Below are 71,394 nucleotides of genomic sequence, written 5' to 3'. Positions count from 1 at the left end.
CCTCCTAAGATTCAAAGTTAAATGACAAGATTAAAGAATCTTAAAACACTATTATTCCATAAAAAGAAACTGAGCTTTCAAACTAGCAACATGGTAGTTTAAGAATCCAATTATATTAGAAATGGAGGTGACACTACTCATAGCACCCAAACCAAAACCCTATCAACACGAAATACAAAACAAGCACTGCATTTGCATCATCCCCACTTAACAATAAAACGATTGACGGTCAATGAATCGAATCCCTTCTGGCCAAACCAAATAAATCAATAAATAAAGGCAAAAGCGTAAGAGAGATCCACCCATACAGACCTCCTTTATTTTTATTTTCCTTATTATTTTATTTTATTTTCCTGTGATTCTATGAACAAAGCAAAGTGGGTTGTGGAAGGAGTGGTTGTTTTGGGTTTCATGGATAAGGGGAATCTAAACTAGAGTGAGAGTTAGAGTTAAGAGTTAGTGCCTTATTGGACTTTTACACATTTATTGGAAAATAATGCATTTCTTTTGCTTTATTTGTAGTGTAATGGAGTGGAGTTCATATTATTACAAGTTTTTAAATTTTATTGGATTTCATTTTTTAAATTTTAAGAATTTGTTTATACAAATTGTTTAAAATTTTTCCTATGGTCTTTCTCCAACACTTCAATAGAAAGATAAAATACGTTTAAGTGTGCTCAAACTTACGTCTTTCTGCATAGACAATATTGTTGATGCCAACCAAACTATGACTCAATCAACCTAAATTTTAAGAATTATTTAAGTTCATTCAATTAAGTTTGTGCATATGTTTATGTTCTAATTTGATTTGGGTCACAATTGGATATTAAAAAGTTTTCAAGTCTAAACTAAAATTTAGTTTAATTCGATGATATGTTTCATTGATCATGTTGGTAATTAAATATTTACAAATTTTTTATTAATATTCATATTTTTAATGAAATTTAAATTAAAATATATCTTTATTATTTAAATCGAATTTTGATGAAATCAGTTTGAGGTAAAAAGTTCATTACCCAAAGTTGCTAATAAAAATATCTAAGCTTATTCACCTCGTGAAAATTAAGTTTTGAGTCTCGTACCTAATTTCAAACTCAATTACAAAAGTAAGTTTTGAGTCTCCTATCCAATTTCAAACTCAATTACTTATTTACGAACTTGTGTTAAATTAAAAATTATCATACTAGTTAAAGATAAAAATATATATTAAAAATTTTAAATTCGAATAAAAATCAAATAACTTATAAGCACATGTATCTATATAACCTATACTATAAATAGAGTGGCTCGTTGAGTTGGTATCACGAGTTAATATTATTATAAGAGTTTTTTTTCATATTTTTATATAACTTTCGAATAAAACAACTTTAAAACATTATTTAAGAATTGAACACAAGACCAAATTCATATAAAAAAAACTTTTACCACTCCACTAATAATCTTTTTTAATATATTTTTATAAATATATTTTTTTTAATATAAAATGTGATAAAATCTATTATTATTTAAGTATTTCGCTGAGTTGGCATCACCCTTAACCAGATCATTTAACTCAATTATAAAATTACAGAAATATTTTCCAATTAATTATAATTAATATTATTACAATAACACTTTTATCTTTTCATACTTTTATATTATTTTTAAATAAAAAAATTACAAATTCAATAATCAAACACATTTACAATAGTATTGAAATATAAGTTTGTTATACTCCAACTATATTCATTATTGAATAAATTTTATTTTCTTTCACCCATATGGTGGGTGTGACCATTTAAATTTAATAACACAAATATAATAATATCTTATTTTGTAATTTTATCATGAATATTAACGGAATTGAAAAAAATATTATATTATACTTTTTTTTAATAAAAATCTACAAATAATATAACCAAAATACAAATACAATAAAAGAAAATCAAACTAGTATAATAATTTAGACTAAAACCTAATAACCAAACATATATACTACCAGCACATAGTCTCACACATATAATTACTCAAGACCGATAACCTCCGTGGCAAGCCTTTGACCATGTCTTTGCATTTTCTTGTCTATAAGAAGGCCGTATCTCATTCAGAAGTGTGTCAACCTAAGAGCGAGTAAATACCCGAGAAGAGAGAGAGAAGATTATGGGAGGCCAAACGCCATACGCAACTTTGAGGAATATGTTGAACAAAGTGAAACCATACCTGTCAATGGTGTCTCTGCAGTTTGGATATACAGGGATGTTCATAATCTCCATGGTTTCTTTGAAGCATGGCATGAGCAATTTCATCCTTGCTACTTATCGTCATCTTGCTGCCACCATTATCATTGCACCCTTTGCTTTTCTTCTTGAAAGGTTCCCCCTTCTTCTTCCTCTCATTTTCTTAGATCACACATTGTGTTTACAATTTAGTATATATTATCCTCTTTGAGCACTCACCGCTCCCGAAAGGCTTTATTATCAGAAAAACTCCTATATGTAGAGGTCCTGATTGGTTTAAGTGTTGAGGAACAAGTGAGTTTCCTGCCAATATCACTAGATTGTGAGCATGGCGCGATGTGATGTTGTCCAGTAAAATGAGAATACCCTCTCACTCATCTCACACCACATTCAAAATATTAATTTCTTAAACCCCTAAACTTAATTATCACTGCTTTACATACTTCTTTCTGCAGGAAAATAAGGCCAAAGATGACCCTCCCTATCTTCCTCATGATTGTCATTCTTGGTTTCCTCGAGTAATTCTCTAAAACTCTCTTCTTTCTTTGTATCTCCATATATGTAAATACCTGCATACACACATATACACATATATATGGTTTCTGATCATGAAACTTATTGATCTCCGATCCGAAAAGGCTTTACACATTCATGCAAAGATGATGATTTTTCTTCGTTTAGCATATATTTATATACGATACAATGGAAAAGAAAATGGTATATTGTCAACTGCAAACGAAGAATGCAAAGGTGTAATTGATGTTGTTGATTTGATGAAACAGGCCAGTGCTTGACCAGAATTTATACTTTTTGGGAATGAAGTACACATCAGCAACATATGCGTCGGCTTTCCTTAACATAATTCCTGCTGTTACCTTCATAATGGCAATGATTTTTAGGTGAAATATTCAAACCAATATCCTCCACCTTAAATAGTTTTCAAAGATCCATTATCTTTGTTCTTTTTCCATTTAGTTTTTTGTATATCCACACACTTGGTATTGGTACTGTCAATAGGATATTGAAGGCATTTATCGTTTTTTAGGTTAGAGAAAATCAATGTGAAGAAGATACGAAGTATGGCAAAGATTATTGGAACTGCAATCACAGTCATGGGAGCAATGGTGATGACTTTGTACAAAGGTCCCATTATTGACTTTGTCAAGTCCGGAGGAGCTATACACCATGGAACTACCACTGAATCTGCAGATAAACACCGGGTTTCCGGTACAATAATGCTTCTTGGAAGCGTCTTTTGCAGGTCAAGCTTCTTTATTTTGCAAGTGAGTCAAAACATTCTAAAAAACAGAAAGTTGATTAAACTTATTTATGAGCTAATATTGGGTTATGATTTCTGGTTCAGTCCTTCACATTGAAGAAGTATCCTGCGGAACTCTCTCTTAAAGCTTGGATATGTTTCATGGGAATGTTGGAAGGTGCAGGAGTGTCCCTGGTTATGGTCCGTGACCTGAGTGCCTGGAAAATAGGCTGGGACTCAAGGCTTCTTGCTGCAACTTACTCTGTAAGTGTCCCATAAAAAACCAAGCAGACACACGTATACTTGACCATTTTAACATAAATTTGTGATTGATTAGGGAGTAGTGTGCTCTGGAATCACGTTTTACGTGCAAGGAGTCGTGATCCGGAAACGAGGACCGGTATTTGTAACATCTTTTAGTCCTCTATGTATGATCATCACTGCTGCACTAGGGGCCATTATTTTAGCAGAAAAACTCCACCTTGGAAGGTATTGAGTTTTGATCTCAAGAACCATTGGATGACTATTAGAGATACCTAATGCAGATAGTGACAGAATGCATTGTGAAGTAGCTTTTTTTGTGGCTTTAGTAACCATTAAACAAAATAGATGTCTTGCTCATCTAGTGGATTCTGCATTGGTTTTCCTTCTGATTGCTCATTTTTGGTTGATTTCAGCATACTTGGAGCCATTATTATAGTCTTAGGGCTTTACACTGTGGTGTGGGGTAAAAGCAAAGATGGGAAAAACACAGAAACTGATGAGAAAAGCAATGGCCTGCAAGAATTGCCACTTACAAACAATGATAAAGCAATCAGTGTTGATGTGGGCATTCGTGGAGCTGACAAAATAGTTAACATTCCAACTTCAAAGAACCCTTTTTAGCACTCCCAAGGGATAGAAAATACTATGTAAACCATCTCATCTCTCTCCATCTGAGAGACAAGTATTTTTTAGCTTACTTATCATCTTTTTGCTTGTACTCTATGGTCTTCAAGTTTGTGAAGTAAAAACCATGATGAACCGTTGCAGTTTGCCTATATTTTTGTACAAATATTCTCCTTCCCTACTTCTTTTCTTTAGCTTAAATGTTAAATATGTAAAAAAAACCAATCATGAGATGATTGTTATCACATACTCGTTTTAACTTTTTGTTAATATAAGACATTGCCATTTTATTTCAGATTTTTTTCCGTGTGTACTAATAAACTGATTAATAATAAAGTCCTGAGAATAATATGATTATTCTTAAAAGGCCCTCCGTCAAGTATTATGTGGGTTCGGATAATGATAATGCATTGATACTAATGTGTAGTTAATTGATGACAAAGTGTTGTTATTGACATAGGGATGTCAAAATTGATAAAATTGATACACGAGTATGTGTTAGAGAACAACACAATGGACTGACCCGCTATGAGTATGGTTCTTGGATTATTATGTAATAGTGACAATATTACTCATAGTGATAACTATGTATATGATCCTCAGACTTGAGATCATCATTATCTTAACATAGTGAGTTGTATATTTTGACACAGTCAAACGTCTACCATAACAGATTATACTATAAAGACTGATGTTGGGTATGTCGCAATCTATATAGAAGGATATGGTTGGTCAAGATAAGATTTGTCCCCCCTACATAATAGGAGCAATATCTTAGGCCTCTTGATAGAGTGAAACTAGAAATGCATTGTCATGCTAGAATAAGTTGATATGAGATATCATACTTATTTGTTTATAGTATACTCAGAATATCAAGAAATATGATATTGGACTATGCAAATGTGACTATTCCATGACTTGTGTCCAATTTAGATATTAAGGATAAAATGATATAATACATGAAAAGATTATCATAGAAAGGTTATGTCGAATCATAAGTCCTTATAACTTGGGTAGTAATGATGCATTGCTATATGCCACTCATTGCTTGTAGTATTAGAAACGTTCTAGTATTACTACGAACGTTACAAGAACCTACAGGGTCACACCCTATAGTTGAAGCAAAGAGAATCCAAATACATTTGGTATTGTATTTAGTTGTCACATGAATTAAATTAAATTAATTTGATAGTTAAATATTGAACACATTATATGTAGAAACTTGTTGTACATAAATAGAGAATATAAATAAAATTAATATATGAATTTGATTCATACAAAATATTAATTGTATATAGTTTACTGAAATTATTAATATAAATAGTTATAATAATTAATTTCGGTCAAAATATAAAAGACATGGAAATTGATATTCTTTAGGAAAGCATATAATTTCTTTTTCTGACTTTCCATTTGTTTCTCTAAAAATAAGGGAATAATCTCGTTTTACTTCTGATATGTGATATCAAAGAAAATAAAAGGAATATAATCCCTTAGTGTATTAGGTCTTGCAATCATTTTTTTCATGTATCAAAAGGTCTTGCAACCATTTTTTTTCTCTCTGAAAAGTTCAAGAAAATTTTGTTGTTCGTTCTTTGACTGGGTGGATTACATAGAGGTCGAGACGTTATTGTTGCAGCTTGGGATTGACATCGTTCAAAGGAATCATATCAACAACGTTGTTCATCGCTCTTCCAGTTTTGAAAAGGTATTGTTCCGATCATTATTTCAACTCAATTCGTTCCTTGTACATGGATCCATAGTTGATGATTGCCGAAATAATTTTTTCGCTGCACCACGTGTAACAGCCTAATTTTTAGTGGTATCAGAAACAGTGATTTGGGATCACTAAATCCGACAAGTAAGCTTGAAAATTTAATAAATTAATAATTATGGGTCAAGTGTGAATTTAGAATAACTTTTGAATTAGTGAATTCTGTGATTTTGTGAATTTTGTGATTTAAAAAGAATTTAATTGGTAAATTGGGTCTAAAAAGAGGTATCGAGACCTCAAAATCTTAAGTCGAGCCATAAATAGTTTTATAAATATTTATGGAGTGTCATTGAGTTAGTATAAAAGTTTCGTTAGAAAATTTTAACGATTGGATAGTCAATTAATTAAAAAGGACTAAATTGAAAATAGTGAAAATTTTGTTAAATTGTGATTAAATAGTTTAAGTGGCTAATAAAGAGAGATTTAAAAGGCAATTAGGCCTAAAGTATATGGGCTGGACGATTTGGGTAAGAAAATAAGCAAGAAAATAACGAGAAATAAGGGCAAAATTGGAAATTTTACAAATTAAACATATAAAATAAAGACAAAATTGAAATATCTAGAGATATCATCATTTTTCTTCAGCAAAAACGCCATAGGAGAGAGTTTTCAAGTTGGTTTTTCATATTTTTCATCATATCGGGAATCTGAAGATAAATGCGGAAAAGAGAAAGTATCAAAATAGTCTCTAAACTTTTACAAATCCTACAAATTGGCCCAGGTAAGTTCAAACGGCTGAACTTCTATGATTAATTGTTAATGTAGGAATGATATATTATATCAATTCGTATATTGTTGTTGAATTATGATTATGGTAAAAATGAGAAAAAAATGAGATTGTTAGTTCAAATTAAGGGATACGCAGGATTGTATACATACGTTCGGTTATCAGTGATGAATTGACGAATAAGTCCATGGTGACTCTATGGTAAATTGTGAAAAGTAGGTATGGTACTTCGGTGAAGAAAACCATACTGAGTTGCGAAAAGTAGGTATGGTGTTTCAGTGAAGAAAACCATACTGAGTTGTGAAAAGTAGGTATGGTGTTTCAGTGAAGAAAACCATACTGAGTTGTGAAAAGTAGGTATGGTGTTTCGGTGAAGAAAATCATACTGAGTTGTGAAAAGTAGGTATGGTATTTTAGTGAAGGAAACCATACTGAGTTAAAGCATTGTAGAAGATTCAAGCAAATCGTGGCACCGGGCAAACGATGTACTCAAATCCGTAAGAAGATCCTTAATTTGACAAGTATTTATAAGTGCAATTAAAGCTAAATGTTGGAATATAAGTTGATATTTTATATTGAGCTCAATTGAGTAAATTCATTGTTTGAGATTGTGGTTGGCAGGAAATGTTGTATTATACTTTGAAATTTCATGAATGCTATGGTATGTTATTTTATATGAATGTTATTAAACTGAGATAATTGTGAAAATATAAATGTTTGAATAAAAGTTCTAATTTAGTGGAACATTGGATTGAGTACTTTCGTTCAGTGACTCATACGCATTGACGAAAAAGACCATGGTTGGACCATGGTAATATGTGATATGTGATTTCCGTATAAGACCATATTCGGGATATGGCATCGGTGTGATATATGCTTCCATGTAAGACCATGGCTAGGCTATGGCTACGGTGTGTGATATGTGATTATGTGCAATACCATAGTTATACTATGGCATTTTAAAAAACGAAGTACTCAATTCCGTAACCTTTCCTAAATTGATTAAGAAAAGGAAGAATTAGTGAAATTATATATTGTATAATTGTTAAAAGATGTTCGGTAAGAATTATTTTCTATGCCTATGAACTTACGAAGCTTACATAAGCTTACTCTTGTGTGATTAATGTTCTTTGTAGATTGATGTGAAATCGGTGGATCGGATCAACACATCAGGGAAAACTATCCAGATTACTTCGGTAAATTTTATTGTGCATCTTAAGGTTTATATGGAATGTATAGGGTTTAATTGAAAGAAAGTGAAGGTGTTATAAACTTAGTTATCAACATTTTCTACTAAAACAGTTTTTGGACAGAAGCATTGACATGATTTTGAAAAATCACCAAAAATGGTGGAAATTGAATTAAAAGCTGAGTGTGATATGAAATTAAATATGAATTAGTCTATTTTCACATTAAAGAAATAGAGTAAGCAAAAGAGTTGTATATTTTTAGATATTTGAAGTTTAGTGAGACAGGGTCAAAATAGTTTTTGAAATCCCTTATTCTGAATTTAGAAAATCATTAAAAATTGTACAGAAAAAATTAGAAGTTATAATTTATATGTAAAGATTCATTAGTGAGTCTATTTTCAATAGAAACAAACAGGAATGCTATCTGAATTTTGTAAAATGTGATAATTAATTTTTAGTGAACAGGGGTCAGAGCTGTCAAACAATGAAACAGGGGAGAATTTAAAGAATAAACTGTACTAATTGGCTAAAACAAAAATTATGAAAATTTTATGGTAATAAGATATATGAGTCTAGTTTCAGGGAAAATTTATGGATCTAAATTTTGAGTTTTGTAACTTTATTTATAATTAAATTAGTGACTATTGCAAAGGTGGACAGTTTTATTATGAATAGTGAAATGAATTGTTTTGATTTGTTTTAGTATTCGGAAAATTATTAATGTTCTCGGTTTGGACCAGAACCATTTCTATTGCATGATTTAGGGTCTTGAGATTACTTTTTAGGGATATATTGAATGAACGTGAGTGAATTAATTTTAAAAGAAAATTTTTATGCTCTGAACTAGTAAGTTAAGTTAGGTAATACCTCGTGCTCGACTCCGGCAAGGGTCTCGGGTATGGGGTGTTACACCACGGGGCATACCGGCAGTCCAACATTAAATTCATCAGATGCTATAACAAAAAGGATTTATGTGAAAACCAAACTATAGGAATCAAACAACTAAACTTGTTCCAAGCATCTCAAATAATCAAGGGTCGTCATTTATTCAAATGCATTGGAAACACTTAGCAAAAATCAAATTCTGGCACAAAAGCCCAATCTTATGTGTAAGTGCTTTGAAATAGTTGTGGAGCGGAAAAAAAGTACTAACTAAAATATACCTATGCTTGGGCCATCAATTCATTCTTTTTAAGGTTTAGAGAAATGAGTTATAGCTTTTTGTCGAAGGATAAAAATTTTGCGGGTTTCTTTCAATACGAGAGTATTTTTTGAATAATTGCTCGCTTTTGAAAAAAAATGATACCTAATGACTTAGATCTTGGGTTATAGCTTTTGAAGAGTTCGTATGGCTACTCGGACCAACAAATGTCACAAAGTAGTCAAATGATAAGTATCAAAGAAATTGGTGAAGGTTTTCGCGCATCTACACTCCAAACTTTTTAACCATGGTGGCATGGACAACCCACAGAGAACACATGGAAAGTTATATTAGTTGCTCAGATAAATTGTTAGGGTTGATATTTTTTTGGAATCAAGTGCGAGTCATTTTTTTTTGAATGCATAATGTTAAGCTTATGTTTGTTGTTAGATTGGTTGACGTGTAATGTAATGTAAATTTTACTATTCTTAAATAATTTTTTTTTCAATTGAGTGTCTTATATATATGTGATATAAATAATAATTTGTGCCTTATTATTTTTTTCAAGAATATCTACGTAAACCCTAAAATTGAAACCAAATAAATGAAAATGAATTGTATAATTAAATGAAACTAAAACCAAAAAACAAAGATGAAGTTGAATCATACCAATTGGTGCATCTCTATTTAAACAAAAAATGTTTGAGTTTATCTAATTAAGTTGCACAATTTAATATTCATCTTTGAAATGACTAAACCCTAAACCTTAAAGCTAATACTTTTCTTTAGCTTAAATTGTCTTCTCCTTGTACAATTAAATGATACTCTAGTTGTTCCTTTATCAGGTACTTTTCCATTGACCTTAAAGCTAGCGCCTTCTTCTTGAATGTTTTCGTTTTGCTTGCATAGTAGGATACTAGGATTAGGCTTTTATTTAATTTATGCAAATAGTATTGCTATATATATAACATTTGTAGTTTTTGCATTGACGAGGAGTTCAAGTTGATGAAATAATTGTGAATTTGTATATTCAACTTTGGAATTGAGTAATATATTTTTATTATGCTTTTGCTTTGTTTATGTATGTTCCCTAAGGAAAATGGAAGTTAAGTATTGTTTGTTTGGGTTATTGCAGCTTATGCTTCTGTTGAGTGTTTGTTTTGTTGTTCCCTTCTCAAAGTGGCTCATATACATATATATATATAAGGCACGACTCGCTAATATGATGTGCTAGGGGTGACTAGGCGCTATGCGTGGTGACACATTATCCTTCTAGGGGTTACACTTGACCCAGATACTCCCCAGAGGATATGGGCGAGCAGGGTAAGACCATGTGATCTGTTGTAATTCGTTGTAACAGATTAAACTAGCTTTCGTACTTAAGGAGCTTGAATATGAGCAACTCCATTATGTTTTAGTTATTTTTTATATTTTATCTTTAATTCAATAAAAAATGTTAATTGAGTCATTTTATGACCTTAATGGGCCAAATGAGGCCTAAAGGTAGGTTAACATACTTAGTAAGTATGCAAGACACCATTCAAAGGCATAGGCTCGAGGTTGATCGTCATGTTGCAACACGAGAGTCCAATGTTGCAACATAGAGAACAGAGTGCCAATATTCCAAGATTGCCTTTGGTGTCACGACACGCACCTGAAGCTGAACCTGAGGCCAAGCATGTAACAACCCGGTTTTTGACCCTAATCGAAATAGTGGTTTCAGGACCACAAATCCGAATTATAAAAATATTATTAATATTATTTTGTGTGCATTTGATTGTGTGAAATTTTCGTGTTTTAATTTCGTCGTTTAAGTGTCCGATTTAATAAAAGGGCTTAATCGCGTAAAATGAAAATTTAGGGGTTAATTATAAAAGCACCTAATTGTTGTTGTCTTTATAATTTAGAGGTTTTATTATGCAATTAGTCCACTATGTAAGTTAGTGGGTGGCAAAGGACTAATGTAACCTTATTATATATGTTATATATATATGTAAAGGTTAATATAGTAAATTAAAATAAGGCTAATATATGTTTAATATAACAAATTTTAAATGCCATGTTCTTCATCTTGGCCGAATATAGAAAAGAAAAAGAAAAGAAAAGGGAACAACAAGGTTCGGCTATCTCTAGGTCTAATTAAGGTATGTTTTTGCTTCGATTTTTGATGATTTTTACGTTTTTGATATCGTTGCTTTGAATACTACCCGACCCATGCTTGAATTTTTGATTTTGATGAATATTTTGAGTTATTCCATTGATGAATATTTGTGTTTTGTGATGTTTGATGATGAATAATGAAAGATATGTCTTAGATTAACATGTTTTGTCTTGGGATTTTTGATGAATTTGAGTATTTAGGGTTAAATTATGAAAATAAATTTTTGAGGGACTAAAGTGTGAAATAAATGCAATGTGTGGACTTGTATGAGAACCATGAATATTCGGCTCTTGTGTGGTATGGGCAAATTTTGTGTATTTTGTGTTTTGTGCAAAAAGGACTAAATTACAAAAAGTGCAAAATGTTAGGGGCAAAATGGTAATTTTCCCATTTATGTATTTTTGAACTTAATTGAATGTTTTAATGAATAAAAAGGTTAAATTTTATTATGTTTAGATCAAGAAACGAAGAAAACGAATTTGGATCGGGGAAAAACGAAAGTAATCGAATAGTCGATCGTGTCCGCTGATATCCGAGGTAAGTCTATTAGCAATTTGAGGTTATTAAATCAGTATATATGCATGTATATCTATAGTAATTTGGTGAGCTGAAATTGAAAGTATATGGATTGAATTTTGTTTAAGTATGAATGATATAAATATATATATGTATCATGTTCGAAAATATATACGTGTATAAATACTTGTTTTTAATCAAAGGTATTTATATATATAATATATATGTAAACATAAGGTCCGAATATATATATAAGCATATACATGTATAAAGCCTTGGACTTGGTTAAAGGTATGAATGTGTATATATATGTACACGTGAGTTGTAATATATATGTATACTCATGAATAAGTCTTGAATATATTTAAGTATGAAATTATATATGTATATGTTAGATTCGAATATGTATATACGTACATGTATAAGTTATTGTATTGAAATTAGATATAAAGTTATATACATAAATTTGTTAGGTTGAATCATGAAGTTATTGAGCTGGATTTTGGTGTTTGAATTTCATGCACCTATGTAGTTCAAAGATATAGGTTATAAATTTTGAGCTGAATTTTTATGTATGGATTTATATACATATATAGTTCGAATATGAATTACAGCTCTTTGGACTGAAATTATTGTTGTGAATTATGCAAGTATGTGTTAAGTGCATGTTTGTTACGCAGAATTGAATATAATTCAATTTCAACGGAGAAATGACTATCGGATTTATTGCCAGTGAAATTATCCAGACTATACGTCTAGCAGGCTAAGTGCCGGTGAATTGAATCGGACTATACGTCTAGCAGGCTAAATGCCGGTGAATTGAATCGGACTATACGTCTAGCAGGCTAAGTGCCGGTGAACTGAATCAGGCTACAAGCCTAGCAGGCTAAGTGCCGGTGAACTGAATTAAACTATAAGCCTATCAGGTGAAGCGTCAGTGAATCTGTTTAAATTAAGTGATTCTATGTATTGGGTATAAATATATATGCTTTTGTTTATATGAAATGGATAAGTTTATGAACATTGTTTTAAGGTGGTTGATGAGTATATAATCGTTCGAGTCCTTGTGAATAGTGAGTACGTATATATATATCGGTTGTCATGAAATTGTTGGATATATATATGTGTGTGTATATATGTATGCATTCGGCATAGGTGGGTATAGGTATATATGTGCATTCGGCACTTATAGTTGATCAAGTATAAAATTATTATGCTTTTGGTATATGTATTTGAACAATTATATTTAAATGGATCCGATGAAGTGCGAACAATAAGTACTATAGAAATCAGTATATGCAGTTAATGATTATGTTAGTAAATTGATTATATGCATATAATGTATATACATTTGTCCGTTCATGTGTATTAGATAAATACACATCCTTTCAGATTTAAACAAGATGACTTAATATAGCAATGTTCGATTAGTAATTATAATTGATAATTGTGATTTCAATAAATTTATTTTAAGAATTATATGATTCTTTTATATGTATTTTAGATATGCTATAGACTTACTAAGCTATAAAAGCTTACTTTGATTGTTTTTTTCCATTTGTTTTTATAGATTTTGGAGACGCGTTACGAGCTCGGGGATCATCAGCATAGTCTATCACACTTTCGACCCCTTTTGGTATTTTGTTAAATATTTGAACTTGATCATATGGCATGTATAGGTTTGAGTACGATGTTGGTTAGATGTTGATTGTAAATTATAAATAGCTATGCGAAAATGATTTAATTTTCATGTTTGTGATCTGTTGGTTTTAAAAATGGTTGTATTTCTTCAGTAATGCCTCGTAACCCTAATTCGGCGACGGATACGGGTTAGGGGTGTTACAAAGCAAAATGCCATCGATGTTTCAAAACTGGCACTAGATGTCATGACACCATCCCTGGACAAAAAATATTTATGAGCTGAGGGCGTTTTGATCCACAGAATATATTTTTACGTAAAAACACCAGCCGACCTAGGGTTGATGACAATGACAAACACTAACTCTATAAATAGACTTTTTAGACACTTGTTTATGGATAACTGTTATAGTTTAAAATTTTCCTTGTAATTTAGTTTTCAGTTTTCAATTTCTTTAGGCTTTAGGTTTATTTCCATTGGTTTTGTTCGTGTTCAACGAAGAATCTAATTTGTGGATTCAACCAACTCTTTGTGGATTCTGCGCTTTCATCAATCAATATAATCAAGGTTCTCTTAAACCTTATTCTTGATTTGTTCTTTATGTTTATTCTATTTATCAAGTTTATTGTGTTTATGGATGAGGAACTAATCCTCTTAAAGGGATTAGTGAGTGGAAGTGTGATTAACTAATTGCTATGTAGGGTTTTCTTAACAAATCAGCTGTTTAAGAGAGGAAAAACTTAAACCCTAGGCCCGACAACCCTAAGAAGTCATTTAGGTGGGAATTAACCCAAAATTGGTATAACCTATCTTTAAACCCTTTAACCCCAAATCAGTTCGGACTGTGAGGTCGAGAGATAAGTAGTTTTTGCTAACTCATTAGTTTAGTGAAAGATCGAAAGATCCTGCTAGGGTAACGACTAGTTGATTGAATAAAACCTCGAAATAGGAATTAGTTATGACCACCGAAATGAGCTAATCACCCATGCTTAGATTTGATTTAGTTTAAAGATTAGGTTTTCTGTTGTCATTATTTTATGCATGTTATTTCTTTTATTAGATTTATAGATAATTTCTCTATTTTTATGTTCATCATAATATAATTTATTTAAAGTACTAATTAGAACTATTCTTGTAGGGCCCAAATTTTTCCCGGGCCTAATGCTTAACAAACCAAGCCCAAAATTAAACAAACCCAATAAGGCCCAAAACCTTTAACCCAAATCAGGCCCAAAAATCAAACAAATCTGAAAAACCTAGGGTTCCTTAACCTTCTTGGCGCCGCATGCCTCCCCCTCGCATGCCCACCACGCGCGATGCCTCACACGAGCCGCGCCACGTCCCAGCTGGCCCTCGTACGCCCGTACACCTGCACACAACCAGCAACAGCAGAAATACACACGAAGGGAGTGGCCAAAAAATGGACAGAAAAGGGAAGAGAAGGGATTTTTCAGATTTTTTTCGTTGATTTTTCTTTTAGGATTTCTTTTTTCTTTTTTTCTGTAACTCAGTTATATAGGAAGCCAAAAACAATGTAAAGGAGGACTCACGCATATTGTAAAAAAAAACAAGCAGTTAATAAAAAAACAAGCAGAAAAAGCAAAAGGTTGATTACAGTGCATCTATTCCTTTCTTATTTTCTGTTTTACGTTTCTTTTTTATTTTTTATTTTTTTTTTACAAATCGTTCAAAAAAAATAAAAAGGGGAACAAGAAAGGTACCTTTTTGCTTCAACGGCCGGCGTCGGAGCCCATCTTTGCCGTCGTCGGGATCGAATAAAATGGATCTTTTTTAGGTCACATGGTTGAGAAGGCCAAGCCTTCGAGGAAACCGAAAGGAGAGGGCTGAAAAGCCCACTTCACGCACCTCCGGCCACTGGCCACAGAGGCGACGATGGAGGCCAGAGCATGGGGGGACATCGGGTTTTTTGAGAAACAGAGAGAAAAGCAATTTTTTTTATTTCCTGCTGCTAAATGAATTTTTGTTAAAAAAAATAGTTTAAATAAACTTTTTAAAACGACGCCGTTTTGCCCTTAGGGGTCAGGTGCCAAAACGACGCCGTTTTGGCCCTGACCCGCGCGATGACCCGACCCTAGGGGGAGGATCCGCGTGTTTTCTAAAAGGGGGATATTTGCGCGTGCAGTCCCCTATTTTTGCAGCGCATTGCAATTTGGTCCATTACAATGCAGCATTTTGGGGCTTTGGTTTATTTACCCTGTTGGTCCCCCCTCTTTCAGCGCGGGTTACAATTTAGTCCCTCTTGTCTTCTTTATTTCGATTTCGTCCCGTTTTTTTGGCTTTTACTTCGATTTAGTCCCTTCTTTTTAGCATTTTTATTATTTTCTTCACTATTTTAATGTGTTATCATCTTTTATTATTATTGTTATTATTATTATTATTATTATTACTTATATATATACGCATATATATATATTTAAGCTTTAGATTATTTTATTATTCTATTAGTAATATTATTATTATCCTTATTTCATTTATGTTTTCTTTTATTTATTTATTTATTTTATTTTTCTTTCTTTTCTAAAAAGTTTGTTATATATATATATTATATACACGCACATATTTTTGTAACATATATATGTATACCTTTAAAGGTTATTAAATTTATCTTTATATTTTTTTTCTTATATATATATATATACTTATGTTTTTTTATACTATAATTAATTTACATATGCAATTATATATATCTATGTGTATATTTTTAATCTTCATAAGTACGTGTATACATATTTATATGCTTATACGTTTATAATACGTAATTTGTATACATACCCATGTACATACCTTTTAATTTTCATAAATATATACATGCATGCTTATTTACATTGCTTATTATGTCTTATAATATATATATACATACACGTGTACATCCATACATTTCTTGCGTTTTTATAATTTTATTTGCTTGATTCATGTATTCATTTACTCATTTACTTATTTATTTATCCATTATATTCATTTTTACTCAGATTCTTGAAAAGGAAAATTTTAAAAATAAAAATAATACTCGATCTTTGAGAGAATCGAGCCCTAACGTATTGGGTTTCGATTTTTTTCGTTGAACCTAAATAATCGAGATTACTCTTTTTAAAATAATAAAAGGCTCATTATCGAGAATTCAATATGTTGTGTCCTAACGCATTGGATATGACACGTTGCTTTCCCGAAATGAGGATTTTTTTTCTAAAAATTAATAAATGCAGTATTTTGTATTTAGATTTGATAAAGTCGTGCCCTAACTTATTGGGTTTCAATTTTCACAATAAATCTAAACACGTGAATATTTTCAAACTCCAGTTTTAAACGATATCGGGAATTAAAAAAGGACCGTGTCCTAACTTACTGGTCGTGATCCATTTTTTAATCCAAGATAGTTAAATATCTTTTAAATAAGCATTTTTCATTCGCGTATCGGGAATTCGAGACATTGTGTCCTAACTTACTGGATATGATTCTCTTTCTCGAATAACATGAAATATACCCCTTTTCCTGAAAATTTTCAACGTTTTAATACAAGGATCGTATTTTTAAAATTCTTCAAAGTTCTCAATTTTCGACATTAAGACATTAAGTAATCAACTAGGTACCAATTTTGGGCGTATCAAGGGTGCCAATCCTTCCTCATGCGTAACCGACTCCCGAACCCGTTTTTCTGAATTTCGTGGACCAAACTTGTTGTTTTAATAAAATCAAATCGTTTATTAAAAACAACCCCTTTTCGAGGTGATCCAATCACACCTCATAAAAAAGGATTGGTGGCGACTCCCGTTTCATTTTTCAAAACTCAAGTCAACACCGTTTTATCAAAAAAATGGTGTCAACAATTCTCATTTAGTTTAATATTAATTTAGTACTCGCCTCCCTTGGGTACGATTCTCGGAGTACTCACCTACTTCGTTGTAACTATATTACAACCTAACCCGTATACTTGCAAACAGCACCTTCATTCCATACATTTAGTTGCAGTATTCACACTCTAGACGTTAGTACATCCGGAGGCTACCACCATGCAAGTGGCTAAACCACGTAACGGGCAAGCTCTTGAGGAGCTAGCCAAGTTGGTAACGAGCAAGGCCCTGGCTAGTTGGACCGTACTTGGCCAACTAAGATTAGTGGTGAACACATGTTTCGGGTGAGTATGGTTTACATGGCATGCTCTATATTAGTTGTATAACAATTTGTCCCCTATCTTGTCGAGTGAGAGCTATAAAGTGACTCTTCTAAGACACACTTGCATAAATGAGCCTTGTGATTGAAACTTGTTGTATAGTTTTGGTGCAAATCTTGTCACATATGCTTTGTTATACGGTAGTAAAGTAAAGTTGTGTGTAGCTTATTGGTCTTATTTTTGGAAAAATGAACCATTTTTTGAATCTTTCTTCTTTAAATGATACATGCTTAACACTAGTTTCCCACTCGTTGTTTGAAATTTACCTAAAAGTTTGTGGGATATCACCGACGAGAAGAAGAGTCTTCGTTTATAGGTAACAACCTTCATACTCCCAACTATTATTTCCATTTTCATCTATCATAGTTAGATGTAGAAATGGTTTGGGTGGTCAAAGTGGTGTCGTACCCAGAAGTGGATATCACGATTCCTCAAGCAATTTTGAGCCTTGGGGACTTCTTTGAGAGGTAGATATTACAATACCCAAAGAAGATATCGCGATACCACTGAAGGGAGTCTCCAATTTTCAATATTGTTGGAGGTATCACGATTCCAATGGTTGGTTATTGTAATACCCTTTCCTTCAGTGTCGTTCTCGCTCGTTTTCGACCTCTAACAAATCCATACACCACTCAATCACACGTTAGGCCTCCCAATGGCACTATTGGCTAATTTGGGTCACAAAATGGGAAAAAATGAGACATTTTCACTTATTAACTAACGATTCAAAAGTAACAAAAAAGCTACGCTAAAGATGCTATTTTGCTCGAGGAAAAGCTCCTTAAGTATGTGGAAGAGCCTAATTTTCCACATCAATTTTTCGTAGATAAACTCCCCCACACTTAACCCTTTGTTTGTCCTCAGGAAAACACACAAAACATGCAATAGAAAAGACAATCCTTGGACTAAATTAGGCAATTAAGTTACATAGCAGCAAAACATCAAACTCTTACAAGAATTACCTCACATGCAACTTAAGAATGATAGCTAGCTAATTTGTTTATTCCTAATGCAAACATTATTCGTTCAGTAAGTTAAAGTGTCAATAGATGTAGAGGCAATTTAAATGAACATATGTATAAATGTTATCCATCAAAATAAATTATACGGATAGCTCAAAAATATTTAACAAGAATTGATCATGTTCGTTCGAATGAATAATAACTATTTACAAATTAATGCGTTGGTGACTTATTTGGGACCCAAAGGTCTTCTAGGTTTGTAGCGTTCTGAGACTTGGGATGGTTCAAAGTTCAAACAATGGATACTCAAAATGGGTTCAAGCACTAAAATCGATTGAGCACATGACATTATTCCCTACTCGTCCCCAATGTATTTACGAGTTCACCTCCTTATGTATCCTTCTCTCACCTACCTTATTTCTTCAAAATTTTAGAAGGTATTACGTGAAATTAATACGTGCAAAATTTGCAAATCTGAACCAAAAGATTTAATTTTTGAGCCTACTTTGATTTAGCTCTGGTTTTCTTTATTTGCATTCTTTCATTCACCCTATTTTTTAACGTACTAATTCACATAATCCTTTCATTTTCTTTTTGCACATACTAAGCCACCATAATGTCTCTACCTATTCCTCAATATCTATGGTTCAACGTCCATTACATAGTGCATTTAAAGAATAGGACAGAGAAGGCTTGAGTACTAAACTCATTTAGCTCAAGGCTTAAGATTAGGGCTTACAAGAAAAATGGTACTTGAGGCTCAAAGATATAGAAACTAGGGTATATAGCAATAGGTAAGCTTTTAGGCTCTAGGCTATATCAAACAATGCCTAAGGTCTTTCCCGAATAAATCACCTAGAACCAATTCTTTTAAGCACACATCTACTTAAACAAACAATTAGCAATTCAAATTATTTATTTGCAAGGATCTGTATATTTTATTCATTCTACGATACATTTTATACATTTTCATTTTGGTTATTGCCTCTAGTCTGTCATACATATTAACCAATTGAACTCATTAATCTACAATTAAGAGTAAAAAGTTATCTAATATCATTCAAATTTTACAAGTCTGGCAATTCTATATACTCATTTGATATCTAACTACTAACTTATTACCTAATTATAGTCCAAGCACTAAGCAATAACATAAAACAAAAACAAATATATATATTTGGTTATTTTAAGGTGTCTGTTGATGACTTTTCATTGCCAAAAATGTCCCTACACGGGCCTTGGGTGATTAGCAGATGACTAGTCACGTAGTGCACATTAAAACAACTAATTTATGAAACAATTTTTAAAGTCCAGTTTTACTGCAAGCATACAGGTCAGTTGTAACGTTTATAGTGTTACAATGAAACACCAAAGTGTTTCAAGGATCGAACTCAAAGGAGGAGGCGATTGAGAAATAACTAGCATACACAATAGAGGTTAAGTGGCTACTAATAAGATTTTATATTATAGTGTTTCATAAAAGATAAGTTTGTAATAAAATTAAATATTCTAATCTAAGGACTAAATTGCAAGAAATGTAAACTAAATGGATTATCTAGAAATTAACTAATGGGGGTTGGTTAACTTCGGTGTGGTTCACCAAACCTCAGACGAGGGACATAAATTGGGTAAATTACAAAGTGGCTCCATTTTATCTTCCGATCTCAATTTTACCGACTTAGACTGATTAGGTCCGATTTATCCTCCGATCTCGCCAGTTAATCTAGGACTAACGAATGAGTACGGGACAAGATTACCTTCCGGTCTCACTTTTTCTTAATATACCCTTAGGTGCGTCACTACCTAAGTTCTTAGTTCTATTCATATTAGTCCAATTTGTTACGATTTAGTCATTTGTCTAAAGATTTTAGTTTATTCACATATTCATCAACCAACCTCCTTAAGGATTTAGCTACACATGCTCAAAATCAAGAAAATAAACATAACAATAGAAAACAAATAAGTCATAAAAGTAAAACTTAAGAAAACATAAAAGTTAATATTTTTATGCAAGAAAACTTAAATAACATGAAGCCAAAAGCATTTAATAAAGAAATCTAGAGCAATAAATATAAAAGGAATAAGCTTTAATAGATTTGAAGTGAAATAAATTGAAATGCATTAAACTAATGCTTAAAGAGTCTTGAAAACAAATTATAAGGGCTAGAAATGTAAATAAACCTTAGCTATAGCGTTAACTAACTTAACTAACATAATTAACATAAAAAACAAGAAGTAAATGCAAGAAAATAAACTCTAATCTAAGGTGGAAGAAGAGAAAAATAAAAACCCTAGAAAAGTGCAGAGAAAACCTAAAGAAAACTAAACCTAAAACTAAGCTAAATGTGTCTCTTTCCTCCTCAGCAATTTTTGGTTGTTTTGAAGAGTGTTTTGATGACTTTTCGGTGTTAAAATTGCAACTACATAGGCCTTGTGTGATTGGTATGTTGGATAGATACAGCTTGCCATTTTTGTCCAAGTTTGTCCCTTTGACGAAAGTGATATCGCAATAACCAGAAGAGGATATCGCGATATCTCGGGCAGTGTTGAACTTGGGGGTTTTCTTTGAGAGGTGGATGTCACGATACCAAGTAGGACGTCACAATACCACTGAAAGGTATCATTGGTCTTCTATACTGTCTGGGAGGTCACGATTCCAAGGGTTGGATATCGCAATACCCTTGCCCTCGACGTTGTTTTCACTCGTTTTTTACCTCCGACACATCCCTACATCACTAAAACACACATTAGACCTCCCAATGGCACTATCAACCAATATGGGTTAAAAAATCTCCTTAAGTGTGTCGAAAAATTCTGATTTGCCACATCGATTTATGGCAAATCAGTGGACCAGGTGGACAAAAACTAGCCTTTTTGTCCAAGTTTGTCCCCTAAAAAAGGTGATAGCACGATACCCAAAAGTGGATATCGTGATTCCTTGGGCAATTTCGACCATTGGGGTCTTCTTTGAAAGGTGGATATCGCGATACCCAAAGAGCATATCGCGATACCACTAAAGGGAGTTTTCAATTTTCAATACTGTTGGAGGTATCGCGATCCCAAGGGTTGGATATCTTGATACCGTTTCCTTTGATGCTGTTCTCACTCGTTTTCGACCTCCAACAACTCCCTACACCAGTCAATCACACGTTAAGCCTCCCAATAGCACTATTGGTCAATTTGGGTCACAAAATGTGCAAAAATAAGACATTTTCACTTATTAAATAAAGATTCAAAAGTAACAAAAAAATGCGTTAAAGACACTATTTTGCTCGAGGAAAATATCCTTAAGTATGTCAGAATAGCCTAATTTTCCATATCAATTTGTGGCAGATCAATGCTCATTTATTACCCCAAAAATAAAGGCATTTGATATATTCTTCTAGTGACTATTCCTCCCTTTGTTTAACTAACAAAAGGCCCATCGGAGTGCTCATTATCATCCTGTGAGCACGAAACCTTCCCAACATATATCCAAGTTGTGAGAAACTTCATATGAAACCTTACGGTAAAGAAAAATATCAATCATTTGCACTCCCTCTCAAAGCTATGGAAAAGGTTTTACATTTTGCTACTTTCATGGCACCTAAAACATTCATGTAATCAATGTATAGCATCAAATGTGCCTACGGGTCTCTTTTCCCCTCAAAAACTTCCTTTGGGACCCTAAACTTTGGAGGTAAGCCTACAGTCTCAATTTCTTAGGCTAAAGGGTTATTGGAACAAAAAATCCAATCCATATCCTACACGTCTAGATGTAATGCCTGAACAACCCAACATAAAGCGTCCACTTCTTACTGCCAAGGTCTTGCATGCACACCATAACCCTCCTCCTGCAAGGGTACAATATTATTGTGGTGGTCCGACTGTATTTTCCTCAACACTTCTTCATTTTGCCTAAACTGCTCCTAATGAAAGATTTGTTGTCACTCATACCTCATATTTTGTTGTAGCATTTAACTGCTCCTGATGAAAAAGTTGCTTAAACTTTTATCTGGTCCTACAAATTCGTAAGTTATTGAGAGGTCTCTTGATCAGAAGGGTTGGTGGTTTCTTGATCGGAAGGGAAATTTAAGTTGAAAGTTTAGTAGGTATCCTATTGGCTTGAGTTACCTAGATTCTCCGGTTGATTGGAAAATCAACCAGTCAAAAAATCAAACTCTCACGAGAGGTCTTCAGTCTCGTCTCTCACATTATTGTGTGGAGATGGTTGGGCTGAGAATCTCTCTTTCGGGTGAGCTATGTCAACTTTTACTCTCTCTTTTTATGGCCAAAAGTAAGTTCACGCTCACCGCACCAATTGTTGAGTGTTTGTTTTTTGTTCCCTTCTCAGAGTGGCTCATTTACATATATATAAGGCATGGTCCGCTGATGTGACGTGCTAGGGGTGATTAAGAGCCATGCGTGGTGACACGTTATCCCTCCTAGAGGTTGCATGTGTTACAGATACTCCTAGAGGATATGGGCGAGCAGGGTAAGACCATGCAAGTGTTGAGCACACATAACGGGCGAGCTCTTGAGGAGCTAGCCAGATTGGTAACAAGCAAGGCCCTAGCTAGCTAGATCGTACCTCGCCAACTAAGATAAGTGCTAGAATTAAGTGACCCAAATCCTTATTTAAATTAAATACTATGGTAAAATAAAATAAAAGTAAAATCCCTATAGAATTATACTTCTTTGCTTTTATTTTAGAATAAGGTTTTTTAAACCTTATTAAACTCCATCTATTTGATATTATTAGAATAAGGAGTTTCACTCCTATTAGAATAAGGTTTACAAGCCTATAAATAGGCATAGTCTACTCCTCTTGTAATTAATTCGAATTCGACATAGTGAATTTTCTTCTCCTCTGCCTGTGGTTTTTTCCCGAAAGGGTTTCCACGTAAAATATGTGTGTTCTTTATTTTTCTATTTCTTTTTCTTTCGATATATTATCATTACCGACATTATATTTTTCTCAAATTGGTACCAGAGCTTCCGGGTTGTTCATCTCAAATCACGGTAATGACGTCTTTGAAGTACGAAATTCCTCTGTTGGATCGTAACACTAGATTTACGTTGTGGCAGATAAAGATGCAAGCAGTTCTTGCACAGATGGACTTAGAGGAAGCTCTGCTAGGGGTAGATAAGATGCCTTCAACATTGAAGGAGGAAGAGAAAAAACGCAAGGATCGAAAGGCGTTAACACAGTTACATCTGCATTTGTCTAACGAAATTTTACAGGATGTGATGAAGGAGAAGATCGCCGCTAGATTATGGAAGAGGTTGGAACAAATATGTATGTCGAAAATTCTAACTAGCAAGCTGTAAATGAAGCAGCGTCTTTATGCTCATCGTTTGGAGAAATGTGCATCTGTGCACAAACACTTAACAGTGTTTAAAGAAATTCTCTCAAACTTGGAGGCCATGGAGGTTCAGTATGATAAGAAAAATCCAGGGTTGATTCTACTTTGTTTATTGCCCCCGTCTTATTCAACCTTTAGAAATACAATTTTATATAGCCGCGAGTCTCTCACAGTTGATGAGGTTTATGATTCTTTAACCTCGTATGATAAGATGAAGCATCTTGCGTTTAAAATCGAATCTCAGGGAGAGGGTCTTATTGGTCGTAAGAGACAAGATCGGAATGTTAATGATGATCGTGGAAGGACACATGAACAGAATCTTCGCAGTAAATCTAAGGGTAGATCGAAGTCTTTAAACAGAGGTAAAACTTGTAACTTCTGCAAGAAGAAATGGCACATTAAATCTGAGTACTATAAGCTACAGAATAATATCAAAAGGGAGGCTCCGAATCAAAATGAAAAACAACTAGAAAATTATGGTAAAGCTGATGTTGTAGAAGACTACAGCGATGGTGAACTTCTAGTTGCTTCTGTCAATAATTCTAAAGCGAGCAAGGAATGGATACTTGATTCAGGTTGCACCTTCCACATGAGTCCCAATCAAGATTGGTTTACAATTTACGAAACAGTGTTTGAAGGTATTGTTTTGATGGGAAATAATGATTCATCTAGAATTGAAGGTGTTGGAACAATTAGAGTTAAGATGTTTGATAGAGTCGTCAGAACACTTAGTGACGTACGACATGTTCCAGAATTAAAGAGAAATTTAATTTCATTGAATACTCTTGATTCAAAAGGGTATAAATACACAGCTGAAAGTGGGGTTTTGAAGATTTTCAATGGATCCCTCATTGTGATGAAAGGGCAGAGAAAGACTGCCAAGTTATATGTTTTGCAGGGTTCTACTGTTACTGGTGATGCAGCTATCTCATCCTCTTCCTTGTCAGATGATGATATTACTAAACTTTGGCATATGCGCCTAGGGCATATGAGTGAGAATGGTATGGCAGAATTGAGCAAAAGAGGACTTCTTGATAGGCAATGAATTTGCAAAATGAAATTCTGTGAGCACTGCATTTTTGGGAAGCAAAAGAGAGTTCAATTCACCAGAGGAATCCATAACACGAAGGGAACATTGGAGTATATTCATTCTGATCTCTAAGGGCCACCCAGAGTGCCTTCGAGAGGTGGAGCTAATTATATGTTAACTTTTATTGATGATTTTTCCAGAAAAGTGTGGGCATTCTTCCTGAAGCAGAAAAGCGATGTGTTTTCCGCATTTAAGTCTTGAAAAACCATGATTGAAAAATAGACGGGAAAGCAAATAAAATACCTCCACACAGACAATGGCTTAGAGTTCTGTTCTGATGAGTTTAATAAATTGTGCAAGTCAGAAGGGATCATGAGACACTTGACAGTTCGTCATACTCCACAGCAAAACGGTGTTGTAGAACGAATGAACAGAACGATCATGGAGAAGGTTCGATGTATGTTGTCAAATGCCAACTTACCAAAGTTATTTTGGGCCGAAGCAGCCTCTACTGCATGTTTTTTTATCAACCGATCTCCATCTGTTGCTATTGAGAAAAAGACTCCACAATAGGTATGGTCTGGTAATCTTGCTGACTATTCTGATTTAAAGATTTTTGGTTGCTCTGCGTATGCTCATGTTGATAATGGAAAATTGGAACCAAGATCTATTAAGTGTATTTTTCTTGGTTATAAAATTGGTGTAAAAGGGTATAAGTTATGGTGTCCTGAAAATAGAAAAGTTGTGATTAGCAGAGATGTTGTTTTTGATAAAACTGTTATGCTACCTAACTTATCTCTTAAAGACTCTTCCAATAAAGAAAATCAAAAGCAGATGGAGCATCAGATTAATCTAGAATCTACAATAGAGTCGACTACTAAAGCTAGTACAAAAATTCAAAATAGAGTTGCTTCTTCACCACAATACTCTATTGCCAAAAATAGAACTAGAAGAGAAATTAAACCTCCAAAGAATTATGCCGAGGCTGATCTAGTTGCTTATGCTTTAAATGTGGCTGAAGATATAGATGCAAACCAAGAGCCATCTAATTATTCTGAGGCGGTTAGTTGTGAAGACTCAGAAAAATAGATGTTTGCTATGCAAAAGGAGATGGAATCACTACACAAAAATAAAACATGGGATCTTGTGAAACTTCTTGAAGGTAAAAAGGTTGTTCGTTGTAAATGGGTGTTTAAGAAGAAAGAAGGGACTCCAAGGGTTGAAGAACCCAGATATAAAGCAAGGGTTGTTGTAAAGGGTTACAGTCAAATTCCAGGAGTGGACTTCACAGATGTGTTCTCTCCAGTTGTGAAGCATAGTTCAATTCGAGCTTTGCTTGGTATTGTGGCCATGCATGATTTGGAGCTTGAGCAGTTAGATGTAAAAACTGTATTTTTGCATGGAGAACTTGAGGAGGATATTTACATGCAACAACCAGAGGGTTTTACAGTCTCAAATAAAGAGGACTATGTTTGCTTACTGAAAAAATCCATTTACGGTTTAAAACAATCACCAAGACAGTGGTATAAGAGGTTTGATTCCTTTATGACTTCTCATGATTTTAAAAGAAATAGTTTTGACAGCTGTGTTTACTTTAAGAAAAACAGTGATGGTTCTTTTGTGTATCTACTCCTTTATGTTGATGACATGTTGATAGCAGCGAAAGATAAATGAGAGATAAGAAAGGTCAAAACCCAACTAAATGAAGAATTTGAAATGAAAGACTTGGGACCAGTAAAGAAGATACTTGGTATGGAGATTCTTAGAGATAGAAAAGAAAGTAAATTGTACCTAAGTCAGAAGGGGTACATTGAGAAAGTTCTTTGTAGATTCAATATGCAGAATGCTAAGCCTGTTAGTACTCCTTTAGCAGCCCATTTCAGACTGCCATCGGCTTTGTCTCCACAATCAGATGATGAGATTGAGTACATGTCACATGTTCCATACTCTAGTGCAGTAGGATCTCTCATGTATGTCATGGTTTGTTCACGTCTAGATTTATCATATGCAGTTAGCAGATACATGGCGAATCCCGGTAAAGAACATTGGAAAGCAGTTCAGTGGATTTTAAGATACTTACGAGGTACTACCGATGTTTGCTTACAGTTTTGAAGAACTAGAGATGGAGTCATTGGGTATGTTGATGTTGATTTTGCTGGAGACCTCGATAGAAGAAGATCTCTCACAGGTTATGTCTTTACAATCGGATGTTGTGCAATCAGTTGGAAAGCCACTTTGCAAACTACAGTTGCTTTGTCTACCACTGAAGCTGAGTACATAGCGATTACTGAGGCTTGTAAAGAAGCTATTTGGTTGAAGGGACTCTTTAGTGAACTCAATGAAGACCTTCAAATCAATACAGTATTTTGTGACAGTCAGAGTGCCATCTTCCTTACAAAAGATCAAATGTTTCATGAGAGAACAAAACACATTGATGTTCGGTATCATTTTGTTCGTGATATTATTGCTCGTGGTGATATTGTTGTGAGCAAAATTAGTACTCATGAAAATCCTGCAGATATGATGACTAAGTCACTTCCTATAACCAAGTTTGAGCACTGGTTAGACTTGGTTGGTGTTCATTATTGAAAATAAACCCTTAAGGGGTTTTATGGAAGAGGTGGAGAAACTTGTTCGTTGAGAGTTCGCAATGAAGAACTTGTTCATTAAGATTTCATGTCAATGTGGAAATTGTTAGAATTAAGTGACCCAAATCCTTATTTAAATTAAATACTGTGGTAAAATAAAATTAAAGTAAAATCCCTATAGAATTATACTTCTTTTCTTTTATTTTAGAATAAGGTTTTTTAAACCTTATTAAACTCCATCTATTTGATATTATTAGAATAAGGAGTTTCACTCCTATTAGAATAAGGTTTACAAACATATAAATAGGCATAGTCTACTCCTCTGTTAATTAATTCGAATTTGACATAGTGAATTTTCTTCTCCTCTGCCCGTGATTTTTTCCCGAAAGGGTTTCCACGTAAAATCTGTGTGTTCTTTATTTTTCTATTTCTTTTTCTTTGTTATATATTGTCATTACCGACATTATATTTTTCTCAATAAGTGGCGAGCACACGTGTCGGGCGAGCAAGGTTTACGCGGCATGCTTTATATTAGTTGTATAACATCTTCAAATTTTCCTAAATATGCCTCAGATTGTGGATTGATTGTTCGTGATGGGGGCTATGTTATTATTGCTAGCCACTATGTCCAGTGCAGCTATGAATTCGAATGTTGACATTCATGAGGTCGGATAGGTTTGACATAAGATTTTAATACGTACAAGGGAATTTCTTTCCTCTTCTTATTTCCACCATACAGTTGAAGCTGAACTAGCAACAAGGACTCTTTATTATTTACAGAAACGTTTAGGAATGTAATATTTGCAATTTTTGCATTATAGCTTTCATATAGGCCCTTTTCCAATTTTATTTTACAGCAGACCATCTTTTCCCTTCCCATTTTTCTTCCATTCCTTCTCGTTCCACTAATCTTCATAACAAAATAATTATTAAATATTTTTAATAAATTTGCAAAAATAAATTTCATAACGATTAAATTATTTTCAAGTATCATAAAACTCAAAAACATGTGTCTACATGCCTTTGACAAATTACAAAACTCCAAGTCTTAACAAATGTATCTAAACTTATAGTTTTTAGGCTAGGTCTCGAGATCCAATAATGTAAGTCTTAAGACTTTGCAAGTTAGTAGTCAAAGTTCTATTTAGAGAGATTAAATCTTGAGACCTGACAGTCATGTCTCGCAACTTAAGCTTGCAAGTCTCGAGACTAGTAAAGTCAATAGCCAAAGTTCCATTTTAAGGAGCATATTCTTGAGACTTGTTCATCAAGGATCGAGATTTGCACAAAAAATCTTGAGATCGTCTTATGAGTCTCGAGACTTAGTTTTTTCTAACAGTTATTTTTAACTAAATCTCAAGACTTAACCATGTAGAATGCATTTAATGCACAAAATCAATGCTCCCAACGACTAAAAACTTCCTCCAATTAACTCCAAATCTTTCCAAAAGATCGCTCAAATGAATGACAAAAATAAGCTTACAAAGTATATTGTGCAAAAATCCAAATCTTTCATTATTATGTACAGACATTAGTAAGTTTATTTGCTATTCTTTCTTTTTAATATTTAATTGTAGTTGTGAAAGTTAAATATTGTAAATTTACTTTTGAGAGGTCTTTTATTCTCTCTCAATTTGTGAGAAATTACTTAACATTCGAAACAATGTATTGTAAAAGTTATGCCTTCTTCTGGAAAATCCTTAGTGGAAGTGCACAATTGAAGTCGAAACAACCTAAATTCTTGGTATTTTTCTTTTGAGCCTTCATTTTTAAAAATTTTTAAACACTAATTCACCCTTGTTGGGATAATTTGAATAATTATCAACATCAAACATGGGATGGTAAATACAATTTATCCATTAAATGGTACAAATGCAACCGTATCTATTCACAACATTTACATTTCACACCCACGACTTAAATAACCATGCATCACTACAGTTCAGATAGACCAATTTCTTTTTTTTGGTCAATAACTTTCTTTCTCTGCTATAGAACAGTTTAATTCATTCATAGTACCCTCATTACAACTTTGCCAGTTGTGTGAATGCCCATTGCAGCAAGTTTCACTATAGTACGGCTCTTATATAACCTGTCCAAGTCACAGAAAAACTGATTAACAAAAGTTTAATTCATTAGATTAGAAACTAAATACGGACATGGTTAAAGCCTAGCACACCGTGTTTAAATTCTCGACTCTAAATCTAGTGGCACCTAAGAAGATCTGTCGGGTACCAATCTTCCATAACCTAAATATATACAACTTTGCAGTAAAAAGAAAAGATTTCTAAGCTATTGATGGTTTGGTAGTAAAGGCAAACTTAGAGATCCCAGTTCTATGCTGTAGTATAATAGGTGATAATTTTGTTCAAACAGTACTTCAATAAATTGCGTGAATTTAACTCACAAGATAACTAATCAAATGTTTCTGCAAGGAGTTTACATGGTTTATATATAAAAGGCATAGTTGTTTCAACAAATAACAATACTTGCTAAGGTATAAAAAATAGTAAAGATGTGTACGTGTGAGGAGCCATTTATATCTTTCACCTGCTACAAATCAAAGCAGGTGCCATAAATTATCAGAACTGATTTAATCATCCATGCAAAATGTATATTGGACTTTGATCTTCCTAAAAGAGGAGGATCCATAAGCATTGCTACTAGGATCAAGGTTCAACGATGTACACAAAGTTTACACAAGCCTATCCTCTCAAAAAAATAAGGACAAGCATGCCATTCTTTTTTACATTGAGGGCATGGAATGCGATTTACAAGTACACAAAACAAAGAAGGAACAGCAGAACATACCCAGCCAATGTAAGTCCCCAAGTTGACAACACATAGAACATCTTTCCAGCATGCCAAATGCTCAAAACCTTCTCCAATTTGCTAACACCTTCTAATGCTTTCAGCATAGCTGCTTATAAATTTCATCATAGTAAGTAAATGCTACATGATACTCACAATTGGTTAGAAGAATAGGGCAAGAGGCATGCTAATTAGTTACAAACTCAATGGAAATCAATGCTATCTACTGAAATTCATCAGCGAGTTTCAAAATGTCAGGCAACATACTCGTAAAACAAAAAACAACTTTTCAAGTGTCTAAACACTAAGGTTACCAAACATGTAAAGTGGAAGACACATCTGGAAATTGAAAACATAATTACAATATGAAGCAAACTTACTTTTCTGCAGTTCTTCTGGGGTCAAAGTCTGCAATATCAGGATCACAAAACAAACATAAGAACACGGTAAATATAGTAAATTATGAATGGAGAAAAGCCAAACAAGTAGCTAAAAACCTGAGCTTTAGGGTTCGACAAAAGGCATTTTGCCATAAAGTTAGCAACACCATCCACAACATGCTCTTCGCTAACAACAATGTAATTCTCATCGTCAATTCCACTCCACTCTTCAACATTGCTTGGAACCATTTCATCAGTTACCCATACCCACCAACTTGGTTCTTTTTGGTCAACGTTAATCAGAACTTCAGCTGAATGTATATCATCTCCTAATTAAGAAAAAAACAGATTACCTGATCAATCAAAGCATACATTCCTAATATAAAAGGAGAAATTTACCCCACCAGATGAGGTCATAATTTATAAGCCCAATTATGAATTCCTAAACATTGACAGGTGCAAATAGTTTATATAAAAATGATGAGAAAAGTAGCATTACTCTGCCATAATTTATTCTATTAAACAATTACAATTAAATGAAGAGATTTAGTATATAAGAACCTGCAGCTTCCTTGAATGGAAACTCAACTTTAATATCGGATTCATTAAGAGATTTGAGTCGGGTCAAAAAGTCTCTAGAATCTACGGTAGATACCAACCGAGCATAAAGCTGCAATTAATTTCAGAAATTAGAACGAAAAAAGAATTAACGCACACACAGAAAAAAAAACCCTAAAAGATTGAAATTTACATACGTTAGGAGGACAATCGTTTAACAGAACAGGAGATTCAGATAAATTATTGAGAAGTTTGAGGTTCTGTTCCAGTTGATTCCTTAAACGCCGATTTTCGGATTTTAGGGTTTCCAATTCTTTTTGAAGCTCGGAATTGTGAAGATTGTGGGGAGCATCATGGTGATGGTGGAGGTGGTGGCTACATTCCAAGGCGGTCCATGCGACGTCGGCGACTTCGAGGACGGTCTTGGCAACTTCCACAGCTTCATGGCCGCCCATTGATGAAGGTAAAAAATGGAACTTTTCTTCGGGGACTTGAGATATGGGGGAAGAGAGGGGTTGGATGTTGTCGTTTTCACGTTTACGTGTCCCAAATTGCCGTTTCTGCTAAGACCGTCAACCGGTTTCGTTTAAAGCGTTGTTACTTGCTTTGACTCTCTCAGACACAACACCCAATACATTTCACTTTTGCTTCTCATCTTCTATAATTGAATTTGTTTCGTTTTTTTACTTGAAAATAGTAAAATTTTTATTATTTATTAGTTAAAAAGTCTTCTCTCCTACTCTTTGAAATTTAATAAATTATTTTTTTTCTGAAAGTAAGTAATTAAGGATAATTAATCACTAAAATTAATATATTTTATTAATTATAAATAATTTTAATTGATATGATAATAAATTTAATCCTCGATATTTATATATTTTGTTACTTTATTCTAAAAAAAATCAATAAATTTAGCCCTAACATTTAATATCGTAAGCTAAATTTTTTAAATCGTGACTAAATTGATAGAATGCATAAATTGTGAGATCTAAATTTATTATTATACTAGTCAAATTTATGTAAAATTGACGAAAAAACATTAATATTGTGATTAATATTGTGAGGTCTTTTTACTTATTTATTATTGTGTGTTTTTAAAAGTTTTTTATTATTATTTAAAACTTTCTACATCATATGCCATCTTATATACCCAAGTGTTTCTTAAATCAGTTTTTCGATTTTTCTCTATAAAGGTTATCCTCTTATTGAGATGGGAAAAAAGACATGTAGGTCATGATATGTAGCAACAATAGAGTATTCTCTTAAAACTGCGTTTGTTGTAATATGGAAATTAATTTACATAACAATAGAAGCATTCCTTATTTAAAAGATGTTGATTTAATCACGATAGTCAAATTGAGAATTTTACTTTCATTTCATACTTCATCTTCGCTCCTGTTGGAGATCCAAGACTTATATGTTTCCTCTCTCATGGGATAAAGTGACAATAATACTAAAAGAGGTAGCATTACTGACAAATTTTCTAATAGACAGCTGTCCAATAACGAGAAATTTTGAGTTTAATTAATGCAGGTCCTTGTTGCAACGTTTGGAATAGGTAATATGCTTTTGATTACAAAGGGTTTTGAGTTAAGTTAGACAAATTGAAAAGGTGATTCGGGCATCTCCCACAGCGTGTCACACCATAAGTTTCAACATAATGCTAGAGCTTGTGTGAAAGTTTGGCTACTTAGTACATACAATGTTACTCCAGCCTTAATAGAAGTACTCCCCATAGCATTAACATTCATCAGATCAGTGATGGTACAGGAATAACTGACTGCAATTCCAGCTAAAGTATCCAAAGCCTTCACCACATAGGATAGATAAATGGCGGGCAGTCCATTATCAGTCCCATTAAAACAAGTACAGGACAAAGGAACGACAAGGTTCTTCCCCACAGCAAGAACAGAAGGATCGGAAATGGAGTTAGCCTCCCTAATCTCATCAGCTGACTCCAAACCAGCATAAATCGAGTCAGCAATGGATGAAAGCGTGTCCTGTGGGCGATAAACTTTTCTTGTAGAGTTTCGGATAAGCTTTGTTTGTGAGCCACAGAAAAAAAAAATCAAGCTGAAAGCCGTAACATATAAAAACCAACATGAAATATACTAAGTAAATAAAAATAAAATAAAATCCTGGAAAAGCAGAAAAAAGAGAATGGCCTCCTCAGTCTGGTGCCTCTACATTTCACCATGTTTGAAAAAGAAAGGTGTACCAGACGAGCACTGCTATTGCTACATACACTCTTTTGTGTATACTTTTTTTATTTTTGGTTACCCCATTGATTTCATGATAATATGTTGACCAGGAGGAGGAGGATTACTACATTTTCCCCTAAATAGTAACACCAAGAGAGTGCAGCGCCTGCAAATGCAACTGCAAAATCAAGAATTAATGAAGGAAGACGATGGCCATGCAACTTCAACAAGAAGAAGACAATTTATACTTCAGGCGCCTCTTATTGCTTTGTCTTTTCCCCAATTAATTATGTCTACTGCTATTGCAGTCGCAGAGATTGGTAACTCTGTTCATTATATTACTTGTTTCTTTTTTCAATTTTAATTTGTTCTTAGTTTTGATCTTATCTTGTTTCTCTCTCTTTCAGATGTGCCACAAGATTTCCGAGTTTATACTGATGAAGTGAATAAGTTCAAGATTTTCATTCCGCAAGGTCAGTGACTCTTTCCTATATCCATTTCAATGTTTGTAAAATGAAATGATTACTTGTTGCTGTTGTAGATTGGCAAGTGGGAGCTGGTGAACCCAATAATTTCAAGTCCATTACTGCTTTCTATCCAGAAGAAGAAGCCAACTCAAATGGTAATGAATGCTAATCTCGCTCACATGCACTCATTTCCTATATCAATTTCTAGGTTTGCGATTGCATATGCAACAAACTAAAATTGATTGCTTCAGTTAGCGTTGCCATCACGGGGCTTGGTCCCGATTTTACTCGAATGGAATCCTTCGGTAAAGTTGATGCTTTTGCAGACACTCTGGTACGGTTTTTCTTTTCTTCTTGTTTTAGTTATGGAGCTTTTGCTTAACCATGCATTGTTAACTGCTTTTTTCCGTTAGGTTAGTGGACTGGACAGAAGTTGGCAAAGGCCCCCTGGTGTGGCTGCAAAACTCATTGACTGCAAAGCATCTAATGGTATATATATATATTACTATTATTATTGCAAGACCATCCTCTTCCTCCACCATGAAAGCATACTTATTCCATGCCAATGAAGTTTAGTAGGATGATGATAAGAAAAAGAAAACTTACTTTAAAAAAGAGAAATTATAAAAGATCATTTTATGTGAAGAAAAAAATTAGGGGGTGAAATTTCAGAGATCAAATTTTTAACTACACTTTGTTTCTCTACATGATTAATTAACTTGTTTTGTTTATCCGTTTATCAGGCTTCTATTATATTGAGTATACACTGCAAAATCCAGGAGAAAGTAGAAGACATTTGTTTTCAGCTATTGGAATGGCATCCAATGGTTGGTATAACAGACTATATACTGTCACTGGACAGGTGAGCTTGCATCAAATATAACACATACATACGATTCAGTTGCTTCCATACCTTCGCTGATCATTTGTTCCTATATACACATGTATGTACGTGTGTTTATATGTGTATCATTTTCCGCATGCAGTTTGTGGAAGAAGAAGCAGAGAAATATGGTTCAAGAATTGAGAAGGTTGGTAGCTTTAATCAAACTATATAGAATGCTACAAGTTTTTGGATCTTCAGTATCTGGTGCATGGTTAACCCAAAACTAACCTCGGTGCAGCAACATGATGATTATTGTTGTTTTTACCATAATATAATAATATAAAACTGATGATCTCGTGCCTTAAATTCGTCTTTCAGGCAGTATCATCCTTCAGATTTATTTGACGCAACTCTTGCTGGAAACCAAGCCACTCTTTATTTATTTCTACAGAGAGATCCTCTAAAGTCGGAATATATCAGCCATTTATAAGTCATATTTTGAGAGAGAGAGCTTACATGATCAGGCATTGTCAACGAATGAGATCTGATCAATTCGTACTTTTCTTACCGTATGAGATTTGATAAATTTTTGGTCAAACCAAAAGAACTTTTTCTTTTCGGTAAGAAATCACGTCAATTCAATTTTAAGAACGCGTTATCAAACCAAATACTACCCTAAAACATAGATGGCATATTTTTGATTTGATACTTGATTTTAATGTTTAATTTGATACTTGCATTTGACTTGACTTCAAGGTTTTTTAACTAAAATACACATGTCAAAAGTTTATTGGGTCACATGATGTCATTTGGTTTGGGAACTAAATTGAACCTTGAAATCAATCTCAAGTACCAAATTAGGAAGAAGAAAAAAACCTCAAATACCGAATTGAGTCTTGAAGTCAAAAACGGATACCAAACTTACCTAGTGGAATTTTAAGCTTTGCTTTGATAGAGTAGAAAAAAAATTGAAAAGATGAAAAATTGGAAGGGTGAAAAGTAAAAAGATGGAAAATATAAACTTTTTTCCATATTTGATAAGAAAAGAGTATACACGGTGGATTTGAAACCAGATATTTAGCACCTACTGTCCAGTTTGTTTTTAGTTAAAAGCTTTAAAAGATCAATCCTATGTCTTAAAAACTTCTGTAACCAATATATTTGATATTACATTTTTAAGTAACATCCTCTGGTGAACCAGAAAGACCAGACCCGATAGGTTCAAAACTAGCTATTCTCTTATGCTGTTCCCCACTAGTATTGTAGCAATAACAAAGACTAGACCTAGCAAAAATTTAATGAACAGAAAAGAAGGCTACTCCCCATTAATTGCACTGAATGAGTAGAAATCAAGTAAATTAACTTACTAGTGCAATTTGAAAGCTCACGGCACATACTGTAATGCAATCATGGACAAAGTTACATACAATACACAACTGGGACAGGTCAAAAAGTAAGAAACCTTCGAAACAAGGAGGAGCAAACTTACAAGGAGAAGGGTGGGATTAATTTGATAAGCAAAAAAATCATAAGTGCAGTAGGAACAGCAGCAACCGAATTCACCAAAGTTGAAGCATCAGATGTACTTCCGATAGGGGCACCTGCTGGGGCAAGTCCAGGAAGTGACACAGTAGATGGCACTGTCTTAGGCACAGTTGTTGTGGAACCACCATCTGACTGGGGTGCAGGTGCCGGGGCGAAAGCCGAATCCCGTGTTACATGAGTAGGTGGGGCTAGAAGGGGAGGAAATTGCTGCGGTCCTGCATTATTTAATGGGAATTTAAAATCAGTCAAGAAGCATTCTATGACCATCTGGAAATATTTGTGAAATCAAAACATGAAACTGCTCATGTTCAGCTCCTCAAGATTTGAAGCCGTAAGTGTTGTCATAGAAGCTGAAACTTTCATTTCTTTTAAAAAAGCACCAGCAATGAAGGTAACAAACTGATGAATAAATAAATCATTATTTGTATTTGTAGATGCTAGACAAAAAAAATCTGATAATCAGCACCAGATAAGAACTTCACATTGCATTAGATTGGGGGGAAGTTCAAATCTGAGAGTCATCCTAAAACTAAACAATTTCTTGTCTTGGAGCGTTTTGGAATCAGAAGGTTTTACAAACTCATACCTGGACATCGGGGTTGAAGAGATGATGACAACCTGCAGAACACAGACAAGGTTTAACACAGATGATTGCTCGAACCGTCAATAAAAGCAAGTAAAAGCTGTAGTATACCAAGTGATAATGGTTCCATTAGCATAACCACCATAAGCACAAGAAGTAACATTGCATCCAGCACTACTTTGTTGCACTGTAACATTCCCCAGCTTAAGATTGCTGCTTTTACATTGCATACTTGAACAAGAAACAGCCAATGAAGACGGCATACAGTACAGACTGTACGATACAATCAGTACTGTTAGATTTAGGGAAAAAGAATAATCACAAGCAGTAAAGTCAATCATACAACTAATAAGCTAAGAAAAAGCTCGATTACTTGCGACTCCCGGGCCCACAACTGCACTGGACACAGTGGCTGGCAGTAATAGCATAGCTCCCATTAGGAACAATCATTCCATAATCTGAGGCATATCTAGGAAAATTTGAAGCACAAGCTGCAAGAACCCAAACAAACAACACTTAACTTCCATTGCCATAGGAAACAGGCATAAACAAAGCAAAAGCATAAAAATATACTACTCAATTCCACCAACTTGTACTCATCAATGCGAAAACTATATATTAGAGTTGTTTGACCCAAATTCTAAGAGATTACTTGCAAGTCAAGTCAAACAAAATATATCTTCTTTCTAAAAAAATTTAGTATTTATGAGTATAATATATTTAGTATTTCTTAACATAACATAATTTGATTTTGATTAGAATTAAATTTTTTTCAACCTATAAATAAGAGTAGTCGAAACTCCTCTTGTAGTCATTCAAATTTGATAAAGTAAATTTTTTTCACCCGTATTCTTTTCCGAAAGGATTTCCAATTAAAAAAATTCTTTATATTATTTATTTTTATTTCTATCTTCTTTGCCATATATTATCATTACCGACGTTCTACTTTCAGTACGCAAGACAAAAACATAGAGGAAGAAGGCACTAGGTTAAAATGATTAGAGCATTGCAGAATTCACCAAAACAAGGCAATGGAAAAGTACCTGATAAAGGAACAGCTAGAATATCACCGGCCTTAATAGAAGTACTCCCCATCGCATTAACATTCATCAAATCAGTGATGGTAGTGGAATAACTGGCTGCAATTCCAGCTAAAGTATCCACAGCCTTCACCACATAGGACAGATAAATGGCGGGCAGTCCATTATCAGTCCCATTAAAACAAGTACAGGGCAAAGGAACGACGAGGTTCTCCCCCACATCAAGAACAGAAGGATCAGAAATGGAGTTAGCCTCCTTAATCTGATCAGCTGACACCAAACCAGCATAAATCGAGTCAGCAATGGATGAAAGTGTGTCCTGTGGGCGAGTTTTGTACTTAGTGGAAACGGATTTTCGAATTCCATCAACGCAGGAACAGAGGATAGGTATCTTGAGGAAGAGGTTGGAAGGAAGGATGTGGTTTTCGACGTCAGGGTAAGAGATATCGATGGCGTTAGCTGTTAGGATGGAAATGGGGTCAACCTGGAAGAGGGAAGCAACCTCCGCCACTTTCAAATCAGTGTAGAGATTGTATCCCAGCAAGGCGTTGCAGGAATCGGAGTTTGAACAGGGTTCGATGGTTGATTTTGAAGTTACCAAAGCTACATTGGAGAAAATCATGAAGCATAGGGCAACATAGGAGGAGAAAGAAGTGGGATTTCGGTTAGGCATTGTAAGGTTGCTGGATTCGAGGGGATTCTTTGCTTGTTCCTCTTCGGTTAAGAGCAGGGTAAAACAGAGTGGTGGAAGAATGTAAAAGAACCGATTGAGCTTTGCTTTGCTGCTCAAAGTCACAAGATGCGGTTCTTTCCTTCAGTATGAAACGAGAATTTCGAACAAATAAAAGAGGTTCTTGATCCAATCTAAGGATGGAATGGGGTGGAGTTGAAAGTTTCTAGGGTTTGTTCAGCTGGGTTTTAAGTTTTACCCTCCACTCTCAACAAAAACAGCACCACTCTTTAAACTTGAGAAAAAGAAAGAGTTACAGTAAACAATGTAGCAACTTGAAGGTAAGTTTCAGAATGTTTGGGTTTGGGTTTCTTTGGCGTAAAATGGCTGACAGCAAAGACGAAGTAGAGAGAGAGTGTGTGCGCGTGGAGATGAAGGGGACAAATTTGGAATGAAGTGAACACACACAACACAAGTCAGATTCTCGATCTTGGAGTCTTCAAACTTTATTACCTTTTATACCGTTAAAGACTAATTTGTCCCTATCCTTTTTTTAATTTTAAAATTACTTTATAATGATATTTTACTTTTTAGGGTAAACTTATAAAAATATCATTAAATTATTGCTTTTGTTCTATTTTGGTCATTAAACTATTAATTTTTTCAATTTAGTCACTGGACTTTTCTAAATCAAATAATTTGGTCACTCAAAGCAAATTTGGACTTTTTTATTGGTCTAAATAATAAAAAATTTAGCCCTTCAATATTTACATATTATATCAATTTGATCCTAAATATAAAATATTCAACAATTTTAGCCCTTAATGTTTATAAAATTTGTCATTTTAGTTTGAATTCTAAGAAATAATAAATTTAGCCCTCAAGATTTACAAAATTTGTCAATTTAGTTTTAATTCTAAAATATTCAATAAATTAATTTTTGGTCCTTTACAAAAATTAATAATTTAAACTTCTTAACCCATAAATATTAGTTTTAGGTTTCAAAATTTTATAATATTATCCTACTCCAATATAAAATTTTTAACATCGTCTTTCGGATAGTCTATTTTTACGCACCCCATTTACCAACCCAACACATGGAAAAGGGAAAAAAAGAATGAAAAGAACACCATATACTAATGATATTTAAAAGGTTACGATTGATGAAGCAAAATTGATTACAAATATCTGATAGAGGCTACAACAACCAACAGCCAACTTATAATAAGAACATCACCAAACAACAAAATGCAATACCCAAAATAGAAAAAAAAATGTAAGCTCAAGTTGCCATCTTTAGCTTCAAAAAGACGATAAAATTATGGGAAATTGATTGTTTAGTTATAGATAAAATTATGTGAATATTTTAGAATTCAAATTAAAATGACAAATTTTGTAAACATTGAGGGCTAAATTTGTTGTTAGATAATAAAAAAGTCAAAATCAGCTTTGAGTGGCCAAAATATTTTATTTTATAAAATTTAATGATTAAATCAAAAAAATAATAATCAATGACTAAAATAGAAGAAATATAATAGTTTAGTGACTATTTTATAGTATTACAGTTATTTTCTAATGATATGTGTAAAATATATAATCCAAACATTCTGTAAAGATGAAAAACAATTCAATTAACTCAACAACACAAGTGGATATTGAGGTTTTAAAATTTCTTTTAAGGATCTTGTACTTGACATGATGGAACAAAACTAGCTTATTACAAGTGCCAAATTCATTAATACTTTTTAATGGTGAAGTTGACACCGATAGGCATTAACTTTAGGTATAGTTAAATTGATCGATCCCATTCTCATATCCTATAAATCCAGTGGTTTCATTAGGAAAAAAATGTAAAAAAAAAAAATCATTCAAAATACAACTCTCTTAAAATCTTCTCTTCCATAGTCTTATTACAAACATTCCAATAGGCGTAAAGGTTCAGTAACTTATTTAGTGCACATTATTCATAATACATAAGCTAGTGGTATGGTAGATAATGTTATCTTATTGTTGTTTTCACAGTTATTAAATAGATTTTACATATGATTTAAAGAATATATATTTTTTGTGTATGGTTGTCATTGTATTAAGTTGGTATTAATGTTGTTGGTATCATTATTACTATGAAACGTTGAATTTGTTACAAATGTTATGGTATTATTATTTCATTTGTTGAATATGTTTTATGTATGGTACAAGGAAATTATATTATTGTATGACTGTCATTATAGTAAGTTAGCGATAAGACTGTTAGAATTATTGTTATTAAGATTTGTTCAAATTGTTAGAATTTTTTTATAATATTTGACATGTATTATTTGGTAGGTTCAAGATAAGGATGTATTCAACTAATGATGAAGTCATATTCTAATCAGATAGACATTCAACATGACTTTTAATACTTCCTTGGACAGCATAAACATAAGGATCTTTAGGAAAATGCAAGCTAAAGGATTAAGTACATATCCATCATGAAGTATAGATTTCCAAAGTCCAGTAGAAGAGAGTATAAATATATTGAGATGGATCTTAATGATAATGAAGATGTTGAGACAATAGCGTCTAGGCATCGAGAAAGCGAGGATGTTGATGTCGAGTTGTTAATGGAGGTTGAAGATATACTCAATATTGGGTATTATCAAATTACATGGTCGATTTGACTATCCCAGTGCCTACATATCGACTGAATGTTTCATCATGTTTAAGAAACCCTAGATCCATCAATAACTGAAATAGATTAGTAATTCCCAGATTACTTCATTGTTACTACATTTGGCATAGCAATTCACTTTACTCTTTAATCCAATTATTTATTTTCTTTAGTTTTTTAGTTAGTCATGCTTAATAAAAATTATTCTTATTAATTGTCTTAGATAGTTTTAAATCAACAACTTGTAGGTTCAATCATCGAAATACTTCTTTCAATAAAAACATTTCATTGTAATTTATTACTTGACTACGATCTCGTATACTTACGGATACGTGAGAAAGTAGTAGTAATGAGTTTTGAGATCTGAAAATTATTTATTATATTTTTGTTACTATTTTTAATTACCACTTTTCACACCAATGAGCAATTTTGACTCTATCAAACTTTTCTAAGCCATTTTGCTTAGAAACTAATGCAAGTTCATATGAATTTGGTGCAGTCCTATCCCAAGAAAGAAAATTTGTGGCTTACCTAAGCAAGGCTTTAGGACCTAGACATACTAATTTGTCTATTTATAAGAATGAGTACTTAGCCATAAGCATGACATGCACTAAATGGAGGCACTATTTAAAAGGTATTATCTTTGTGATATAAATGTATAATAAGACATTGAAATATCTGTTGGAGATAAACATACCACTACTATTTAGAAGAAAAAGAAGGTTAATAAAATTAGTAGATTACAAGGATTATACCATTCAATATAGAAAATGATAAAGTAATGTTGTAGATGCTTTATCCAAATAATATAAAGAAGCTAGGGTTTGCTAAGTTATGATCTCTATATCAATCATTCTTATGTGGGTACATGATATTGAGGGATAGTTCTTCATTGTTGTTGCGGTTAAAAAGCGCTTTTGAGAAGTACTTCAGAAAAGTGTGGTTTGTTAATTTAAAGTATTCTACATTGCTGTTAAAAAGTGTTGTGGGAAGTGTAACACCTCAAACTTGGCCGAGTAAGATCGACCCGAATTTGCTGTGCCACATTAGCTACTGGAGTGACTCTCTATTAACTCTCAACCTAACCTCTAACACACCACGGATTCACAACATGGAAGTTGTGCTAAGTTTCACACATTGCAGCGGAATGTCATAACACCATGCATATAATATAAAACATGCGAGCTTATAAAACAATTAGAGAAAATGTTCGCATATCAATTTACAACATCTTAAGGGTTCACAAACATTACTTAATCATAAGTTCGCATAGCAACATTCATCGTGAGTTCACACAATCAACCTATGTTCGCATACAGTAATATAGGTTCACATGCTAACATTCATTATAGGTTCGCTAAATAAACAAACTTCTCAACAAAAGGAATTGTACATGCATGGGTTATCATACTATAATAGAGTTCGCATAAATACATATATGGGTTCGCTAAGTAGTAAAGCTATAGCTAACAAGGGGTACACATGTAATTTTTCGAAGTCGCAAACATACAAGGGTCGTAGAAAACAATACTTAGCAATAAATCTGACTTACAATTTTTTATAAAAGTTAAGGTAATATAACGTAACACTCATGCATGGAAAACATCAGCTTTAATCATAATAAAAAGATAATTAAATAACAAATGTTTTACTTTAGGGTTCGTAGAATGAAAATAATCTTAAAATTTCAAGGAAAATTATTTCAATAACAAAATTAAATTATAATAAGTCTAATCTCACATAAATAAAATCTCATCGCTTATTTTCCTAGGTTCACCGATATCTATTCAGGTATGAGTCTCGCCAAGTCATCTACCTCGCCAATGCCATCCGCAACTTACTTACCTGCGAAGTAAGAGAGGAGTGGGTGAGTTCATTGCGAACTCGGTGAATAATCAAGAATCAGTAAAGTATGCTTACAACATAGAGTTTAAAACGGAAAGAGCACTTAGTCTGAAAATTGTGTTGCGCACTAGGTTCGGGGTGAATGTGAGAGACTCAATTCGCAAATCCTTCTTGTAAAAAAACATATAAGTTTGAAAACAGTTTTGCGTATACTTACTGAAAATCATACTTAAAAACTTAGCTTGTACTTTTTTGAAATAAATCATAGAATAGCATGAAACATGCTTACATACTTGTCTTATCAAAATGGCTAAGGAACATAAAACAAGTTCTCACCCACACTTATCTTATCAGAATCTGTTGGATTTGTGGATCTCCTTATAACGCCTTAGAATGACTCAATAAGTCATTAACATGTCCCATAAGTGTAGCATAAAGCTAAACACTCTCATGTACACGACCATGTCCCATTGAATGGAGCATAACTCAACATTCTCTTATATCTACACATGACTCAGGGCCTTAACACTCAAAATCACAAAAAACTTGTGGTGAGTATAAAACTTGAGAATTTTATACTATACTTTTAAAATCACAGAAAACTTATCACATAAAGCTCGCAAAAACATAACTTATAAAACTGTACTTTTAAAACATGCTTGAAAACATAGTCTCGCATAGGAGCATGAGTAACACATATATTTAAAACATGGCTTAAAACATATCTTGAAAACAGAGTATCAGAACTTAAAAACAGAGTTTTGTAGGAAAACTTACTCTTGAAACTTAGTTCTAAAAACAAAGTTTTTTTAATAACATGACAGTTCACACACAAGTTACGAACCCTTGAGCATTTATACTGAAACATGATAGGTTAGCACACTTATGACAATTCTTAACCACTCACTGAAAAAGCTTGAGAATTTACAGAAGTTTTGCTTTGCCTTTATCTTTATTGGTAGATGGTCCGGCTGGTTCGCAACATACATAAACATACAGATTACTTAAATAGACAAAACTTACAGAATTCACACATGCAAGTGAACCTAGCTTTCTGGACAATAAACCTTAACAGGATAGAGGCTTACATTGGTTGCTACGAACTTGATTCAAAATATCAATGAGAGAATTCTCATGGAATAAGGGTCTTGGAAATCTCAAGATACCATACTTGACTTAGGAAATGTGTTACTTGCACGAAAAATATTACTAGATACACAATATCTTTATTTCCTAATTTGAGTCTACCTTTGAATTTGATTGGTGAACCCCCAGTTCACAACTTGACTGGCAAACCCCCATTTCCCAACTTAACCAGCGAACATTGGCTTGTCAAACAGACAGGCGAACACGACTTCTGACAAACCCCCTTACCACATCTTTTGTCATATACTTCTTATTGATCTTTACTGAAACTCTTTACTAAACTCTTTTGGCGAACTTTTTACTGTTCATTCTGAAGGGCATCAATTTGCCAAAACACTGGTGAACTCCTTGTTGGTATTCATTTGGTGAACTCCTAGTTCGCTGAAGCACTGACGAACACCTTGTTTGTCGAAACACTGACGAATCTTCACTTGCCAAAACTTCCAGATTCGATCTCGGGATGTTACAGGAAATTAAAATGTCTATTTTAAACATGATATTGGGAAGTAAAATATAAGTTAACTTAAATGGTATTTAAATAATTTAATATACTAATACAACCGTTAATATAAATTATTTGTAAAGTTTAATTTAAAAAAATAAACCATATTATAGAAAATTAAGATTTTTTTTATTAATTTACATGCTCATTGCTAACTGCTAAGTTAAAACTTAAAAAAAAATGATTGTTATGGATTCATTTAGTTGTAAAATAAGTATTACGTGACAATCAATTAAACTTTTAATTGGTTGGGATGAAATAAATGAAGGTTTTTGATAATTTACATCAATTAAACTTTTTTCTCAGCTTGTAAGGTTGGGTTTAAAAGCTAATTTGAAATGCATTTTTTATTTCAAACTCGCATTGTTCTTCATTTCTTATGGAACCAAAAGTGCTTTAGGCTCCAAACACTAGTTTGAAATACAATGAGAGCTAGTTCTCTTTTGTTGTTGTGATTGAAATGTGTTTTTTAAAAGTATTTTTTTTAAATGCTTTTGAAGGGTGTGATAGAAAAATGCTACGAAAAAGTGTGTTTATTAATTTTTAGTGTTTTTAATTGCCATCAAAAATTGTGGGTGAAAGTTAAAATATCCTTTTTAATCATGATAATGGAAAGTAAAAAAAGAAGAAATTAAGTTATATGATATTTAAATAATTTAATATAATGATAAATGAAATGTAATTTTTAAATAAATTTTAAGTAATTAATATAATTTATTTGTAAAATTGATGATATACAAAATATTTTTAAAAAAGGTAAATATACTAAATAGGATTTAAATAATTTAATGTAATGATATATAAAATATAAATTAATCTAATTTTTTTATATATTTTAAATAGTTAATATAAGTAAAGGTATTTTAATAATTTTCACTTCTATACACAAAAGTGAAAAGCACCTAAATCAACTTTTATGAGGTGGAAAAGCACTTTTCCACTACATTTTGATTGCAAAAATGTGTTCTTCATTACTTTTGCGGTGGAAAAGCATTTTTAATCAAAAAGTATTTTTAATCAAAAAGTATTTTTTTACCACAATAGAGAACGCACCTAAAGAATAAGGCTTGATAAAAGCCATAAGTACAAATCTAAAAGAAATGGACAAATTCGAATACCAAATTTATATTTAACTCGAAAAAAACATTCTTTGAGAGTTAGGAAAGGGTAAAAATGAAATTTACTTTGTATTTTAGAAAGCCAATTGGTGGACTGAAGCTTTTAGCACAGTCAAGAAATCTCTATCTAGAGTAGCATGTTTGTGTCATTGGTAGTGTTCCAAACAACCATCCAAATATCTAGGATGTGGTGAGATTGAAAACCAAAGCAAAATTATACAAAAGATTTTACCGTACTGTGGGTGCGATTGGCGGCAAATTGTTTGCCTTCGGTGAGGTTAAAAATAACAGTGACGGTAAGATTGGTTACTGTAGCGATGAGATAGAATACTGGAACAATGAGATTAAAAACAACGGTGATGGTGAGATTGATTACTGTAACGATGAGATAGGATACTATAACAGTGAGATTAAAAACAACGGTAGGATGTGTATTTGAATTTAAACGCGACTATAGCATCGAGGTAAGAATAAAAAATGACTATTAAAGACATTAAATTAGAAATAATAATATTCTTTTTTATCATTATTAGAAATGATATATAATAAAAGTAGTAAATTATTAAAATATATGAAATTGTAATTTTATTTAATAAAATAATATATAGCATAATATTTTTACGGAAATCATGTACCTAAATTTTATTTCCGTAAAGATGTTGGTCCCTATTATTACATCTGTTAAAAAAACATTGCAAGCAATAAGAAAATGACATTTTCATTAAAAAATTAATTTACCTTAATTTAAATAGAAAATTAGAAAAACACATGTAGCTTCCTAATTGGTTGTAAGGCGAATGTAACAACAATAGGGACCATTGGTTACGAAAAAATAGTTTCCATATCTAACCAAACAAAATACATGATTTAAGATTCAATTAAGCCTATACAAGTGGTAAAAAAAGGGTAACCAGGCTATTAGTGTGGTTAGTGGAGTGGTTTAATTTGGGTATTGATCAAGCCACCTAAGATGATTCCTCTTTAATTACTTACCAATTCCCCTTTACGTGATCATTGAGGACGAGGACAAGATACATGGGAAGGTAATGCCATGGTAGTTAACGGAGCTGGGCCAAAATTAACTAAGTCGACATCAAAGAATCAGCTAATTAGAGCTCCTGGAAGTAAGGTCAACGTTCAATCGAGTCAAATCAAATTAGGTGAAAAAATTTTAAGTTAATCGAATTGATGAGTCTTATTTTATCATCCTAATTTGATTTAAAATTTTTTCGAATCGAGTCGAGTGAAATAAAATTCGAGTCGAGTCGAATCAAGTGAAATTGTGAGTTAAATTAAAACATTAAACATGTCAAATTAAAATCTTGTTATAGTATAATTAAGAGCACATAAATTTGAAACCATGAATTTTTTTCCAAAGAAGAATAATAATAAAATATATATTTTAATTAGACAAACTTGAATCATTAATTAACTTATTTAGGTCCCAAAATTATTAGTCTAAATTTTTTTTAATTTTTTTGATTTTTTTTGAAAATTTTATAATTTTTTTGTTGAGAGAGACCATTTTGCTTATTTTCAAACTTGACATAGACCAAAAGGATATTTACAACAACATATTATTTGAATTATTTGAACTATTTGAGTTATTCGAATTGTAAAATTCAACTCGATTCGAACTCGAAATTCGAATTACTTATTCGAGTTGATTCATTCGAGTTGACTCAAATAATTTAAATAACTCGATTCAATTAATTTAAAATTCGATTTTTTATTTTATTTTCTCGAATGGAATGGAATTTTGTTTCCCTAGCTAGAAGATGAGAAATGCAAGGAATGAATGGGCAAATGGGCTAGGGAAGGAGAAGGTATAATTGGTTAAACTTTCAAATGTTTGCTAAGATAGGTGTTGCAGTATTTGGGCAAAAAAAAATACATGTTGCAATATTATTTGTGCTTGGGAATTAGGGTTATCTGACAGAGATTCAGCTCCTATAATATGCTATGTAAAGCTGATGTATGAAAAATATTTCATACATGAAATACCACTCAAGCCTATCTTCCTTTTTTTTCTAACTCTAAAATTTTGTAGGGTAAATTATAAAAATAATAATTTATGTCTGGTTAAGTTAAGGTTTTGGTCATTGATGTTTAATTTGTTATAATTTAGTCATTAATGTTATTGATTTATAACCTTTTGATCATTGAAATGTTATTCAACATTAGAAGTGTTGTAGAAGAAGTCTAATGAGGCATAAATTATATTGTTAAATACTAATGTGGCTTTCATGTCATGCCTACATAATCTAAACACTTTTTTTTTTTTTAGATTTTACCTTTTTCACTTTTTTATATTGCTTTATTTCATTTTTTTTTATTTTTCGTTTATTTTTCTTATTCATTCCTTTCTCCACAAAGCTCCCAAACACTAACCATTCCCCTCGGCCAAACTGGCCACCGCCATTACCACCTCAAACCATCTCACCATGGTTCACCATCACATTTTCCTTAGCTCTCTCTCGGACCCTCAACAACCATCATCAACCTAAGCTACTCTCAACTGTTAGAACCATTCCACCACTTACAATCACCTCTCCCTTAAAAAAACACTACTTAGACTCTAAATCTAAGCTCTCTCACCACCATCTTCACCATTTTAGCTCACCCATCACACCTAACAGACCACCACCAAGCCCCACTTCAACCATTCTCACCACCACAGTAAATCCTTTTATAGAACCAATCCGATTACCAACCCCAAAACCAATTATTCGTAAAACCAATAAATACAATCAAATTAAAAAAATAAAATAAAGGATAAGCCCCTTTGTTCAAACAATGACTTGCAAATCAATGAAAGGATCATAAAAAAAAAGCAAAATAAAGTAAAAAGAAAAAAGAAAGAGGAGACTTATCTTGAATCTACCGTGCATGGCACTTCGAGCATTGATCTTCCAATCCAAATGGTGGAAAGGACGAGCTCGACAAAAGGAGCAACATACTATAAAAACAAGCCAATCTAATGGTCAACGACGAGATGGTAGGAGACTATTTCGCTACGTTTATTTTAAATATAGAAAAATCCATGACGATTTGATGAAATGGAAGACATATTCAAAAAGATCATGAGAAAACGAGTTTAGAGGGTGAAATTTGGGCTCCGCCGGCCACCGGTGATGACGACCCGACGCCGGAGTTGATGGATTTTGAGTTTGGAGTTTGGCCATTACAGAGAGTAGGGAGCATTTAAGTTAGAGAGAAAGGGGCAGAAAAAAAATGGAAAAAGGGGAAAAACGAGAGACAAAAAGTTAATAAAGGGATTTAAATGTTAAATGGAGATTACACGAAATCCACGTCATCATTTAAGGACAAATTTGTGTGATATTAGATTTTTGTAACATTTTTAATGTCAAGTAACCTTCTAATAATTAAAATGTTACATATTAATAAAGTTGATGACTATTTTTAATAAATTATTTAAATGTTAAATTAATAAATTTACTTTTATGATTTATATAACAAACAAATTTATTTTTTTACTTATAACAAATAAATTTAATTTTATGACTCATACTTTTACATAACAAATAAATTTACTTTCATGACTCATACAAAATGTAAAATATCTAATCTCATCTAATCATTTTCATAGTCTGTACTAACATCAGAAGTGAGGTTCAGTTCTTCTATCATTTTTATTTTTTCTTCTTTAGCTCTGTAGCACTTTATCTCCATCTGTTCAATCTTTTGTTCAATACCATCACGTGAGCTGTCAAGATTGTCTTCTACTTCCATAGGTGATGTCTTTTCCTGCGAATTAGTCCAAGCTGGTGTGTTTTCTATTGCACTGCTAGAAAATCATGAATAATCTTGTGACCATTCTTTTGGATCTGGTATATTTAACTGGTTGTCTTCTAATACCTTTTTCAACTGTTTTTAATAATATATTAGTGGTTCAATCTTTATATTCCATGATACTAATGTATCTCCTCAGGGTCATATTACTTAAATATAAGCGACTATTTTTATAATTCACTCAATTTTATAACATATATTTGCGGTAGTATATACGCTATAATCGAAACGCTTATCAACCGAGACACCCTTGAATAAAAGAATACGAACAAAGGTGCCACAATCTGACCGGGCCACGAACAAAGGTATGGACCTTGGGCTGGGCTGGGCTGGGCTGGGCTGGCACTGGCACTGGCGTAGTCAATACATTCAATGCCGTCGGATCTCATCATCATCAGTCACCACCTAGACTCAGCGCGTCACGTTCACGCGCTTCAGAGGGCGGGATTTTCCCTCTTAAACCGGGGCATCCTTTTCTCGTTTCTTCAATTCTCCCTCCCAAAAAGAAACCCTCAACATCCTTACTCCTCCATGCCACTAGTGACTTTTTTTCTTTATTTTTTTCCCTATCAAACCTCTCTGTAGCATTCCTCCCTAAATGGAAGAGTCCACATTGCAACTCATCTCTGGAATCGGCGCCAAACTCGGCCAACTCGCTCGCCCTAACAAAGATGTCCTCGTCAAATCTCTTCGTGTAAGCATAAGTTTCTTCTTCTTCTTCTCTCTGGAAAAAGGAAAAGTAAATTCTCTCAAAAAAGTCGCTAGGACTGTCTAATACCACTGATTATGGAGTGTTTACAGCGAATGGTTTGGTGCTGATATTCTTATAGTTGATTAAATTGATACTTACGAACATGGATTTACTTCGAAATTTGAATGAGTAAAATGTCGAATATGTCTTAATATTCTATCGAATATATATATTATGTACTTGGCTCTATAGTTCAATGTCTTGGATCATGCTTTATTTAGTTAAATTTACTAATTATTTTTTTCCCCTAAAATTTCGTAATTAAGTATTTTCCTAAGAGCTTCTTTGATAGAATTCAAAATTTTTGAGGAAAAAAAAAACTTCTGTGTGATCTTCCATGTGGCTGAAAATTCTCTTCACAGCAAGTTGTGAGCGCATTGTCACAAATAGAGCAGCCTTCTGTGGTAGAAGTTGCTGCAAAGGCACAAGTGTTGCGAAAACTAGAGGCAGCCACAAAGCCATTGAGGAATTCTATTGTTAAGCACGGTCTACCTAACCATACTGATAAAGATGTTAGACTTTTGGGGGCCATCTGTGTCAGTGAGTTTTTTCGGATCCTGGCACCCCAACCACCCTTTGCAGATAAACATCTTAGGGTAACATTTTTTTCTTTTTGGTATTGTTGTACACCATTGTCATTTCGCTCCTTTTTATCACTCAAGAGTCCAAACTCTTTCATTTCAGGACATTTTTAAACTCATTATCAGTATTTTCTCGGAGCTTGCTGATACTACAAGTGCATTCTTCTCAAGGAGGGTTAAAATATTGGAGACTGTTGCTCGATGTAAATGTTGTGTGATAATGCTGGATATTGGTTGCGATGATTTGATTCTTGAAATGTTTAAGACTTTCTTCTCTGTTGTGAGGTCAGATGCTTTTCTCTCTTTACTTCCTGTATATATATGGTAATTAATTATCTTTTCTTTTTAATTAAACAAATTGTAAGATATTGTGTCTTGAATGAACCTTTTTGTATGATCTCTTTTCATGCAAGATTAACCTACAAGGAGTATTTATTTTTCAATCTATCTTGTTGTATTTGCCTCTGAATTGGAACATACTTTAACTAGAGTTAAGAAAGTGTTACAGTTTTTCCTCCCAATCATTTAATTCACGATAAACAAACTTGAAAAAAGTTCTCATTGCCTCTAAAGTAAACTGTTAATTTTTTTATGTTCTACTTGCCAGTCAGGTTTTGATAACTTATTTCTGACATTAGAGCCTCCATTATTTATTGTAGCTTTGAATTTTGCATCAACAATTGTACCTTGAATTAACTTAGTCCCTTCTGTATGATCTTTTTCATACAAGATTAACCTATAAGGCCTATATATTTTTTAATCTGTCATGTTTTAGGTGTCTCTGAATTGAGACGAACTTTTTGTTAAAGTTGAGAAAATGTTACTGTTTTTCCTACTAATCTTTTAAGTCATGATAAATATGCCTGATAAAAGTTACGGTTCTACTTGCCTCCCAAGTTGACTTGTTAACGTTTTCATGTACCACTCACCATGCAGATTTTATTAACTTATTTGAGAGCCTCCATTAAATTTATTATAACTTTGAATTTTACATGTTTATCTCTCCTAGTTGAATGCTAGTGAAATGTTTTACCTCTGAAATTCTTTTATTTTTAATGCAATCATTGTATACTGTGGAGCATTTATTGCCTCTGCATGTGAGCCTTTTCTTTTGACCCATTTGTTTATTGCTTCACTACTCTTACTGTTTTGACTTTCCATTTTGTATATGCCGTGATGGTAAAATGTCATTTTTCTTTATTCACAGAGATCACCATCAACAGAGTTTAATCAATGATGTCTTGTCTATAATGACTCATATCCTAAATGAGGAAGTATCCCACCAGCTTATGGATGTAATTTTGGGAAATCTTATACAGGAGAGTAAGGTGAGTGCTGGCAGACTTTTATTTTTTGGTTCAAGCGAGACTGTATTTAACTTGTGTACCAGAACTTTTAGCCAAAAAGGGGTTTATGCATTGTTGGAGGAGGCAATATGAACTGATATTGATTTAATGTGTCAATATATATGATATGCATTAGATATTTCCCAGATGCTTTCTCATTTAAGTAGGAGTTGTGTCATTTGTTGGCACGGGAATGTGTGAAAATATCCTTTGAATTTACTTGTTGGTGGCAGAGGTCAGAAACCTCTTATTTACATTGTTAGGTCACACACTCTAATCTCTCATCAGATGTTATGAAGTTTGACTGTTGCTTATGCTCGCCAGTTTGGGATTTTAATTTCGTTTGAGATTTTGATGATTCAAGGTATCCTTAGGATTGAGCTACTGTTTTTTGTAAAATGACATCACCTTGTCATTGTGTCTATGATTATGCATAGAATTTATTTGCAACTGATGGTGCATTCTGATACTGGTTGCTCTTATTCTGGTTGTAGTACATTTTCAAGTTCAAAGTATTGCATATATACTAGTTAAGAAGAATACTGTGATTATTTATTTTGCAATTCAAATAGAGCTAAAATTTTTTGTTTGTCAGTGTTTACTTCAGTAGCATGGTTGTGGACCATTTTCCATAAATCATACTAATACCATATTGTAGATTATCAGCAGCTCGTGGTAGATGAGATTTTTCCATTTATGCATGTAAAAGTGAAAATTTTGAATATTTGTTTACATTAATGTCTGTTATGTAGGATGCCACTTCCGCAGCTTCTCAGCTTGCTGCCTCTGTTATCCAAAGTTGTGCAGAAAAGCTTCAGCCATTTGTTTGTGGGTTTTTGACATCTTGCTCCTTGGATAGAGATTCTGTAGGTAGCGAACTCAAAGAATTCTACCATGAAATTGTGTTAAAAATCTTTCAGTGTGCTCCTGAGATGCTTAATGCTATCATCCCTAGTTTGACCCAAGAATTAATGGTACATCATCCTCATAATGATCTGGCTCTATTTGTTATTCATATTGCTTAAATTGTTTGGATTTAGTATTATGATCTCTTGTTAATTGTTTCCCTACAAAATGTTTTTTATGCTCTAATCTATTTAACTTCGAAAATTATTTCTAATTATTGTTGAAATAACATTGTCTATCTACAGACTGATCAAGTTGATGTGCGAATAAAAGCTGTTAATTTAATTGGAAAACTTCTATTACGTCCCGAATACCGTGTTGCACAAAGATACCATGCTCTTTATGTAGAATTTTTGAAAAGATTTGCTGATAAATCTTCCGAAGTTAGAGTTACTGCTCTACAATGTGCTAAAGCTTGTTGCTTGGCCAATCCCTCAGGGATAGAATCTCTTGAACTTCTCCGTAAGCAATTCCATAATTAGTTACCTTGGTTATTGTGCATGTCTTTTTTTTCATAGCCTTCAAATCTGATACTTATTTTCTATCTCTGACTTGCGACCTCAACAGCTGCCATTAAAGATAGACTTCTGGACTTTGATGATAAAGTGAGAATGCAGGCAGTGATTGTTGCCTGTGATATTGCTAGGTCTAACCTTAAATATACTTCACATGAATTCGTATCTGAGTTTACAGAGAGACTTAGGGATAAGAAGGTAAGCTTGTTTTAGGATATTGGTGTGATTTGTATGTTCCTAAAGCTGTGTACGACTCATTTTCCATTCTTGTGCAGATTTCTGTTAGAAAGAAAACCTTGCAGAAAGTGATGGAAGTATATCGAGATTATTGTAACAAGTGTGCAGAAGGGCACATCACAATATGTGATCGCTTTGAGCAGATTCCTTGCAAAGTGTTGATGCTCTGCTATGATAAAGATTGCAAAGAATTTAGGTAGGCATATTTGCACTTGGGCTAAAGAAATCAAAACTTGTCTCTCATAATGTGAAATTTGATGTTTAGGTCCCAAAACATCGAACTTGTTATTGTGGAGGATTTGTTTCCTATTCTCCTTCCCGTCGAAGAGAGGACAAGGCACTGGATCCACTTGTTTTCTCTTTTCAGCCCTTCGCATGTGAAGGCCCTCAGTGCCATTTTATCTCAGAAAAAGAGGTATTTATATTTAATTACTGCTTGAGTGATGGTGGCATATGCTTTATTACCATCTCTTTATGCTTTCAGGTTGCAAACTGAAATGCGGAATTATTTGGTCCTACGACGGAAAGAGAAGGTAGATTGCTTGCACTGCTTTCTGGAAAGTTGTAATGTTTCTTTGAGGGCTTTATGTATCAGCTCTCCTATGACTATTGCTTTCTAATTGAAAAAGGCCTATGTATTACTTGATATTTGCATTTATGTTGCAACCATTACCTATCCAAATATTTACTGTGGTGTGCTTTATTATTGGTCATGGCTTTGGCTTTCTGCCATTCATTTCTTTCCTTGAAATGCATGTAAACATTCCAGAGTTTCATGTCATGAAATGCATGTAAACTTTCTTATTGATGTTATTTCGTTTCCCTTTCCATGACATCATTATAATTGGTATATATAATTAATTCATGTGTTTTATTTTTATTTTTTTTGGGTGTGTGTGTTTGTGTGACACATTTTTGTTCTTCCAAGTTACTGTTTGCTTGGTTTGATTAATAGAGCTGATAAATTCTTATTGCAGGAGATTAATTCAGAGGATATGCAGAAGAAGTTGAGAAGCTCTTTTGTGAAAATGTCAGCTTCATTCCCAGATCCATCCAAAGCTGAAGAGTGCTTTGATAAGTTGAGTCAAATGAAGGACAACAAAATTTTCTCTTCACTGGGTCAGTTATTGGATGAAGTGACACTTAAAAGTGCCATGGCCATAAGAGTGCGTTGTTTTTCTTGTTCCTTGTAGTTTACTTAATAAAGACTCCAAAATCACATGTTTTCTTTGGGTACTTTTGCGTCTTTTTGCATGGTGTAATAAGGTTGTCAGGTTAGGTTTCCACATGTTTAGATGATTCTATAATACTACCTACATAAAGTAAGAGGATTGACAACACAGTAAATGATACTTAAGAGAAGAAGTATTTGCTTTAAAATGTCTTTTGCGTTAGGTTGGACTGCAAAAGGGCATGTGATATGGTAAGAAGCGCCTGAATGACTATCGAAAAACAGATGTGAAAATTTTGAAGCTGGATTTCTCCACCCAAATTTCTGATTGTGGTAGAGCTTAGTTGGATTCTGTTTGGTATCTTTTCCTTTCTGTGTTTAGGTCTAACTTTTGCAGTTGAAGAAACCCATGTTGATGCGTTGTATGACATACTTAAAACAGAAATTGGCCCTTGTTTTGACCCACTCTTTTGTCATATACTGTTTTCAGTACTAGAATTTGAAAAAAAATGCTAATTAGGGTAGAAGCGTGGGATTTAAATGGATCAGTTCAAGTTTAATCATCAGAGTATTCCGTGTCATATGCTGTTGGGTGCTGCATGCATGTGATTACTTGTTTTGTGGTTAATAGGAAGGTTTGACTTGTTTTTGTTGATGAACATGTTGTCAAACTTGCTTAAACATAAGTACAAAATGTTATATTCCCTTGTTTTCCCCTTTGTATTTCTGGTTCTTTAATCTTCTCTATAACTTGACCAAAATTTTACCTATCCTTTTCAGGATAAACTCCTTAAAGTGATAGGGAATAAACATCCACACTATGAGTTTTTGCAGTTGCTCTGCTCGAAATGCTTGTTTAATATATTTGACTCCGAGCATGTCAGTTGCATTCTCAATCTTATCTCCAGTGGTGGCTTGGAAAGCTATCATTTGGAAGCCTTTTCTATTGAGCTACTTCTGGTAAGAACAATTGCTTCTAATTGAACCTTGATGGTGGTCTTTTTTTTCTTCATTTTAAAAGGGGAGCTGCACTCAGAAGTTTGGCATGCATCATCATGCTCAACTAGAACTTTATTTTTTAATTGGAATATGTGATGCTAGTAATGGTTACTTGTAATTTTCTGTTTAAATTTATATGCAGAAATAGTAATGATGTTGCTACAAGGCTTTCTTGTCTTTCTTGTTTTGACTCTAGCTATCCACTTTGTTTCCTCTACATTTTATGATCATAAATTCACAATCAAAGATTTTCTGTTCAGTAATAACATCAGTCAGTAATTTGAACATTAGACTTTTTTCTAAACTTAATCTTTAAGGTACTTCTTAAGGAGAAATGTCAAAGAGTGAATTTTGGACAGAGAAGTAGTGCCATGATAGAAAATTAATTTTTGAATTGCTTTTTAGTATAGTGGTGTTTGGCAATTAAAAAAGCCTATGTCCTGCATGAACATGAATTTGATTGATTTTTTATAGATTTCAATTTTTCTTAAGTTACATTTATGTGATACAGGTTATCATCAGCAATTTCCCTTCACTCATGAGGGGTTCAGAACTTGAGTTATGCCTGTTGTTTGAAGAGAAGTATCTGATTCATGATAAGATCATTCAAGTTTTAGTGAAAGCAGGACCTCATATCTCTGTTAAATTTAGGTACTTTCTACCTTTTTTTCTGAGCTTTGCACTTGATATTTATATTAGAACTCTGATAGAAAGATGTGTTTTGAATTTCACAACCTTAAATACAATCTGTAGTCTGAAATAGGGATTTAACATTCATCAACAATTTATTATTATTTAAATTCTCTAAACAGCAAGCTGATGTCAAACTAGTTTAGGAGGTTGCAAGTTTCTTGAGTTATTGTGCTGACATTCTAATCATCCTTAAAATTTTTTGTTGGGTTCTATGCAACATGTTTTCACTTTTTTCCTTATCTATGTCCTTCACATGCAGTGATTTTTACCCTGTTTTGAAGAAGATCTGTCTTGAGGGAACTCGCTCTCAGTCGAAATATGCTGTTTCCGCAATTGCGTCACTAATAGATGTATCTGAGCCTTACGTTTTCTCAGAATTATGTGAGGTGTGCTTATCTCAATTTTATTTATTTACTATATCCATATAAATGGAAAAAGAGGATGTGTGCCTGGCACACCAACTGAAGAAGATGTGAAAAAGGAAAACAAGAAATAGACACATCTTTATTTTAAATTTAGAAACTTGTAAACTCATACTAGTAACCTGAAAGATTAGGCCTCTAACTGCTTTTTGTTAATTGCTAATTTACTGAGCCGCATTAGTAAACATCAGTTAAATGGAAGTTGAATGTTGTTGTCTTTAGTGCATTTGGATGGAAAATATTAAAATTTTGAAGAATTTTGAAATGAAGTCATTTTAAAATGCATCATTTCATAATGCTAGCATTTGTAATTGTTCTGTTTGAATAAATATTGCTTAGAAGGAAATTTAGGCAATGGGAATTTCATGAGATAAAAAAATTGTAAATGAAAAATGATAATATAAAAAATAAAAATTTGCAATGAGCATTGCTAGATTTGTAAAAATGGATAGATACTATTACAATATAAAAATAAAAATATGTATTAGGGTTAAATAAAAAGATGTCTTAGTTTTGCATTTTATAGTGGACCATGAGGCCTAAAGTGAGGATATTTGGAGGAGATTTCAAAACCTCTCATGTTGGAACTTCAATAGGAATTTTGAGGTCCTCTTATCCTTTCTCGAAATTCCTCCTAAATTTTGAAAATCTTTTATTTATACCTAAACAAGTAAATTTATTTATTGACTTCTGGAAACCTTGATTGAAATGAAATCTCTTCTCCGAATACCCATCCAAATACACTTCAAATGTCGAAATGGGAGGTGGGATCATAAATTATAGTGTTCTGTTGTCTTTTAGCTGATAAAAAGTCCAAAGGGCAGCTAAATTTTATTTCAGTTTTACATTCAATTACCGGTCACTCTCCCTTGGTTACTTTAATTTTCAATGTCATCTACCACCTTTTTATATGGTCATGAGAGTAAGTCAAGTTAGCAATATAGTTTAGGAGGTCTTCAATTAGGTTGGTATCTGTCCTTAACTAAAGCATTTGACAGAAGTGCCAACCTAGAGTTGAAGCCTGATTGTAATTTTGGTCTGTAGTTGTACATAATTTGTATGCTTTTCAAGGCTGAAGAGGGTTGCCTGTGGTAATTTAAAAAAAAAACGTGTATTGCAAGAGAAAAACAGCTATATTTTCAAAGCACTGATTGATGTGTTTCAGTGCCTTTTTGATGACCATGTCAATATTTTATCTGTTCAAGTTCAGGAACTTGTGAATTCTCTACATCGTGGGCGGAATACTGCAACGGTTTTGCAGTCATTGGGCTGTATAGCCCAATATTCTGTTTCAACTTTTGAAAATCACGATAAAGAAATCACACAATATGTGTATAAAAAGATTTTGCAGGTATCTGATTTCTGCTTACTTTGTCTTCCTAGAATTTAGTGGCTGGAGCATCTAATTTGCTTTTGGTAGTTTTTATGTGCTGACTAATTTGAAATTTAATCTCTGAAGGCAAAGTCATTGGATGATCCTTCAGTCATTGAGGATAGCTCCGGTTGTACTACTTGCAAATTAAAGGTTAGTGTCAAGAGGGAGCTTTCCTATGTAAAGTCGTAATAATTATATATGTTGATTTCCTCTAGAGTGGAGTTTGATGTTTTAATAATAAAATTTATCTTTGAACTACAGCATTGGCATAAACTGATTTAATGCAAATTTGAGGGAGTATTCAATTAAATGGTGATCAAATGACTGAGAGCAACTTAGGTTCAGCTTGCAGACCAAACAATGTATTCTTATCATGTTTCATAATACAAGAAAATTATTACTGGGAGGATTTGTGGGTGAGTTTTGTTAAGGCAATAATGGTGGTAGTGATTACTTTAGTTGTCTACTGTTTATTACAAGGGTTTTGCTCAATTTACAAATTATTAGCAAGTTGAGATCATTAAATAATTCATTCAGTTTTTTTAGTATTTCTCTGAAGCAGCAATGATGGATTCCAAAACATTTTATTAATCATACTTCTAATATTGCAAAGGGATAAATTTTTTTCCTGGGTATTGAAGGATATAATGCTACTGTAGCACTTTTCTCTAAATAGTGAATTAACTTTTTAAGTATGTTAAGTCCTACAAATTCATGTGGTTGGCATGGAGAAAAAGTCCAATAGGGCTGTTAGGGATGAGTGCAAGTCTGGTATTCTAACTTTAACTTTTAACTAGCAGGTTAGCTGATATGTCATTTTGTATATTGGTCAACGGCTGCTTTAAGTAAACTGCCACTTGTGCTAAACTGCTTTTAACTCTTTAATTCTGAGTCACTGTGATCTTGAGATATGATGGTCTTGTGAAGAACATTTTTGATTGTTCCTATCCAGATTATTTCTAGAGAAAGGTGACATTTAGATATTTTTTTCTTTCTTGAAAGAACCAAGAGACTGTAGAAATAAGCAACTTCTGATTCAATGGCTTATATTTTAAGCTTCAGGTGCTCTAATATAATTTTTTAGATTTTGAAACGAAGCTACAACAATGATATAATGAACTTAGGAGATATTATTTCACTGGCTGGTAGGTCTTTATGGCTAATTTAGTTTGATGACAATCCTTTGCAGATTTATGGGCTTAAGATGCTTGTCAAGAGTTTTTTGCCCCATCGACGGTCTCAGATCAGTAGACCAATTAATTCATTGTTGGGCACTTTGTTGAAGATGCTTCAGAAAGAGGATGTGCTCGATGATATCATCTCATGGTGCGTTCTAAAAGATTTACATTGTATATTGCCTTACCTCCACTTGGAATCATCTTTACTTCATCTCTTCATACTTCTTGACCCTCGTTGTTGGAAATAGATTATAGCTCTTATGATTTGAAAGTCTACTTTAAATGTGAAGGTCACTGCAAGCAGTTTTCTGTCCTACATAGTAATAATTTGTAATTAGAAAGTGAGAAAAGCAAATCTTCAGTGAGTATTTTGGAGAGAATTAGGGAGAAAATTATTCTACCTTGATTAAAAGCAATCACTGCCCTTTTGGAATACCACTTATGGACTTATTGAGATGGAAAAGAAAAGAAGAGATAGGAAATGTATTTATGTTGTGGGAGGGAGTTTGGTCCTGCCAATTATGAGGTAGGGATAGAGTGATATTTTAAGTCTTTATTTATGGTGGAGAGTAAGGAGTAATATTGTTTATGAGTTAGATCCCATCTGACCACTTTTACATAGGACCAATTAGCCTAGCTTCAAAAATCTATGATTGTTCTATTAGAGTGTGATTTGGTTAATGAGCCTTAAATGGGACTTTTGCACTTGGCTTATTAGTGAATATAAAAGAACCCTTATATGATTTATATAACAAATAAGATTGTTCATAAACCCAAATTTGCTAGAACTTACCTACATTCTGTCTTGGCTTGTTGTCTAATTTGTTCATTTATTTGAATAGACAAATATAAATTAGTCTAAAGTAAGGTCTAACTGGTGTTGTAGCATTTACCATTGTTCTCGCAAGGATTAGTACCTAAATCTTACTAAGTACTGGGATTCTAAAATAAAAAATTAATTAACAAATAAAGTAAAGCAAATGTAGGATCACAACTTCACTTGAAACATTACTTAAAGTTTGTAATCCCTCAATCTTTCTCCTAATTAATGGAGAAGTCAATCTAGAGTTCTAATGTAATTTATACTTAATTTTGAGTTGCAATTAAACCTATTCTCCTAACTTGCTAAATGTTTGGGGGAATTAACATTAGAATGAAGGATTAGAAATGGATTGTAATTTTGATTGCATAAGGTTAATAGGCATGTTTATTCTATCAACAAATCAATCATGAAATTAATTAAATGTCTTGATGCTATGTTTAATTTTTGTCTAATATTATTTTTTCCAAGCTTCACCTAGAATTCCCAAATCTGTTTGAAAGGATGACTAATCAATTTAGATTTATGAATATCAAATTAGACAAAGATCTCGAATTCATAAAGAAAAGAAATCAAGTATTACAAAAAAAATTCAAGATCCATTGTAATTCTAGAAAACTAATTTAGTTCTTGAAGAATAAATAAAACTCAAAGCAAAGGAGTACACTGTCATCAACAATACAAAAGAAATAAAAAAGAGAAAAGAGAAATAGAAGGTTGTCATGCTTGAATCACCAAATTGCTAATTCTCTTTAGATTCTTGCAACTTTGTTTGGTTTCACGTAAATTAGTTTTTGAGTAAATTAGTTTTTGAGTAAATCATATTCTCAAATTTCAACACTCCTCTTCAAGCTAGGTATGTAGATGTTGCTCAAGCCAAGCTTGGAATTTATTTCCTCAAATGTTTTCTTGATAAGTGCTTTTGTTAGGGTATCTATAGCTTGCTTTCTTGTGGGAATGTACTCTAGCGATATATTTCTGTTTCAATTTTTTCTTTGATAAAATGCTTATCTATCTTGATGTGCTTGGTTCAATCATGATGTGCAAAGTTTTTTGCTATATTAAGAATCACTTGATTGTCACAGCACACTTGTAGAGATAGTGGTTGAAACCCGTAGCTCAATTTACAATCCTTTGTAGCCAAATTCCTTAACAGATCTCGTGACTTAATGCTCAAATTTCCGCCATGGTGTTACTATGAGAAACAATTGCTTGCAATAACTAGGTATTGACCTTCAATCTTTAGTAGACCTTGTGTAATCAGCATCATTATAGTCCATATCTCTTAGTTTTTTGAGAATAGTCCACAACTAGTTGTTCTTTGTAAGTACTTCAGAATTCTATAAACTTCATCTGTATTTTCTTCAGTTGAATCGTTCATGGACTGACTTAGTACCTGTTGGAAAACCTAAAAAATGGGGAAAGAACTCTTATGATCTTCATTGATACTTGGCAGTATCTTCATATAAACTTCCTCTTCAAAAGCTTCGTTGAGAAGCATTTTTCACATCAAGTTGATAGAAGAGCCAGCTAAGATTTGCAGCAAGGGAGAGGGACACTCTACCGTGTTTGGTTTTGTTATTGGAGCAAATGTTTTGATAATTGATCCCATACGATTGAGTAAATCCCTTTTCAGCTAATTTGGCTTTCAATCGATTTGTACTCCCATTTACATTTCTTCACAGTGAAGATCCATTTACTTCTCGCTATTCTTCCAAGTAGATCTATTTTTCGGGTTCCATTTTTCTCAAAAGCTTGTAGTTCTTTGAGGACAATTGCCTTCTTTTTAGGGAATTCAAGTACCTCATGTATTGTACTAAGTATCCGCACTTTGTCAAGATTGCTTACAAAGGCAAAGTGATTTGGTGACAACTTTGCCCATGAGACATTTGTGAATTGCATGTTCTGTACAAGCCCGTTTTCCGTTCCTTAATGTTATTGTTCTATCCTTAGGAAAAGATAAAACAATGTTACCTGGTGATTCTTGAATCTAATCATTAGATTCATGGTTTGGGCCAAATATCTCTTGTTTGTACGGAGGTTTTGGTCTTTTAGAATGGACACTAGAGTATGGTTTGGAATAGGCTCTTGAGTGAGGTAAATAATGTTCGGGTTTGGAAGTGACTTCTATAAATTGATAAGACTTAGGTTCAAATTGGGCACTAGTATGGTTTGATGACTACTCAAGAAATATACATTTGATTAACTTTAGAACCAATTTGCTTTTATTTTGCGCATAGATGTGAACAGAGGTTGACCGCTTGAATTTTCTTATGGGTAGAGTACTCTAAAGGTGTATGTTCGGCAATAATTTCATAAAGGACATGATAGGGCATTCTATTTATTTAATAGAAACAATGCATCAAAAACAGGGTTAGGAATAGTAATGATGTTTAGACTTACAATGGATTTTTTTGTGGGATGGTTATAGGCGCTTAAGGGAGACATAGTGAGATAGTGGATAGAGTGGTCATTTAGTGCATGCTTCACGACCTTTTCTAACAGCAATGGGGAGGTAAATGTCGTTTGTTGGGTCAATATATTTTTTAGCAATTTTTGTGTAAAAGTGGGTTAGATCTTATTGTGATCTCATTTCCAAAGCCTGAGTTTGATTCTTGAACTTGTGTAAGTTCTAGAACAATCTTTCTCCTTGAATACACTTGAGAAAACTATGGAAGATTTTGAGTGACACTAGTTGGGAAGTGAGATGACATAGGTTAAGAAGCAAAATTAGGTGACTCAAAAGTGAGAGGTTTAAAGGACTTGAGTTCAACAGCATGAGGATTAGGTGACTTAGAGGTGATAAGTTCAAAGGGCTCAATTTCAATGATACAAGAATTAGGTGATTTGGAAGTGATAGGTTTAGAGGGTTTGCATGTTCAACAAGGGATTGAAGTGGTTCAAAGGACTCTCAAATATTATCTTCCATCATTGAAGTCTCCTTTTAAGTTAGGACTTGGATAAAAAAAAGGTATTTTTTTTGCGTAGGTGACACCAATAGAGATGTAAAAAATTATCATTTATGTGGCATTAAGAATAGTTTCCCCAAAATCAGACTTACACACATTCTCTTGAAAGAGAAAAGCATGGGATAGTGTTGAGTAAATGCTCATTTTTTCTCTTAGCTACCTCTTTTTGCCAAGGTGTATTGACACATGATGAATCATGCATAATGCTTTGTGATTTGGAGTATGGTGACAGAATTTGGTCGAAATAAGCTTTACATTTTCTGTCCTAAAGTTTTTTATTCCAACTCCAAAATGGTTTTGAATTGTTGAGTGAAAATTAGGTATAATGAAGCTAACATCAAATTTTTGTTCAAGGAGGGAGAGCCATGTAACCCTAGTGGAAATATTACTATAGTGACAGCAATGAAGGCTAAAACAGGACTGTAGTGCAGCAATGAAGGTTGAAATAGGAGGGAAAAAACAAAAATAGAATGCAACAATGAAGGCTGCTCTTGAAAGAATAACAAATCTCCAAAAAATTACATAAAGCTTAGATACCATGTTAGAGAATGTAAGGAGAAAATTTTTGAAATTCTTATTTATCTACCTTCACAGCACATGGTACTATATAGGGTATTACAAATGGACAAATAAGAATGTAAATCATAATAAAATAATATCCTAATCAAATCCCTCAATTTAAGGGATTTTGAACTAATCGTCCTAACCTATTTCCAGCTCTACACTTTGACATCTATATATAAATATATAGAGAGAGAGTGAGAGACAGAGCTACACAAAGGGAGGTAGCGCTCTTCCTTTCTTTGTGTTCCCTTTCCCTTGATTATAACTTGAGACCTCCAAGATGGAGTCTTTTTAAGTTCTAAACATTGGGTGTCTGCTTTGATATATCTTCTAATATTTTTCTTTTCATTATTCTTTCCAAAAAGTTTAAGACATATGGATTTTGATTTAGTAAAAGAATGTTCCTGACATGTTCAACATTGTATATTAAAGCAATTATTTGACTAAGAGTCTTTGGCTGTACTAATTTTTTACCAAGATTCAGATGATTTTGCAATTACTGCTGTCAATGTAAGCATTAGTTTTCTTTTGAAATTAATCTGACTCCTCAATCAGTGTATGAGATGTCTTTTCTTTGAAAGAGTAGGTTACATTTTAGAAATGAAGATACACCTGCAAAATTTTATGTGATTATTTCATTTCAGGAGAATATTGGCAACCTTTACTCATTGCTTGAGCATTGGCTTTACGTTCTAATGCAGTGCAGGTGATAGGGATTATATAAGATTGGCTGCTGCAAAATCTGTTCTCCAACTTTCTAGAAGATGGGACCTACATATATCTCCAGATATCTTTTGCCCCACAATTTTGATGGGAAAGGTAAGTAGTTTGATCTAGCAATTTGAATTCTAAGCACTTCTTTCAAACTCCTATTGCTAACCATGTAAAACATGCCCTTTGATTTTAACTTTTTTTGCTTAATAATAAAAGATAAAAATATACTTTGTTTAAAGCGCCTTCATTTTTCATGTTTCTTCCTGCGTACCTCAGCTTTCAGTTTTCCTGGAATTGTTAGTAATTGTTCATTTTAAGTTATATCCTTGTATTTCTGGTTAATTACTTTTATTCCTCTCCTATTCCAGGATGATTCTTCTTCTGTCAGGTTATCATTTCTGGATAAAACGTACAAGCTGTTGAAGGAACGAGTTATACCTATAAGATATGCTTGTGCTTTTACTCTGGCTACTGCTGATGGCTTCAAGGATCGACAGCATGTATGCATTTCTTTTTCGTAATATATCTTGCAAATATAATTTGTATTCTTTTCTTTTTACTAATTCATACAAGCTGATTCGCTCTTCTAGTCATTCAAATACATGGTGGAGTTTATCAAGGAATACAATAGAGAAGCTCAAAAACGCCGAACATCCATGGTGCAGGGAGGGTCAATTGTGGACTACCCAGCGTATTTGGTGGTATTCTTGATCCATCTGCTTGCACATGATGAAGGCTTCCCACCTGAGGGTTGTCAGGATGAAGCAATCTATGCTCAATTTTGCAGGTAAATGTTGTTCAGAAGTCAAGTTCTGAATTTTGGTTAACCTCAAACCGTACATGGGTGCATTTGCCAACATTGATGATGTTAATTTTTTTTTCCTTTTTGCAGTCCACTTCTTTTCTTCTTACACACATCAATCAGCTCTAATAACGTTGATGATGATATGGATATTGTTAACGTTGCTGCTTTCTATTTGTATTATATATTTCGTGCTATTAAGAGAGCAAAGGATGCTGTTGATGTTCAGAGAACACCTGTGAGATATTTTTTAATTTTATAGAAATCCTTTATGGGTGAATAGTGTTTTTTGTTTCAATGCAACAAGATGCTTTGTGAATAATAAGGCTATTTCTTACAATGCAGAGGTTGCACTTTCTTGCTGATGTTGGAATTTCTGGTGTAAATTCATTTTATCAGAAAGGCATCTCCTCTTTACCCAGACCAGAAAAGATTTTGCTTCCATCATCACTCTATAAAATAACTCCTATGAAAAATGAAGAGGCAAGTTCCCAATGACATGTTTCCTTTTCTAAATGTAAAATATTTTATCCGAATTCTAATTTAGTTCTTCTATGCAGGCTAATTGGAAATCTTTTACTCATACTTTTGTTGAGAGGGTCGTTCACATTTTCAAGTCTCAAATCTCTCTGGTGCGTATGAAGTTGATATAGGATTGTCATGATTCATATATTGATGAATTTTATATTTCAATGCCATTCATATCAAAGATAGTTGATTCCACATTGGTTCTGGCAATGTCAACCAATGTACGTTGTTCTGGTAGAAAATTGGAACAATGAACTCTATGTTCTGCATTGGTGAAAATTTCGGATTGTACCAGTTGCACTGTCTTGTTTCACTTGGCCGAAACATTGTGCACCGATTGATGCATTTATAATGTTAAAAGATATAAAATTATTAACTTTTTTCCGTTTATGGTAATAAATAATAAAACTTTAACATTAGCCATATAAAGTAGAAAAATATTTAAAATAATGAATTTATAAAACAAACTAGAGAAAAAAAGAAGGGAAAAAGGCAAAATCTCTAAAAGCTTCACGAGTATAGCTTCATGTGTATGTTTTTATGGAACTTTCATCTTATAAGTTTAGTATGGAATGATTTTGTATGGACTTTGTTTTTAACGTATGGGATGCTGTTTTTTCCCTTGGTTTTCTTGAATTTGTTGGACGGGTTTTTATTTGTGAAGTTTATTGATGAGTATTTTATATAATTGATGAATATTTTATATTAGAAATTTATTAATCTCATTTATTTTATATTTTTAAATAATTTTTATATACATATATTAAATATTTTTCCAAAACGTCGATAAATCCGAAACAATATAGCGAAATAGATTGGTACGTATATGTACCAATTCTAGTAGAAAAACGGTGTATCCACCGATGCGGTATTCACTATCTTGATTCATATGCCCATGCATGCACACATACACACAATCATAAGCAAGTATTTCAATTGGAGATTGTTGATTGCATCTATGTTTCAGCCAGTTGGCACTGTTCGTAAACGTGGTCGCAAGTGTCATGAGGATGACAATTTTATCTTGGTTTCACATAAGCATGAAGATTTTTCAACTCGTGGGGCAGATCAAGTGCATAAGAAATCTACAAGGCAGGGTGTCAATTTGGGATGTAGGGGAAGGTGTGCTGTTTCTCCAGATGCACTGGGATCTGTTGGGTCACACAACAAGGATTCTAATGAGCAGGAATATGGTGCATCTAACAGTTCGGAATCAGCTTTGGAAAAAGGGAGGTCCTTTTCTTCACATTCTTTCACTCAAAAACCTTCTCAGATGGAATCAAAAGTTTCAACTCATAAAGTTGAAAGATGTAGCACATCAGACGGAAATGTTGCTGCAGATAAAAACCACACTGCTGGGGCTTCCAATAATTGCAAGGTAAAGTTCAATGCTCCTTTTAGTTCAAAAGTAGTATCTTTCTCTAACTGAGACCATTAATTGTAGGTTTAGCTTTTTTGCGTTTTGCTATCCATATACAAACTGTATATATATTTGACCAATGACTAAGTTCTTTTTAACTAAGCAGGAATCGGGTACCAGAAATGAGGTATTAATTGGGCAGCGGATCAAAGTATGGTCTACCTTTGATAGCTGGTAAGTCAAAGGAAATAGATCTTTCTGCAAGTTTTGCAACATATGCCGGTTTTAGTTTCATTTTGTTTTATCTTTATTTTTCAGTTTCTATTCGGGCACCGTGGATGACTTTAACCCAGAAAACAACACTCACAAGGTAACTGCTTGCACATAATGTTAGTCAATGGAGTATTTGTTCTGTAATATAAATTTTAGATGCTGCTTGGGAACTATGTGAGAAATTCAGTTTAACTGGAGTTGTTGATTTTATTTATTTTGTTGTCTCTAATGTCTTCAAGAAGTAATAGGGTTTTCTTGATTTTGAATGAATATTCATTCTCTTATTTTCTTTTTTCAGTTTATTTATTTTTCTTTCTGAAAGAGTTTGTTTTACTATTGTTGACTTTCTTAATTAGCTATAAAATGTGATATAAGTGCATTAACGAACTTCCACACCACACACAGAAAGAAAAAGGAAAGAAACTCAAATGAAAGAGTGGCATACTCTGCTTGGCTAAGAGTAAAACAATCCAACTCTTTTGATTAAATTTGTTTCCATGCAATTGACAGATTACATGTGATAGTGGGGAAGTTGAAATATTATGCTTGGACAGTGAGAGCTGGGAGACGATAAGTAACTGTTCTTTGATGGAGAGGGTAAGTGTGAAAGCTACAGTCTTTCTTTTGAGCTTTGAACTGTTGACTTAGCCATACGTTTGTGTTTTGAAGATCTAAAGGAATTGGATTGTGTCCGGTCCCATAAATATGCCAGTCTAGTTAGAATTAGATTTGCTCTTGCCTCTGACTAGAGAACTCAAATTAGTTCTAAATTCTATTATTCTGACTCATTAATTGACGGAAAATTAGCCAACTTGGGAGGAGGGCTGGGTATTGCAGTAGAACCTGGATTTGGTGGCTGCCTTAAATGGCTGATTACCAGCAAACCAAGAAGTTATTGGCAAAATAATCCTGTATCCCTGAAAATTAGAAACAGCAACAAAAATAATGTTCCCAAAATATGATGACTTTATTGCTGTCAAACCCTACATGATTTTCCATCCAAGCATATGGTTTTTGCGGCATCATTTTCTGATCCTTCATTGTTTGTCTTTCTCTGTGACTTTATCCTACTAATCTTGTTTTGTCCATTTTTTGCATGAAAGGAGGTTCAACCATCAGATAAGCAAAACACCTTGCATTTGCGGCAATGGTGAGTTGATTGTAAAACAAATCGACTATAATGACATGCATCTTACTTTTTCCACCTCCGTGAAATCAGTATTGGACATATTGCTTGTATCATTTCCTTTTGTTAAGTTTATATACTTCATCATGCAAATCAATCTTGTTTTTTTTACTGTCTAGATGTTGCGACTACTGAAGGACTGTTATTTGCTGAATAACTATTGAAGCTATAATAGATATACAAATCTAAACTTATGGATTTTATTCCTCATTGCTGTTTTCTGCTTTCCTTTTGTTGCATTCTGGTTTCAATAGTGTCAAAGACACAGTTGATAAGTTAAGAAGTGATGACAGGCAAGAGTGTAAGACAAAATTAAATATGGAGGATTGTAAGGTTCCTTGCAGAGGTAATTTATCTGTTGCATTTATTATCTATTTTACTTTTCTTTTTCTCCTTTGCAACTCTTGCCTGTTCTTTACATGTGTCGGTCATTAAAGGGCTTTTGTGATATTTTAAATTTATAGAAACGTTTTTAATTTTATGATCCAGAGAAGAAAAAGAAAGAGAGATCCAAAAATTCATCATCAGTATCAAAAGTTATGAATATAGATGAAGATGCTGTAAGTGCCTCATTTATACATTTTTTTCCCTTCTGTTTCTAATATAGGAAATCTTGAAAGACCATTTCTTAGTATTTTCATTCGAAGGAAATATTACCATATTTTCTAAAATATTGGCTGCATTGTTCACTGCACAACATTTATTGTCAAATAAAAGGTTGGGTTTTGTTTGGGATTGTTTTAGGTTGCAAGAAGAACACGGAGTAGGAAAGTATAAAGTGGAATCGGAAGGTGTAGTTATTGAGGAAAGTGCAAATGAAATGGCAACTGATTTACTCACTCTTGCCTGTAATCCCTTGCTACCAATTGGTTTTTATATAATATATATATAGTGTTGTTTTATATATTAGCTGTAAAAATGGATCATAGTGTCACCATCTGTAATTACCCTTTTATTTTTTATGGTATACATGTTTTTTGAGGTTCTGCTAAAGTAATTCGGTTGTGGTATACTTGATTAATTAAAATACAAGAAGATGAAGGCCAGTGGAAACTTGAGCGTCAGAAAACATCCAGCTTTTGATCTTGTAATTTTCATAAATTGAAAATGATACGAAAGTTTATATTTTAAAATTAGTTAAGAAATGTGAACTTTGGCTTTTTTCTTAGTTTTATTCTTGTTTTAGTGTATATATTGATTAATAAAAGAGTTGCAACTACTACTAAACACATGGTCATAATATTTTGTTAACCGACATAACTATAATATATACATATTTCTTGTTTTAGGGTTAGTATTTGTATATTGGTAGTGTAATTTTTTTATTCTACAACCATTTTAGAAAGTTATGTGTTTTTTTTAATAATTACTTTTTTTAATATTTAATAGTGGAAAGTGTTGGTATTTCTAGTAATTTTAGAATGGTGCAATACAAGTGAAAATTTTTCATCAAAAGAACTGGGAAATATTTGGTGCAATACAAGTGAAAATTTTAAATTCCACAAGTAAAGTTTTAGAAATATGTACAATTTTTTCACAATCCCCAGACCTTGCCAAGGAAATTGGTAAGTTTTTCCATAAATTTTTATTGATTTTTTGTTAAAATATAATAGACATTAAACACCCATTAGTTAATTTGAGGAATCAGTAAGATTTTAGATGAAATTCCATTGATGGTAACTTGAGGAAAATTGAAGTTTAAGGTTCAAAACTCATGCATGTTAATAGTAATTAAGATTATAGTTATTTTTGTTAAATTTTTGTGAAAAGTATTGAATTAGACTAGGATTAAACAAGGATTATATAGTTAAATTATGTGTAATTAATGACCTAATTGTAAGAAATATAAACTTTGAAGTTTGAAAATAAATAATGGTAGCGGAAGGTCCTATACTATGTTTATAAAGCCAAAATTAAATTTAATTGTGTAAAATTGTGAGTAACAAGTGTTTTGGATATTAGAGTACTTATAGGGATTAAATCAAACAAAAATGCATTCATGTTTATAATGTGTTGATTGATATTTGAATTGTGTGATTAATGAATTTTCTCTATTCAAATTTAATTTCATAGTTAAAGACAACGTAGGACCTTCCCAAGATAAAGGGAAATCCAAAACCATCGTCGAATAGATATTTTAGTTTGTGCTCTCATAATTTGAGTTCATTAAATAGTTAAATGTATGTACTTGAATTGCCAAATGATCGAAAATAGTAAACTATCAA

The 71,394-nt window shown here is 33.1% G+C and overlaps 5 protein-coding genes and 1 long non-coding RNA gene across 8 annotated transcripts; 3 read left to right on the top strand and 3 right to left on the bottom strand.

The window, feature by feature from the left end:
• The first annotated feature begins 3,295 nt into the window (after positions 1-3,295).
• Positions 3,296-4,374, top strand: LOC107921865 (WAT1-related protein At1g21890). The gene is made up of 4 exons (XM_016851697.2): positions 3,296-3,499; positions 3,580-3,738; positions 3,812-3,963; positions 4,152-4,374. Exons 1-4 carry the CDS (start codon positions 3,296-3,298, stop codon positions 4,357-4,359), a joined length of 723 nt encoding a protein of 240 aa, XP_016707186.2. The 3' UTR covers positions 4,360-4,374.
• Positions 4,375-29,460: 25,086 nt separating this feature from the next.
• Positions 29,461-32,056, bottom strand: LOC107922524 (uncharacterized). The gene is made up of 6 exons (XM_016852604.2): positions 31,571-32,056; positions 31,377-31,485; positions 30,933-31,144; positions 30,816-30,843; positions 30,436-30,544; positions 29,461-29,716 (listed from the first exon to the last, which is right to left on the bottom strand). Exons 1-6 carry the CDS (start codon positions 31,826-31,828, stop codon positions 29,635-29,637), a joined length of 798 nt encoding a protein of 265 aa, XP_016708093.2. The 5' UTR covers positions 31,829-32,056; the 3' UTR covers positions 29,461-29,634.
• Positions 32,057-32,931: 875 nt separating this feature from the next.
• On the top strand, positions 32,932-35,616 carry LOC121213982 (psbP domain-containing protein 3, chloroplastic). The gene is made up of 9 exons (XM_041087533.1): positions 32,932-33,585; positions 33,685-33,894; positions 33,982-34,047; positions 34,116-34,196; positions 34,293-34,375; positions 34,455-34,530; positions 34,785-34,903; positions 35,028-35,072; positions 35,246-35,616. The coding sequence occupies exons 1-9, from the start codon at positions 33,534-33,536 to the stop codon at positions 35,270-35,272; spliced, it is 759 nt and encodes a 252-aa protein (XP_040943467.1). The 5' UTR covers positions 32,932-33,533; the 3' UTR covers positions 35,273-35,616.
• Positions 35,617-35,867: 251 nt separating this feature from the next.
• On the bottom strand, positions 35,868-39,388 carry LOC107922287 (lysM domain-containing GPI-anchored protein 1). The gene is made up of 6 exons (XM_016852254.2): positions 38,039-39,388; positions 37,369-37,486; positions 37,107-37,268; positions 36,999-37,030; positions 36,357-36,627; positions 35,868-36,151 (listed from the first exon to the last, which is right to left on the bottom strand). The coding sequence occupies exons 1-6, from the start codon at positions 38,706-38,708 to the stop codon at positions 36,043-36,045; spliced, it is 1,362 nt and encodes a 453-aa protein (XP_016707743.1). The 5' UTR covers positions 38,709-39,388; the 3' UTR covers positions 35,868-36,042.
• A 3,563-nt stretch (positions 39,389-42,951) lies between these two features.
• Positions 42,952-49,321, bottom strand: LOC121213981 (uncharacterized). Its single transcript, XR_005909573.1, has 2 exons — positions 44,449-49,321; positions 42,952-43,200 (listed from the first exon to the last, which is right to left on the bottom strand). It is a non-coding gene; the product is annotated as an uncharacterized lncRNA (long non-coding RNA).
• Positions 49,322-50,180: 859 nt separating this feature from the next.
• On the top strand, positions 50,181-70,162 carry LOC107922589 (sister chromatid cohesion protein PDS5 homolog A). 3 transcript variants are annotated; one of them, XM_016852691.2, is made up of 31 exons: positions 50,181-50,473; positions 50,893-51,126; positions 51,215-51,396; positions 52,319-52,439; positions 53,210-53,431; positions 53,609-53,825; positions 53,931-54,076; positions 54,154-54,311; positions 54,381-54,530; positions 54,600-54,648; positions 55,093-55,281; positions 56,067-56,246; positions 56,797-56,936; positions 57,238-57,364; positions 58,611-58,751; positions 58,860-58,925; positions 59,965-60,101; positions 65,008-65,125; positions 65,389-65,520; positions 65,611-65,807; positions 65,913-66,060; positions 66,168-66,305; positions 66,383-66,454; positions 67,318-67,728; positions 67,877-67,944; positions 68,029-68,080; positions 68,494-68,580; positions 69,087-69,133; positions 69,463-69,515; positions 69,659-69,729; positions 69,914-70,162. In XM_016852691.2, the coding sequence occupies exons 1-31, from the start codon at positions 50,378-50,380 to the stop codon at positions 69,944-69,946; spliced, it is 4,182 nt and encodes a 1,393-aa protein (XP_016708180.1). In that variant the 5' UTR covers positions 50,181-50,377; the 3' UTR covers positions 69,947-70,162. The 3 variants fall into 3 exon arrangements, with proteins under 3 accessions (XP_016708180.1, XP_016708181.1, XP_016708179.1); XM_016852690.2 differs by having other exon boundaries at positions 50,184-50,473; positions 69,424-69,515; XM_016852692.2 differs by lacking the exons at positions 69,659-69,729; positions 69,914-70,162 and having other exon boundaries at positions 69,289-69,515.
• The last annotated feature ends 1,232 nt before the right edge of the window (positions 70,163-71,394 follow it).

Source organism: Gossypium hirsutum, chromosome D01 (assembly GCF_007990345.1).
Source record: "Gossypium hirsutum isolate 1008001.06 chromosome D01, Gossypium_hirsutum_v2.1, whole genome shotgun sequence".
In the NCBI taxonomy this organism is placed as follows: Eukaryota; Viridiplantae; Streptophyta; class Magnoliopsida; order Malvales; family Malvaceae; genus Gossypium; species Gossypium hirsutum.
Note: the sequence above shows the minus strand (reverse complement) of the source record. Positions and strands in the feature narration are given on the sequence as shown.

Bases quoted from the DNA above. Each gene is read 5' to 3' on its own strand.
- LOC107921865 (XM_016851697.2), top strand. From the start codon at position 3,296: ATGGCAAAGATTATTGGAACTGCAATCACAGTCATGGGAGCAATGGTG. The intron at 3,500-3,579 runs GTGAGTCAAAAC...TTTCTGGTTCAG, and splicing joins CAAGCTTCTTTATTTTGCAA to TCCTTCACATTGAAGAAGTA. The intron at 3,739-3,811 runs GTAAGTGTCCCA...GTGATTGATTAG, and splicing joins TTCTTGCTGCAACTTACTCT to GGAGTAGTGTGCTCTGGAAT.
- LOC121213982 (XM_041087533.1), top strand. From the start codon at position 33,534: ATGGCCTCCTCAGTCTGGTGCCTCTACATTTCACCATGTTTGAAAAAG. The intron at 33,895-33,981 runs GTAACTCTGTTC...TCTCTCTTTCAG, and splicing joins TATTGCAGTCGCAGAGATTG to ATGTGCCACAAGATTTCCGA. The intron at 34,531-34,784 runs GTATATATATAT...TCCGTTTATCAG, and splicing joins TGACTGCAAAGCATCTAATG to GCTTCTATTATATTGAGTAT.
- LOC107922287 (XM_016852254.2), bottom strand. From the start codon at position 38,708: ATGCCTAACCGAAATCCCACTTCTTTCTCCTCCTATGTTGCCCTATGC. The intron at 37,487-38,038 runs GTACTTTTCCAT...GGGTTCTTGCAG, and splicing joins TCTAGCTGTTCCTTTATCAG to CTTGTGCTTCAAATTTTCCT. The intron at 37,269-37,368 runs GTAATCGAGCTT...TGTATCGTACAG, and splicing joins TGTGGGCCCGGGAGTCGCAA to TCTGTACTGTATGCCGTCTT.
- LOC107922589 (XM_016852690.2), top strand. From the start codon at position 50,378: ATGGAAGAGTCCACATTGCAACTCATCTCTGGAATCGGCGCCAAACTC. The intron at 52,440-53,209 runs GTGAGTGCTGGC...TCTGTTATGTAG, and splicing joins ATCTTATACAGGAGAGTAAG to GATGCCACTTCCGCAGCTTC. The intron at 56,937-57,237 runs GTACTTTCTACC...CTTCACATGCAG, and splicing joins CATATCTCTGTTAAATTTAG to TGATTTTTACCCTGTTTTGA.
- LOC107922524 (XM_016852604.2), bottom strand. From the start codon at position 31,828: ATGGGCGGCCATGAAGCTGTGGAAGTTGCCAAGACCGTCCTCGAAGTC. The intron at 30,844-30,932 runs GTTTTTAGCTAC...CTGATATTGCAG, and splicing joins TGTCGAACCCTAAAGCTCAG to ACTTTGACCCCAGAAGAACT. The intron at 30,545-30,815 runs GTAAGTTTGCTT...ATTTATAAGCAG, and splicing joins CCCAGAAGAACTGCAGAAAA to CTATGCTGAAAGCATTAGAA.